Raw genomic sequence first — 72,089 nt, 5'->3', positions numbered from 1 at the left:
TCCTGTCACATTTTAAATCATCCACTCTCAACCTCTATCGCTACCAAATGTATTTCCAACAAAGCCGTCACTGTGAAGTGAGCTAAACCAAACTTAATGCCGTTTTACATTTCAGTTGGAGTGAAAGTCAATCCCAAAGGCAGAGGAGAATCAGATGTCCAGAAGAACAAGATACGTGGTATGCGGAATACATTCGTTCATATTCATTCAGTCACTGCTTCTCCCGGAGATGATTACTGACGAAGTGGTTAAAGTTGGTGTTGACGACAGAAGTCTTCTGTACAGACAGTCAACTATCCTGATAACACATTCAACTGCAGTACCATGTAGTACTGATATAATATGATATAATATGTAATGCTGATCATCAATATCTTTAGAGGCAGCCAGTAGTGAGGGAGAAAAAAACACCAAAGATCTTTTGCAAATATATTGAAGCTTCTCTGTTCTGAATAAGTCATAATTCTCTGCAGCAGTCAGTTTTAACGGTGGTAGAAATGAAATTTGCCTGTGTTTTTTTTTTGCTTCTCCAAATTAATCCTAACCCTAAAACTTTTTTTTATTGCTACCTCCCCTGTTAATGACATTTAATATGAAGCTGGGGAAAAATGTTATGTGAAAAACTGAATCCAGTGCTGTTGCAGCTGCTTATTCCCCCCCCCCCTCCTCCTCAATTACAGTTTCCATGGATGTCTTCTCTCCAAACTCTGAGTGGAGCGGTTTCTACGAGTATCTGGGAAAGAGACAGGCCACCACATTGACAGTTAGCGGGTTCAATGCCACCAGTGGCAGAGTTAACATCACATTACTGGAGACCAGCGGAGTGTCAATCAGACTGTCAGGTAAAAGAAAAAAAGTCTTATAGTATTATAGATTTATAATATATATATATATATATATATATATATATATATATACATATATATATATATATATACATATATACACATATATATATGTATAGAGAGAGAGAGAGATATGTATATATATTAGAATTGTCAATTGATTAAAAAATTATTAACTAATTAATTGCACAATTTTCTGTAATGAATCGTGATTAATTGCGAGAATAAACCTGAAGCTTATAACAGATATTTATTTATATAAAATCATGGAATGCATGTAGAATCAATACAAAAAGTATATTTAAATTGAAAGACTGTTTTAATGGCTTTCTTTAAACTTCAGTTTCTCTCCCGTGAAGTACAAATTTGGCACATTCTTATATTTCGTTTTTATATAGATAAAATAGAGCTAAATAAAAACCGAAGATGTTTTTGTAACACTGTCTTTGTTGTTGGTGAGGTAAAGGGGTTTAAGATTAGTAGAGGTTAAATGCAATGGTAATAAAAATAGAGAGAATGCACTGCGGCTTAATACACAGCAGGTTATTGGGTTCTGACAGTGAAAATGTCATTTACAATTTCTTTAGAGCATACAGAGAATAGGACTGGGGTCATTAATACCTTAAATAATAAAACACGCAGGTGCACTCGTGGGAATTATGAACAAGTTGTGTGCCTGGGCCTCTCATGCATCGACACAACTGTCATAACCTTCCGTCGCAGTGGCCCAGTATACATCACGGACTATTTATGTACTGCAAAATACACATAGTACGTTGTTCGGGAGTGACTGGAGGGTAAACAAAGAAGTTATGTACGTATCTAGAAAGATCCTGCAAGAAAGTAGCGCTAGAGTAACTGAGGAAAAAAGGCTATCTGACTCCAGCAATAACACTCAAACATGTTTTGACATTTCAAAATGACATTTCACAGTCATTCATTCAGCTTGACCCTGGACTTGTCATAAAGAAGAGCAGCAGTCCTGTGTTAGCACTGCAGCAAACCAAGTAGTGACTTGTCCATGTGTGTCTGATGATGTTCAGTTCTGCCTTGTTAACTCTTTTTTACTGTTTACTTTTTTTCTCTGTTTAGGTACCTATAAGTCAGAGGAAAATCAACTGCTGTTGAAAGTCTACCAGGTGAAGGGTCCAACAGAGCATTACTACAGCAAGTTTAAAAACGACAACTGGGCAATGGATGGATATGTAAGACAACCTTTCTCTTGTGTTTTCTGTTTCACATATTGAGCAACAAATCTCTTTAATAATATCTATCTATCTCCTCTAAATTGGTTAAATTGTTAAAATGTTCAACAAATAACAGCAATATATTATTTTTATATATTTTCTTCTCACTCTAAAAAGAAAAACAAATAAAAAAGACAGCACATATTTATATTTATTGTATATATCATTTCATGTGTTGCCCCATGTGACCTGTGGCCCAGCTAACAATGTTTGGTTCCTAGAACGTTCTGGGAACGTTACCTTTTGGTTGTGGGAATGTTCCCTGAATGTTTGTTAGTTTTGGATGCACATTTGGTACTTTGTTGGAACCTTCATACAACCATTAGAGAACATTCTCTAAAGGTTCCCAGAACGTTCCCCTAACGTTACTTTTCTACAACCTTCATACAACCTTAAGAGAACGTTCTCTGAAGGTTCCCAGAACGTTCATCTAACGTTACTTTACTACAACGTTCTCTAAAGGTTCCCAGAATGTTGCCAGAACCACTTTTCTACAACCTTCATACAACCTTTATAGAACATACTCGAAAGGTTAAGGTAAATGTGGTGTTTAAAGTTTGGAATTCTACGAATCATTTCTATGACTGAGGAATAGATTAAAAATCCAATCCTGTTTGACTTGTGAACCAGAGAAGGAGGCTTCAAGGAACCAACTAGGTGGATTGTAAATGAGAGTAGCTGGCAGTAATGCAGGAAAGATGGAACATAGGAAGCAGCGACAGACAATTTTTCATGTTGCCAAAGACAGAAAGAATGAAGGAGGAGAAGAGTCAGGCTGATAATGGCCTAGATGTGTGGTTCAATCTGTTCACAGTTAGATGGAATTTCAATTGTTGAGGTCTGTGTAAAACATTTGCTCTTTAATCATCAAAGAAAAAATGGTGGAAAGCAGAGAAGAAAATAGGTGGAGGAGGAGAGGAGCTGTCCAAAGAGCAGGAGGTGGGCAGGACAAGGTTAAACCGGGCACTCAAATGTATACAACATAGTATAAATATTCAGGGCTATGTTAAAGGTCGCACTCTTGGGGCAAAGTACAGGAGCAGAGTCAGTTTAAAGTGAAACGACCAAGAAATTCTGAATGTGGTGCTGGCGTGAAGGATCGCACAGTTGAGAGTCCAACAAGCACATGAGCAGTGGTACAGAGATCAGAGAGGTTGGGCCGAGACAAAGTCTGGCAGGAGTCCCATTCAGAAGAACAGTAATGAGGGGTGGCTGAGCATGGCAGGAACAGACGTCAGGTCAATGATCCTCGGCATGGATAAAAAAAAAAACACAGTGATTAATATTCTGGCTGACAGGCAGGTTACAGAACTTTTTAAAAAGCTTTCAGACGGACACAGGCAAAGGCTAACGTCTGCCACAACGGAGAACAACGATCTGGTCTTAAAGGAGCTAAATGAAACGCACGATGTTGCTAGCCACATGTGACCGAACTGCAGCCTCAATGTATTATTCTTGCACTCATGGGGGCTTGCAACAGCCACGAGTATCCTGGGCTCCAGCCACAACTGTGACAGAGTTGACTGCACTATTTTACTCACGGATAGGATGCACACTGATGAAGAACAATCTGTTCTTTGCTCTGCATTGGTCACTTTACTACGCTTGATAAAAGTTTTCTTTTGCAGTCTGTGCTGTGTTGGGAGCTGGTCATAAGCTGGTATTGGCAGACTACGCTGTAAAATGGCAACTCAGATTGTCTCTTCCTTACCACCGTCACCTAGCAACAGACACAGTATAAATCACTCCTGGCATAAAAAACAGGTATCACATAAATATTTTAAGTCAAGTTTTAAAGGCCTCTTGGGTTTAAGGTGTACCATTAGCGATTCAATTAAATTAAAGCTTTATTTAAGATTGTATTCCTCTGACATTTGGGTCCGGCCATTTGCTGCCACCTTTTTTTGAAAACCAATTCATCACCAGCTTGGGAGAGCAATAAATCCTGGGATAGGTAGGGGAACATTAAAAGATCCATCTGCAGTCCCATTTGAAAGAGCTCTTGAAATGGAACAGTGAATTGAATCATGGTGTGTGAAGTGTTTGGATAAAAGTTTGAAAATGAACATGTATACTTGCTGTGAAGTGAACTTACTTTGTACTAGGAAGTTTTACTGTTAATCTTAAAGGAATACTTGCATTTAGCTTTGTATTACTAGAATAGGGCTAATATTTTTTAAAAAATTGTGCTTCCCAACCTCAGTTTGCCCTGAGTTGAGAAATGACACTTGGTCCTAGCCTTGGTCCGAGGCTTGAAACTTCAACGCTAAATCTGCACTTTTTAGACCCACTCATTCCCAGAATGTAAACGGTGTCCGCCATCTTTGCTAACAGTTACGCTAACAGGACCAAGTGTCACTGGTGGGCACGTAACAAAGAAAAGAATGAAGATATTTCTCAAGTCAAGCAAAACTGAGGTTGGGAAGCACAATCTTTCAAAAATACTATTCCAGTAATACAAAGCTAAATGCAAATCAATGAAGTATTCCTGACTACTGACTACTGTTAGCTTGATGCTGTCATATTTTCACCCACATTTAACCACTCCTCTCGTCTTCTTTTTGATCCATAAGCCATTTTTTGATACTGTCATTAAAATTCTAAACTGTCATAAACTGTAAATAAGGACAACTTTCCTCAAAACTACAACGAAACATACACTGAGCGCTCATATTCAATGTGTCTTCCAGGTTACTGCAGAATCAGACCAGAAGACGTTTGTTTATCAGGGCCATATTCACAGTAAAGACTTTGGAAAGTTCCATCTAATGAGACAAGGTAGGTCTTTGCATAAATTACCTTTATTGTTTAAACATTTAATGAGCCAATTTAAAGGAATAGCAAAATGTTTTTGTCAGTGTTGTGTAAAAAAATCAATTCATTTTAAAACTAGGTAAACAACCGGAAGCTTAGCTTATGTATACAGAAGGAATGGATGCAAGAATCATTTATTTCATGTCAACAAAAGGGCCTTTTATATGTGCGCTCTCATGCATGTATTGGGATTCTTTTTTCCTACGTCTTTATCCCCAGGCCCCGTTACCATGGCAATGGATCCATCCAACCCCTACACAAACAGCAGCTCTGTGGCAGCAGCCATCTTAGTTCCCTTCTTTGCCCTCATCCTGTCTGGATTTGCCTTCTACCTCTACAAGCACAGGTGAGCTACTGTACAGTATGTCCTCAGTGTAAATCCATCACAGAGAAAACCACCAGAGCAGAATACAACAAAACAGCTTCTCCAGCTTCGTCTGCTGTTAAACACAAAACATGGCAGGTTTGATGCACTCTGTCAAAAGTTAAATATTGTATATCCTATAGTTAAGTAAAAAATGAATGATTTCTAGTAATAACACACAAGCAACATATTGATCAGATGAAAATACCCAACCAATAATGATAGAGATAATTCAGTGCAGATACAGTAATGCCGTACTTTTCCTGAAGTCATAAGACTTGTGTTTTGCTCTGTCTGTCTTTTGGAGATGGTGGAATCTTTTTGACACCACCAAAACATGAACTTTATTGTCAGTTACAATTTGCTAGCGATGTACACAGTGCATATACAGTACTGCGCAAACATCCATTAGATTTATTGTTTTAGAAATGCTATAATGGCCACACAGAATGATTATTTCTCCGTCTCTTTATTGGAACACATCCAGGAAATATGTATGCAGAAAAAAAATAAACTTCTGCTGGTTAAAGTTTGTCTAAAGTTAAAGCTTCTGCAGGTTAAGTATTTAGTGTGACCTACATTTAAAAAACTCATTGACAGCCTTGACAGCCACAGCATTCCAATCCAAATACCAACCATCCCATAATTTGACATACATATATACAACAGACTTTTGCACAGTACTATACTGTAGATATTGAAAAATACAGGATTGTTTTTATATACATATTCATTTACTGGTGACTAGACACGGCCTTGATACTTCTTTATAGCCTCAAAAGCAGTTTGTTTAAACCTTGCTTCACTGATCAGGTGCCTGTTCTAAAGCTAAAGTAAAACAAAACAGAATGTGTGATGTATTTATCTATTTCTCTAAAGATCAACCTTATTGACTGACCGATCTGACATTAATTGTATATGTGAGTATAGAAAGTTAGACAGTATGGATGAACATGTTTTTTCACATTCGTAAACCTAATTTTAACTCCAAAATTCCGAGCACACCTTCAGCGTTTAATCTGATTTACTTGAGAAATTCAAGTTATTTTATTCAGGTCTATGTTGAGGGTAAAATGTCATGTATAAGATTCCTTCCCCTTTCTATGGGGCGTTCTTAGTTCTGCACTTTATCACTTTTAAGTTTTACCTGCAGACGTTATAGAGAAAACACACTTGTTACACAGCGTTCTTGCCAGTTTGCCTCTATGTGATGCACGATGATGTATATTAAAAGCTGCTGGTTGTACACAGGACGTTGTCCGCTGACACAGATGACAATGAGAGACCAAAAGACACCTGGGGGCCCGGCGGCAGGTAAGACTTGTCATCCACCTGGTTTTCAAACAGCAACCAGACCTCTGCCCGCCACCACATCCTCTGTCAAACCTTTCATCTCTTCTTTTTTTGATTTATGGATTTTTTTTTCTCATGCTGTTTAGTAGGGCTGCATAATTCACCAAATTCTGAATGTCTGATTTCCTGATGTTAAACTGAAAGTAGTATAAAACTTTTATTAAACTAAAGTGAATATATGTATAACTTTATGGGAAATGACTTGAAAAGACACCTTTAAAAGTATCTGGGGTGGCATTTCTACTTAGGGAATAGTATAACAAAATAAAATATTGGTTTTGTGCAGCCCTGCTGTGTGAAAACAGCATTAAAAACATAGATGGAATACTTTTTTTTTTTAAATTTGTCTTTGATCTCATTGTCATCTCTCTGTCAGCATGACATCATCAAAAACTATTTGACTTCGCCCTAATCACAGAGACTGACATATATGATTTTGTTTTTGTTATTTTTTATTGTTTTCAAATGTTTGCTATAACCAGGGGACACCAGGTTCCATCTTTGTTTAACATTAGGTGTATGATGGCGGGCTAGTTTTGCTTTTATAGCGTGCTGTAGCTTAGAAAGAGGTGTAGACTAAAAAGTGAGGCGTGTGTGTGTGCTTTGTCTGTACAGTGTCTATAATAATGTCAAAGTAATTATGTGTGCTGTTTTTCATTCTGCCAATAAAGTTAAACTATTGCACCTACAGCCACAAAAAAAGTGCTGCAGTTTGAACTCGTGCCACGCAGCGAGGCCTGTGTGTTGCCGTGTGTGTGTGTGTGTGTGTGTGTGCAGTTTTGTAAGTTGATGGGTTGAGCGTAGGGTAGGCTTAGTGCCTCCCCAGGGTTGGATTTCCACTGTTGTGCATACACACACACACACACACACACACACACAGATAGACAGACACATACACATCCTCTTAATGAGGTCAGAGTCAAACAGTGTTTCAGCTACAGCACTCCTCCCTTCTAATAGTTCCACAGGGTTTGGGAGTAAGTGATTATATCTAACTGGATTATAAAGCCTGATTATCTCAAGGTGTAATCTGCAACATACAGACAAATTACGAGGGGGAGGGAGTGGGCGTCATTTTTTCCCACTACCTTTCCTCTTTTGTCGCTGTAGTGATTTTCGCCAGATTCAGGTTATATATTCCTTTGAACCAAAACGACTGAAAAGCATTTGCAGGATGATGGCAGGTTGCATGTGCGCGGACACACTCACAGAGCAGCAGATGGCAGCTGAACCCACTGGAGCAGACAGTAGTTAGACTCCATGTTCTCATCCCTGCCACGATTTTCATAGCATGCCTTCTTTTTTAACACCAGAAAGCAGCACTTGAGAAGTTTGCACCTTTGATCCCCAAGGGTAAAACTTTACATCACAGCATGTCTAACAAGACAGCTGACGGGACGTGCAGTGCATGGGTGTTTTAAAGGTCCAGTGTGTCACATTTGAAGCAGTCTATCAGCAGAGGGTGATTCAATATTTATAATTGTTTTTTTTCTGAATCAACTAAAAAGGACTGTTGTGTTCCTGTTACCTTAGACTGAACCTTTACTATCATGTTTGTACAGTAGCCTGAAATTCAACCCTGGATGACACTAAAACCTGCACACTGGCGCAACCTTTTCACTTCAGATCAGTTTTTGGACACTGGTAAAATGTAGCCAATATTCAGTTAACTGTTTTGCATTTTTTATCACATGCTATATTGTTTCACATTATTAAAATGCTTTTTTTAACACATATACATACAGCACATGGTGGAGTGGTGGCTAGCACTCTTGACTCGCAGCAAAAAAAAACCTCCTCATTCCAAATGAGAGCCATTTTGCATGGAATTTACACGTTCTCCCCGTGTGTGTGTGTGGGGGGGGTTCTGGGTAGTCCTGGGTTTCCTCCCACTGTGAAAACTGTGAGAAAAGTGGTTAATTTGACATTCTAAATGGCTTGTAGGTGTGAATGCGTGGGACTGGCGACCTGTGCAGGGTGTACTTCTCCTTTCACTCTGTGTCAGCTGGGATTTGCCCCAGCGACCCGCAACCCTCATGTGGAGGATAAAGCAGTAGACAATGAATGGATAGTCCTTCTCTCTTGGTGTCAACTGACATATTAGTCTTGTTGTCTGTGTAGATTCTTGTTTATCCCGGTCATGGGAAGTGAAAGTCTAGCCACCTAACAAATGTAATAGAATATTCACAGGCTGTTTGGCTGTGGGTTAAATCACCAACTCTTGGTAAAAGTGTCTGGATCTGTGGGGTTTGACTCTTTTTTTTCTCCATCAATTGTTGATTACTAGCAGCTCATTGCAGTCGCTCATTGCTATGCTTGGCAAGTGCTGCACACCCGGTGGGTTCAAACATGTTCCTCGGAAATGACTGTCTGTGATTTTATGTTTGAGAGTTTGTGAGAGAGATGCGACAGTCAAACATGTAATCAATGTAATGGAAGACCAAACCATTGATCTAAGAGCTGCACAGAGACGCACGCTACTGTGTTAATGCTCACTAAGCTCAGCAGCACGGGCAACAATTTTACTTGACAGACACAATTAAGAATATCACTCAATGCGGGGTTTAGATTAGAAAGTCAACGGAAGCAAGACGAAATACATGTCGCAGGGATGAGAGGCAGTGCTGTGGAATAGTGAGGACGTGAGACAAGGAGAAGGGAGGCAAAAGACGAGTCTCAATACTTGGGTGTTGAATTGAGTTTAAAAGTAAATGACTAACATCACTCACTTACTTCCTGAACACAATCTTTTTGGAAGAAAAAACAGGATCAGGAATGGATCTGTGAGAAAGAACTGGTTAGGTTGCACACAAAGAGGTGGTGGGATTGAGATGGATTTGGGTCCAGAATGATGCTAAAGATGGACATCTCCAGCAAATGGATGTATATGGATGTGGTGAGAGGAGACGTGCAGGTGGTTGGTGTGATAGAGGCATGAGTTTGCCTCCTCCCACAGTCCACAGACATGCAGATTGGGGATTAGGTTAATTAGACAGTCTAAATTGACTGTGAGAGTGAATGGTTGTTTGTCTGTGTATGCTGGCCCTACAGTGGACCAGCCACATGTCCAGGGCGCTCCCTGCCTTTCACTCTGTGTCAGATGAGATCGGCTCCAGCTCCCCCTGCAACCCTCATGTGGAGAATAAATTGGTTGAAGAAAAAACAAACTAAGGAAAGAAAATAAGCAGTTGCTTTAACGACTTGTTATTAAAGGTTATGGGGCATGGGGCATTGCGGCTCTCAGTTGGGATCGACTTGCAGGCGGTGGGCCTTACCACACTCAATGCCCTCTCGCCGCAGGTTTTCAGGTTGGTATGAGGGATGGTGAGCAGACCTGTGTCCGTGGAGTCCAAGTTCCCTGAATGGAAAATAAGGTTGGAGGAGGTCAAACATGTACTGACAGGCCGGGGGCATGGAGGGATTTTTAAGTGAGGAGTAGAAGGAGGATTTTGTATGTGATGCAGCACTTGACTGGAAGCCAATGGAGATGAATGAGTGTGGGTTTGAAGCGCTGCCAGGGCATTATGCTATACTTAGTATCACGGAAAGATAAGCATGACCTAACCTTGTCAATTTTTTTTTTAATGCGTCTCCCCGGTGACAGTTCATACATATTTTATAATGAAACATCAGCAAATCTTATCTTTGATTTCCTGTGTGATTCACTCGATTGTGTGATTGATTTGCGTTTGTGTTTCAGAGGCGTGATTGGGGTTTTTGAAGATGTTGTGTTTAAGTCAAGATTAAATCAGTAACACAGCGTTTTCTTCCTTCTCTTTCCAGGACACGTCCAAAGGTCCAGTTCAACGGCTATGTCGGCCATGAGAGCTCCAACGGTCAGGCATCGTTTGAAAACCCAATGTATGACACGAACATGAAACCTACTGAGGCTAAGGCAGTTCGCTTCGACACCACACTAAATACAGTCTGCACTGTGGTATAGTCCAGCAAACCTGCCACTTTACAGTGGTTTAGTCCAACCTCCATACTGCAGTGTGCAGTGTGGTTTAACCAAACAAACAAAAAAGACAGAACAAACTCGTGTTTTGGATGTGTCACAGTGAGCAGTCTGTGTTGTAGCATGCTGGTCCCTCGTAGGTCAGCGTAACCTGCACAGTCACGCAGCTCCGCTGTTGCTCTGCTCCTGAACAATGGTATCATACGCCACTCCCAATAGTCTGAAAGCGATAACTAAGTTGGAACCAACCGACGAGGGAGTGGACAGTGACGTCATCAAGTTAAATGAAGTCTGTTGTTCAGGAGGTCAATACTGGGACCAGAATTCTTCTTAAGCACCAAGCAGTGCTGATACAGTGTCACCTGACTGACTGCAAAAACAATGACCCAGCCTTCTTATGGAAAGGGCTTTTTATTGCCTCTCAAATTCCCTCCCTGCAACTTGAATCATGGTTTAGCCCAACCTCACCCCTTAACCCCCTCAATGCTAAATTTGCACAGTGGTATAGGCTTACTAACTCCTCCTGCTGTAGGCCAGACATGGGTTTGACCACTGCAAGGTTCTACCCTCAGGGGAAGCACATAGACTATTCCACCTCACTGCTCCCTCCAGATGTTGAATAGTAATTGGACGATGATTTCTATAATAGGTCAACAAAAGGAAAACATCACTGGTGCTGGACCAAAACCTCCCGCTGGACTTCCATCGAGCTGCACTTGACGGGACTGGACTCTGATTCAGTGACAACTGACAAGAGTCTGTTTTCGTGAAATTGGATATTAATTGTGAATGCTGACGACCAAACGCAGTCAATGCAGGCACAAGTTCATCCAGACCAATTCTTTTACAGAACGTGACCCTCATATAACTAAATTAATACCTGGGGTGGGAAACCAGTGGAATATGACAGATTGAGATAACTATAGCAGGTCAATTTGAAATGTTTTAGCCTACACTTGGAACAGAATGCGTGCGGTTTAATATAGCAGGACAATCACAGAGTATGGTAAGTTGTTTGTTGTTTGTTAAAAAAAAATGATTTTTTTATGGGATCCTGTGATTATCTTTACCCTCTGCCACTTGCTGTAATGCCTTTTTTGACAGTATCTACCTACAGTATTTGGCAACAGTTAGGCTAAAACATACCAAATCCAGCATTTGCTTATAGGTTTTTATGAAAGTTTTGGACTCTCTTATCTAATTATTCTTTAGAGATATTAGACACTTAAATTTAGTCAAGTGCTCGATACACACTATAGCAGCAGGCAGACACTGCTGAACCAGAAAACCAGACATTCGAGTTGCCAGGCTGGCGCACACAATGGACTGGTTTTCGAGTGGCCTGTCTAACACAATCAAAGAGTCCGACAGCTGATTCTTGGTCTTGGCCAGGATTCTGTGCGGAAGCTTGGAGGCAAAAGGCTGTCAAGATCTTCAACTGCTGCAAACAGCTGTGACCACATCCAGGAAATGATTTGTTTTCATGTAACTCTGGTCGGGATCATCAGTCAGTCAAATAATGACTGGCGTTCTTTTCTATCACACACTCTCCTGGCCACAAAATCAGACGCAGATGAGCGCATAGAATGGTTGATGGACAAACACAGACAAATGGACAGACACCTTTGTCAGTGTTGCTGAAAAAAAAAAAAAGAGACAAGGACAGGTTGCTATGGAAACAGAGGCAAGTAGTTGTCTCCAGTTGTCTCTTCTGGCATTTTTCTTCAGTGAAGATATTGATGAACAGACTCTATGTTCAAAAGCCCAGTGGCCCCATGGGACTTCCCAAACTATTGCTGCTGGGGACCCCAAAATATAAACTTTATATAAACTCTTAAACTGCACAAATTTTGCACTAGTGTGTTTTTCTGACTGGGTTATGGAAAAAAAAAGATAATAATTTTGGGGTTTGAAAAATGAGTCATTTAAAAAAAAAAAGTGAATTTTATTCAAAAGATTCTATCTTTAAAAAAAGAGTATAAAAATGTCTAAATACAGGGTTGCAGAGTGTTTGTATATACACATTTATATTTCAGACTCCCTGTTAGCAGAAGGCGTGACCACATGCTATATCACTGTTTAATTTTGTTGCCATGACAACATATTAGTCTACCAGAAAGCTGAGATCAGTTTACCTGTAGCCCTCTGAATTTATCACATTACAAAAGCTAATGGCAACACACTCCTGGCATTATTTGGAGCAGTGGCTGTTTCTGAAAGCTCATACTGAACACTGGTGGAAATGAGGAAATATTCAGAAAGATTCCCTCCCATAATAATATGCAGTATGATCCCACTGAAACACTCGTACCACACTGCTAGTTTTATTTACCGGGATTATACACCGTCGTGTTCTTAGATACTTGATTCCTCTATGGTGAAAATATTGAAAAATATCTTCTAATTCTCCTTGTGATGGCAGGCATTATGAGCTTTGTAGAAACCACATGCCACTGTTTCTCTCTTTTAAAGGGACGTGTTTGTTCTCAAATTGCCATTCCTCATCTTTCAACACATTTTTTCCATATCGATGCACACGATTGTATGTCAACAGGCCCTTTTTGAAGAGCACACGGCACATGTGTGATCTGTTTCATGTGATCTGTCATTTAAGACAACATGCACAATTAATGTTGACGACACTCATCGCCCCCCCCCCCACTAAAGCCTCTCTTTAGAAATACCTCCTGTGCAGAGAGTATGTTACATCGTGTTTATCAATGCTGAATATCACTCCAAAAAATACACAAGCTTAGCGAGCGTGACCTCTCTTTTCGCTCATTTCCTGGCGTTTGGATTCAAAACGCTGTGCTAGCGCACATGAATCTGCACAACGTGAAATAATTCACTGTAGTTTCAAAAATTGCTTGCCAAGCTTGTCATTTCTTGCAGTGTTTTTTCTTGCTCCTTTTTTTTTATAAATATGAAAGATGCTGCACTTGGTTTAGATCACAGATGTAACTGCTTTCAGTGTGTGTGTGTGTGTGTGTGTATGTGTGTGTGTGTATGTGTGTGTCTATGTCTTCAGGCCCATTTCCTGTTTGTTTCTGACTCCACGCATAGCATCACGGTGTTGACACTTCAGGCGTTGGCTGTCATCCTGCATGGTTTCTATTATCCTGCTGAATTTTCCTTTAATCTTTTTCAAATTCACTCATTCAACACGTCCGTCATACGTGTCTCACACAAATAATAAATCACACCATTATTTGTGTATTTACACATGGTGAGTAGAATGTACGATGTCAGACAATAAAAACATAAAACTGATATATTTTTGTCATCAAACACATCATATATTCCAGGTAAAGGCTCCTTTCAGACCAGAGAGTCCATTTCCTCAACAATTAATGTATTTGAAGTAAGCAAGACTAAAGTAACGAGTATATTGTTGCGTCTATTTAAATTTTAATTGAAAACAAATCCACCCCAGACCATGATCCTGCAAATGAGGTGCCCCGAAACAATGGCGATTATGTTTTAGAATGAGTCGAGGACGATGTTGTTGTTATTCTTAGACCGCATTGTCACTGTGTCATTCATCCTCTGCCTCAGGGTCGAGGACAGACAGACAGACAGACAGACACAAACACAAACAGAAGTGTGCGACACAGACCGTTAACACACCCAGATGTGCACTGGTGGCTAAAAGACTGGCGGTACTTAAAGAGAGTGACAAGACAGAAGAGCCGCATTCAAAATCTCTTCACAGGAATAAACAAGACATCTGTAAACAAGAGTCGAGCGTCGGCGCACAAAGTTTGTGCGCTTGCTCTCTCTTTATTGCCGGCGTGCACCCAGTGCCTCTATTTTAATTGATTTAATTATTTCAGTTGAGATTTCCTGGAGTTTAAAGTGCATAATGGAGCCTGAAAATTAGAGGCTGCAAGGTTCTCAGAAGCATAATAAAAGGTCTCATTTTTAACAATTAATGACACGGATCTGATCTCCGAGTGTGATCAAAGTGAGAACATTTAGACTTTTATGGCGTATAAAGATCAAAGTTTAGGTTTCGGATCATGTGTTTGGACAGAAACGCAGCCAGATGTGAGCAAATATTTGGGCAGATCCTTAAAAGTTATGGCATAGACACCATATATCTTAAGCTTTGAACAGAATACTAATACTATTCTGTTTTTATGGCTGCCAGCACATGTACAGTCACACACGGAGGATGTGGTTTCATTATCTCTGTTGTGTACATTTTAATTTAACTTATTTTTAATATTCTGTGTCTAGTCAGTACTTTGCCAGTTTACTTGTGCAAAGTGTCTCCATATCGGTGACAATATTATCTACAGTTTAATTCCCTTAACTCTGTTTTGACTCTTACAGAACCAACTCGGCATGCATAATGGATGCTGAGTCATGGTGAAGGGGCAAATGAATAAAGATAATTAGTAAGGATATGACCTTACAATGACAGTTCTTCTCATTTAATCCAACAGTGTGCCGCAGCTTACTTTATAAGTCATAAGTCTTTGTAGAAATTGTACGACATGAGACACTTCCCAGAGAGCCACACAGTGGTGCAGTGGTCAGCACTGTCACCACATGTCACCCCTTTCTTCTGTGTGTTTTCTCTGGGTTCTCAAGCTTCCTTCCACGCTCCAAAGACGAGTAGATAGGGCTTTAGTTGACTGTGGCCTTCAGATTAGGGTTGGGGTTAGATAATAAATGAAAACTCCCTTCTTATTGCAATGAAATAGATCTTTAACATAGCATTTCTGCACATTTCTGTTGGAAAATGTGTGGAACACATCTGTGTGACAACAGATTCAGTAAGAATAAGACTGCAGTCTGTGGCTACTGGAATTTAGAGCCGTTTTTTGAAGTTTCTACATTTGACCTCAGCATTTTTCAATTAAAAAACAACATCTGCCTGCAAATCTTAAAAAAACCTACCCACTAAATTTTTAAATGTCAAGGTTGTTTCTACTTCCATAGCGGAGTTTTTTTTCCACAGTTTGGGAAGAATACGTCACATTTCTCCTTCACTTAAAGTGATGTTTTCAGCAAAGTCCAAAATGAAACAAAGACTTTGTGAGTTTAAAAACAGAAAGGGTAGCCGAAACTGTAAATGTCAAATATTGCCTTTTTCACGCTGTCACGTGGCGGAAACACGTTTCAAGATTGCACGGATGACTGGAGTAGAAAAGTCCAGGTTCAGTCTTGTGTGGACAGGAACCAAATAACACAAATGTATATTATGAGATGGAAATCCCACATTTCTGTTTGTGTCTCTGAGTCTGGACTATAATTAGATGATCCTTGTCCTCCTTTCATATATCTGGTCTCAGTAGGTTTCACTACTTAGCCTAATGTAATAAAAAATATCCATTACTGCAGTTCAAGATTGTACCTTTTTCCTAATGGTTTGGAAAAGACAAACTTTTCATGCTGTAAGTTATTAGAATTAGTACTTTGAGGGAAAATCTACAACCTGGTGAGTTCTTCACTTATCGCCGCAAAATTTATAACGTCAGCACTTTTGCATTTGTAGATTTGGACACCGCACACATATAAATACTGCATAACTATTAGCTACAATAACAGGATGCATTCTCAGCAACATACTGTAATGATGTGCATTATTAAATGGTCTCTTGTTGCTCGTGAATGTGCAGTGGAAAAATATAGTTTCATTTTTTTGTTGTCTCCAGTGATACCGAGATACATTTGAAATGGCAGGACCCTAGCGGGAAGTTGTCATCATCATTCACGTTGTTGTTTTGACCATCACAACCCTCATCCTCATTATCATCATCACCCTCACCGTCATCATCATCATCATCATCATCATGTGCTGCTGAACTTGAAGTAGGTGCAAAAGAAAAACAATTTTGTACAGAAATCTATTTTTTATGGAGAATTTGTAAAAAAAAAAAGAAAGAAAGAAAACAAAAGAAAGAAATAATAAAGCATACTGTAATTTTTATCATTAATGATGTAGGTACAGCAAAATCTTGTTCAATGAAGTCAATGTTGTTACTGTTACACGACATGTTAACATCTATGGCTCGAGTATCAAAAGTGTCATATTGTCTCTACGGTCTGTTATGGCTGCTTTTACACAGGGACGGAAATGTTTGTGAGAGCTGAATTCAAGACTTTGCGCTCAAGAAACATCTGTGGGGTCACACTTCCAAAATGAAATATTTATTCACAGTTTTAACACTTCTCAGTTTCTATCATTTTTATTTTTCAATCAGCATCGACTTAAGAATTACACATCTGCAATCCCCATTGAAATTTTTTTGGAATTAATTTTCGATACAAAAACCGAACAGATGTTTAGCATCATAATATTATGAACACTGACGTTTTTGGGTGAAAAATGGCACCGCCTTTTTTTCACAGTCAGCATTCCTGTGTAACGGCAGCCCCCGCGAGACTGATCCCAACATCTGTATCTAGGAGAAAGATGATTTCCACAGGCCCAAAAGAATTTGGAAGACATGATCCCTTTAGTGACCTGGAAGTCCTTGCTAGGACATTGTGGGTTCCGATTGGAAAATAGAGTAAATTCGGTGGCAGCGTTGGCAAATTGGCGACCATTTCAGAGGTTTCTATGTTGATTGGTAAACCAGTACTGGTGAATTAAAGCATAGGAAATGTGGGAAAACTTTTTCTGGAGAGATAAACAACATGGGGTGTTATAAAAAAAAAGTTTTAACAACACACAGTGTATGTGAATGCAGCTTCACAGCCTGCAGTTAAAGAGACTCGGTTATCTATCAACTATTTTGAAGATATTTGAGAATAAAGTTTTTGATACAATAATTCCTCCTTGTACCAATGTTTTTGTTGACTGATGCACTATTTCTTAAACCCATCTTATTTAATCAGCCATTAACATAAAGTGATTATTCATGCTATTATTTACACTATTTGTATTTAATTTTTCCTTATGTAACGTGAGCAAACACAGACTATAAACAGATGCCCTATACTTATACTAACCAACACGCTATCAGCATTGCTGGATCATATACTTTTGTTGTTATTTACAAAAGGAGAGGCTAATGCTAGAGCTAACCAACAGTCAGGACCGGGACACAACTTCCTCCCACAGTTTCTGGCCCGCCCAATTTCTGGCACACATACACTGACGGTACGCCATTTTTAACACAACGTTGGGATGCTCAGTGCGTTCACATGCATGTTAAAAGTCGTTGGACTAAGACAATAATTCGGCTTTCTTAATGTCACGTTAGTCTGACTAAAATCAAGCTAATCTTCGTCGGACTACCATGATGGATAGTGCAATTCATAGTCTGATTACTCCTGCATGTATACGCTTAGTCAGACTGGAGTCGGACTCCTAATATTTGTGTCGACTTGCATGTTTGCACTGATTTTGTATGTGATTTGCATCATGTTCAGTGTGAATGCACCGCACCATATGACGATCCTGAGTTTCCAGCCGAAGCCTCTGGGTGGAGTTTGCGTCTTTTCCTCAAAACGTTCCGGCTTCTCTGAACGGTGCAGATGAATTCAGGTGAGTTTGTTACTGTTCACATTCATCGTCCCTCATGGAAAACAGTCTGCTGACAGGACACCAGCATCTCATGTTGATAGGGGTAGTTTTTATTTACACGGGATGAAAAGTTGTTTACATTCCTCCATCGGGAAATGAGAAGCTGACCACAGAGACAATATTAAGAGTCTCATGCGATTTTTTTGATATCTTTTACATCCATATATTCTCCCATGGTTCCAAAACAGCTGATTACGACTAAAGCTGGTTGTAATTTTAATGATGGTGATGACGTAAGGCCCTTTAGTTACACACACAGTGTAATCCCCATTTTTTGGGAGTTTAACAATGTTGAGCTATACAGTCTGAACGAGTTTGTATGTTGATGTAGTTCCTAATTTTTACCAGCAGGGTACGTATTAGTCACACACAAGCGCTACTCACGGTCATAGTTCCTTTGTTTTTTTCCCGGCTTGGCAGTTTTTATCCGGCACCGACACCGATGAGAATGAACGCGCTACGGCAAGAGAGAGAGAGAGAGAGCAAGTTAATGTTAATTAGATGAAGAGTGGATACAACTGTATTTTCTTTGGAGTTATTGATTCTGAAAGGTATCCGCATGTGTAAGGGACTTCGCCGTGTTATCCTGTTTTTGTCGAGAGAAAACTCCGGTGAGTAGTAACCATTAGTGCATAGCATAGCATGCTAGCGGCTGCCGACCACGGCTAATTACTCACTCATTTTATGGATATATCATTATTGTGTGCCGTTATGCTTCTGAGAAAATGTTTAAAACCAACCGGAGGTATACAAGTGTTGAATTTAATGTGTTTAATGTTGTATTTCTGTGGGGACAATTGTCTGTGCTAAACGAACTAGTGCTATGTGTTAGCAATTGGGATATTGCTATACAAAGTGTTACTAATACAGTATATGACCTGTGCTATTGTTATATGCTAGCTAATGCTACAACGCTAAACGAGTTAGTTTTGTTAGCCAAAACACATTCAGTTGTGTGCATTTGGGTTATAGAGACAGTAATTCAATTAATCATTCTCAAACATGATTGATATGTGATTTAATTCATAATTTGGGTGCACTATACGCTGATAAAAGTTAAGAACATTTACAAATATTTCATATACATACCATTTGTTTATTTATTATTTATTTATAGCGGTATATGATACATTGTTAAGGTGAATAGTTAATTGGTTTAAGATTAAGAAAAGGCAGGATAAATGCTGTATAGATTCTGATCGTGAGCCCAGACCCGAGGAACATGAAGCGGAACACCTGCTTACATGCGTGGAGTGTGTGACATCTGAAACAGCTTCATTGAGCATCTGGAGAAAGCACATCTATCACATCATACAGATAAGAAACAAAATCACACTACCGGGGTAGATGAACAATTATACAACCATACATTTAAGGACTAGTATACACACACACACACTGATTTAGGATGAACTGTGGACACTGACTTATCTTACCTGTCGTTTTTTCTATTTTATTTGCACTTTGAACAGTGTTACTTCTTTATTCATATTGTAAATTTGTTTATTTTTTGTTGTCTACAACTGAGGTGGTTTATTGGTAAATTCTAGATTGATAACTGGTTTTTGATATAGAGAAATATAAATTCAGTCATAGCTGTAGCAATTTCATTTGTTGCAATCGAAGAGTGGCTTCCTGCCAATAAAGAATCTTTCTGGTACTCTTTTTTTCTGTTGTCCATGTCATATACATCCTCCATGAGCAAAACTATATCTTCTGATTTCGCCTAAATTGAAAGTACATGACATTCACCACAGCACATGTACAATAGATGGTGTTACATATGATATGTACATCATTTTGAAAAACTCACTTGTTGCATTAATCCCTGTGTTGAGTCAGTATTTCTCTGCAAACCCCAATCATAAAACCTGGGTGACGGAGGAGGTTAAAGTAGCTATTAATAAGATAAAAGCCGATTCTTCAGTAGGGACAAAGACGGCTTGAACAAAGCTGAAATCATCAAAAACAGAGTACATGAAGATGTAAGGAGAGAGTCGAAGGACAGATGTCCTGTAGGAACACTAAAGGTCTTTAGAAAGGTTTGAAAGTAATTACTGCCTAAGGGACCAATAACAGTCTCCCTGTTCAGCAATAAATGTACATGAGCTAGTTATTTGCCAGGTTTGATGAATTGGATTATTCCGCTTATGAGCGTATTCTCTCATCTCTTTAAACAGAACAGTCCTGAGGACTGTAGTCCAGTTTTTAACGTGGATGAGGTCAAGAGGTGTTCAGTTGGTGTTCATCCACACACTCTGAAAATCTGTGCGAACCAGTTTTCCTCAGTCTTGTATTCAGTTTTTTCAATATCTATTTGTCAAAAATCCCAAGAATGTGGACATTTTGTTCCTATACCTAAAAAAAAATAAGAACATAAATGTGAGCTACTCCATACTAATCTTAGACCTGAGGGTGAGGGATTGACATGCTGCATAACATCTACAACCACCAGATTTGATCAGATTATGCTTGTTTTTATTTGTCTCGTGCTTTGAATACTATCCATTCATTAGTTTTACATTGCAAGACACAACTTTGATTTGTTTGAGATCTTTTCTGTCATCATCACTTTGTCAGACTTGACAGCAAACAGTCGGACTCCGTTTTAACCACAGGAGCTTTTTTATCTCATTTGTTATTCACACTTTATACAGCTGATTGTAGTCACAGTGAGACATCCAGTCTGCTTCAAATGTTTCCAGACAACACCACTCTGGAGTCTCTGCTTACTTGAGGTAACCTCAACTTCAGATGAGAGGTTGAAGCTGGTTTAACAAAGACGTTTTAAAAAAAGGATCAAATTATTCATCATTGATTTCAGAAGGAAGAAGAAGAAGGATCTCCCCCCTGTTATTATTAAGTATCACATATTAAGGGTCAATGGGTGGAGGTTGTTGAAACCTTCAAATATCTCAGTGTCTGTCTGGACAGTAAATTAAACTGAAATCAAAGTCAGGTAAAGTCAAGACTTTTCGCCTTGAGAAAATTGAGATCTTTTGACATTAGCCAGAGCAACAAAACTGAAACAACAAGCCGATGAAAAGTAGAGAAGTTACTCCAGATTAAACACAAAACTAAAAACATTGCTCCTTCTTGTAGGCCATACCATACATAATGTATTTCTCAGCCTTAAATGTGAGTTAAACTGTTATTTTAGAATTTATTTTGCATCAGTTGTGATTTATTTGTTTATTTATTGATTTATTGTATTTTTAGTGCAATATTTTGGACATATCACATGAATTTCAATAATTAATAATAATAATTATATGGAGGATAAAGTGGTTGATAATTGATGATATTGTATCTGATAGTGATATTTAGTTTTTTCTAACCTTTTTTTAATTGTTTTTTCTTTATTTAATAATGTTCTCTTTCCTGTCTTTGACTACATCTATCATCAGTAATATCAGTACCAATCGGTAATGTGTAAGTCACCAAAAAGGGACAGGCAGAGTAAGATTCACATATGGAGCTGAAATAATTAATCAATTAATCGATTACTAAATGAATCGACAACTATTTTGATAATCAATAATCGGTTTGAAGATTTTTTCATGATTAAAACAAGATTTCCCATTGTTTAAGCTTCTTAAATGTGAATATTTTCTTAATTTCTTTGCTCTGGATAACAAAGAAATCATTAAAAGTGAATCATTTTGGTTTGTGGACAAAACAAGACATTTGAGAACATCATCATTTCCAGGTTTGACGAACACCGATCAACATTTGTTAAGGTTTTCTGGACCAAACGATTATTCAATTAATCGAGAAAATAATGAATAATAAAGATTAATCAGTTATGAAAATAATCGTTAGTTGCAGCTCTAGTCAAACGTACTTAGTCAAAGTACAAACGATTGTCTCACTGTCTCACTACACTCGGATTCGGTTGCTCGTTTCCTGTGTGCTTCATTTGTTAAGTGATCTCTGGATGAATAAATATCCGGACCTTAGTGCAGGTCTTAAAGCAGCTTATGACGTATCAGTACCTCTGTGCTTCAATATGTAAGTAGAACACTGTACTTAATTGAACCTCAGCTAAGAAGAACTTTAAAAAAACAGAGAGTCTGTGTATTTAAATATGTATAAACAGGAATTCATGTGGCTGAAAGTCTTAATCTCCCATCAGTGTTGGGTACAGATGGCTTAATTTAGTCTTATCTGGTTTATTTCCAGTACCAGTTCAGGATAGTTGGCTTTTTTTCCCCATCATGGTACCCAACTCACTCCTGAATAAAACAAACTGATATCAGGAAAACTTAATCTGGAGTCAGCAAGGACTAACCTCAGATGGCCATATGCTGATTTTCTTCTCCTCTATTGTGTTATACATCATGGAACATTTTCCATGACATTCATATTCCTTTATGTCTTTCCTGATGATGAGGCTGATAAACATGTTGTCTGAGGTAGATTTAAGTCGAGAAAACCAGTAAACAAGAGTGAATTCATTATCAGTGAATAAGCACCTGCTTTACGGTATGCCCCTGATTAGGGGTGTCACTGCTCTGGGTTAATCTTTGGGAGACAGATGCTGATTTAACAGCACAACTTTATCACTACGTGGTTTTGCTGTCACAGAATTTCATTATTATTGGTTTCAGTGGAGAGTTTTAGTATTACATCTAAATACTCTTTCTGGGGCCTTTTCAAGCTGCCAAAAAACATATCTTGGGGAAACACTGAAATGCCATTATGTGCTTATTGTGTTGGCCAGTCGCCTAAAGTGGGAAATGGCACTGGATTTTGGCATCATTGCAAGGATTCAGGCATTATCATCATTTTGGCATAGTCCTCAGTTGGCAGCACGGGTGACTCATTTTCCATCATTCGCATTCTCTCCATTTATCTTTCTGTAGATGTTGGTCGCCTTCTGTGACGAGAAATGGGAAAAATCAGGATTCCTGCTGTGCAAGTTCTTCCGGAGTCTTGTCTCATTGTCCACTGTCCTTGTCTGCTCCGTCTACTAGTCTTTTCCTACCCATGACTGTTTCTCTGTGCTCACTTTCTTTTCTTGGTGGTTGTCTGAACAAGGAGCGGTAGAGAAACCACACACAGTGTGGGTGTGTGGGTATCATAGGCTACATTTGGGGACAAATTTCATATTTCAGACTAAAGAACCACTCCACCACTAACACACCTCAGCCAGGTGGTGTGAGAGGGAATAAGTGGTTGCCAGATCTAATAAGTAACAGTGGATTGGAGTTGTGTGTGTGTGTGTGTGTGTGTGTGTGTGTGTGTGTGTGTGTGTGTGTGTGTGTGTGTGTGTGTGTAAGAATGCACCATGTGAGCATCAGGTGTTATATTCTGGAATCTGTAGAGGTTATCATGACCCCCCTACACACACACATAGTAAGAGCAGGTGTTTTTTGTGATTGTCTGGCTGTAATAGAATCTGAAGAGACTGAGACATACAGAGATTTATAAGTGTATGTCCTCTCCCCATTCCTCCCAGCAGCGTCATTCTCTGGTGCTTTATCAAACACCTCTGTCCCAGGAATTACACCACAGACCATCCTTTAAAAAAATCTCCCCCTATATTCTGTTCCCTTTTTCCCCTATTCTATGCTTTTAGCCCCTCTTATTGAATGACAGTGTGCAGTCCTGCATCTAACACCCATTAGTACAATGCTAGCAGCAGTAGCCCGAGCATCCAGTCTGGCGTCACTTGCATGCCTTTCTTGTTATTTTTTAAAAAAAACAAAACAACTTTTTCATCAAACTTTTTTTCAGTTCTAAATTATTTGGATGCAGTGGTTGATTGGACGAACTGTGACTGGGTCTGTTCCAGTCTGGCTCAGACCATGTTTGCAGTTGGAAGAGAAATCATACATTGTGTTGTGTTGTGTTGCATGAGTCAGATATTTTTGCCTTTTGATGGGGTTGAAATTTAAATGACAAAACTGTATGAAAACGGCGACCAACTGGCAGACTGGTGTTTTGTCGCAGCTATTTCTCTTAATTTGCAAATTTTTCTTGGACTATTGTGTCACCTGACATTTTAGGAGTATGAGATGCCAAAACAACAGTCCCTTTATTTCCAGTCAATCCTTAAAGCTAAGCCAACTGAATTCCCCTTATCGGGGTCCACACCACTTTTAATAGGTTGTTCATTGGGCCATACTCCATCCTTCCACACAGTCCAGTAAAAATCTGTTGAGTATATACTTTTTTTCATGATTCTGTTAACAAAAACAGATGGACATGAATAAAAATATAATTTCTTTGGCGGAGATAATCATTATTTGCAAGTATTGACAACCAAGCAAGGTTTACGAAATCTAATGTTTTCAGTATTTTAAATGCAAATAATGCACTCATGCTCACTTTCTCTGTTTCGAGGAATGGAGTAAGCACTTTTTCAGGGAAGAAGAGCTATAATGAGGACTGTGGTGTCAGGTGGGACCGTGTTACATTGGCAAATGGTTTACACGAGTCGGGGTCAGCCAGTATAGTGACCGCTTAGCAGTCTTTTATTGGGGGCCATAGGATTGGCTCTGCATGAGGAAGTGCAAAATCAATGGAAAACTGGCTATTGAACAGCGATTTCACAGAATGGCTGAAACTGGCACCAGGTCACATGGCTTCTGTGCAGCAAGTGTTTCAAACTCAGCACAATGGAAATCAAGGCAATGGAATATCACTATGTGACTGCACATGTTTGTAACACATTGAAAATGGCTGTAGTGAAGCCAATGCAAAAGTGTCATAAACCTGTATTTTCTTTAATCACCTCTAGGGTTGGACCAGTTGGACACTGGTTGCAAAAATATTTGTGTTTGTATTTTTTGAATTGTAACAACACTTTTTTATTTTCCTGGGGATTTTATGGTCTCAATAGTTTTAGGTGTCTTTCAATGCAGCGTGATGTAAATCTTTTTGTTAAAAGTGTAACTAACCTGTGTATCTCAGTCATGGTATTTGTTGATCCAGGTGCAAATCCTCACAGTTTAGTGTAAAGTATTGAAGTTATACATATTGCGATAAACAATCATTGTATCTACTGCCTCTCTGTTCAAACACTAGCTACTGTACTATTGTCATTGGATATAGGGCTAGGATTCACTCTTACATCACTCTCTTGTCCAATCAGTGCGAGGCTCATTGTCCCAAACTCATCACCCTTTTTTTCATGCAGGGAGGCATTGGGTGTAGTTGGCTGCAGATGAGGGGGTTTAGTACCACTTTATGGTCCTAATTAGAGTGAAGTAGATGATACTGCAGGGTATGCAATTGGGGTGTGATTGACACAGGATGTTATGCATGCTTTCAGTAAGACCCGCCCCTTGCCTCTTAATCAGCACCACCTCCATGGTCTCTTGGCTCACTACCGTAACCCGAACCCAGTGAGTGTCAAAAATCAAATTTGAAACAGGGTAACCGGTCTTGATGTCGCCCCTTATGCCTGTTCACGCTGTACATATTTGAAGTGGTCGTGGTTAATGTGGAAATGTTGTCATTCCCTATGGGGACTTCCTGGGAGTTCTGCATTTGAGTTGCTCGTGAAGTATGAAATGTCCTGAACAAATTTCTCTGCACTTGCAGAGTATGTACAGTCCTTAAGAGAATCTAAATTTCCATTTTGAAGCCTCCAGAATTGCAATTTGGCCGTTGCCATGTACTGTAGATGTCTTTCAGTGGCCTCACCTCCAACAAGGCTCGTAGTGGACGATACCAGCTGTTATCTGCTAACTCCTCAGGGAAATGTTTACTAACATTGTATATAATGTGAGAAATCTTCTCATTTTCCCATATAACCACCATCTTCTGGTGGTTATTCAGTATATTTTTAATTCCTGATTGATTTCCTGAGGAAACCTGAACCCTTTGTTTCATTTTTATATGTGGTATAAGGTACTATGCATAACATAGGACCCAAGACATTATTTTCTGTAATTTCAAATACTTTGTTTAAAAAAAAAGAAAAAAAAAAAAAGAAGAACTTTTAGCTTGGTTGTAGCAACCATGACCTCCCTTTTTTAATAGCTGCTCAGTGAAGAATGCAGTGTAGCAGAGGTGAAACTGAGACTGTTGCATGAGCAGCTACTGCAATCCACCCTAAGCTCGACAAATATTTTCAATTCAACTCGCCAATGCAGCAGGGAACTGACAGACAGTAGGAGGAAGAGGGAGAGAGAGATTAGAGGGGTGAGAGAAGAATGGAACTAGGGTGCATGAACGGACAAAAGATGGAGATGAAGCATGTTTAGCTCTTGGTGCTCTGGTAAATAAAGGCAGCTTTCATGGCCTTGTATTCCCCACACACACACACACATTTCTGACTGTATCTACCTCCACAGTGTTACATAAGTGTTCCACATACAGACTCAGGCCTTTGATTGAGAATTAGGATGTACGAAACAGACTGAAATTTATTTTTCCCATGCACACAAATTCATGCAGTACAACCCACTGTTTTTAAATCTCTATATGTTATTGTTGGTGTATGTGTGTAAAAATGATCCCAGTATGTATAAGTTTTACTTTACTTTATTCACTATGATTGTGTGTCTTTGTGATGAGCCAGAAATTAGAATTGTTCATTTATGTAGAAATGGAGCACTTGGTATTTTCCTCAAAAGTCTGTATACAAAATAACCAGACTTGTATAAAGTAACTAAAAGTGATACTTAAGTAAAAGTACAAGTATCTTGATGTAAATTGCTTGAAGAAATCACCAATAGTTGATATTTAGTTATTATATATCAACCTTTGAAAAATGAGCTCATCTGAACTGCATTCTCACATGGGTTTTTTTAAGGAATTAATTTTCTGATTCTGACTAAATACTAATTTATTCATAAAGCACAGGTTTGACCAAAGTGCTTTACAGTAACATTTAAAGACATTAAACTGCATTTAAGGTGCATGTCTGGTTGTGAATGTGGTTTGGTTTGGTTTTGGCAGAAAACCAAACTTGTTATTTTCTCTTGCTCTGATGTCCACCTTCCAGAGATCATTTTCCAGTTTCCTTATGAAAATTGCGATGGCAATTTAGCCGTGTAGGAACTTTGTTTTGAGAGACTGATTGTACGATAAGATTTTGATGAAAAGCCGCGACAGATAACTGAATATGTGTCCATACCGTGTCCATCTACTCTATATTGCCTCCGCTGCCAAATTGCAACCACTGCTCTCTTTTTAAATTATTATTCATGGATTTGCATTTAAATCTGGAAGCTGTCCCTTTTGCAAGTATCTCTACTGTTGCAAATCTGCAGTTTGTGTGTGTGCACACTTGTATTTGTCTTTTCTGGCATAAACACTGACCTTCTCAGGACCTGTAGTCCTCATGGAGGCCAAAATGTGGTCCCGAATAAGGCAGCAGAACCTGGTTAAGTTTAAGATTTGAATTATTATTCAGTTAAGGCCAAATTTAGGCATTACACTTTGGATAATGCTTTGTTTGGGCAGTCTGAATGAATTGTTGAATATCAAACCTGTATGTGTGTGAGAGAGCGAGATCTTGGTTAATAATGCGAGACTCCCCTCACTCCAGCTTTAACACACCAGTGCTGATCTTTTAGCGCACACAAAGCAGATGCACATTCACTCACTGCATGCTCACAAAACTGTTTTAATTATGTCGAGGATGAGAGAGGACGCACTTGTGTGTGTGTGTGTGTGTGTGTGTGTGTGTGTGTGTGTGTGTGTGTGTGTGTGTGTGTGTGTGTGTGTGTGTGTGTGTGTGTGTGTGTGTGTGTGTGTGTGTGTGTGTGTAAAAAGGAATGGACTGTGCATATGTGTATGTGAGTGTGTGAGTGATAAGATTGGCCATGACCATGGAAGTTTATAGGTTTGCTATCAGGAGCAACTGCTTCCTGCTAACTCATACAAATGGAAATCTGTGCCTCTGCTTTGAAGAAATATGGAATATATAATTATGTTGATTTGGATAAATAAAACTAATTAAAGCCACATTGAAATGATCACTTACTTTGGCAACAGTGAAACGGAGACCAATAACACACATTTATCACATATTCAGCAAATGTGAAGTTGTCACATCCCTTTTGTGTTGTACCTGACTTGGCTGTATGTGCTTTCTTGGTGAGGCGATGTTCGTAACTGAGCAATTATTTATAGGATTTTTTTTTCCCAGCTGATGTGGGAATTTGACTCCATGCTTGATTGAAGCTGATGAAGACGCAGGAAGGCAGATGTTGGAAGCCATCACAGCTGTAACCAGCTTCATGGTCCTGATAAGCAAACATAGACGTTTGGTAAATCATAGAAAAAATGAAGCCAAAACCGAGGTTCAAACAGCAGTTCACAAACGAATGAGTGACATCACAGACTTAACCATGTGGAAATTTTGTCCATAAACGTCTCTGTATTGATTTGTCAAGAATAATGACCGGGCTACTGCCCATTCCTATTCAGAAAAAAAGATAAGTTATAGAGTTACGATCAATTTCAAAATGTGTCAAAGAGATCAAGGAGAAACCGTACAGATCAGACCTGGAGATATGATATTTCCTTGAAAATATTAACTAGCATCTCTTAAAAAAAGTTTAAGAAATACAAACTATGTATATCTATGCTGCAACAATTGTAAAAATCTAAATAATTAGATATTGTGATAAAAAAAGTTGGATTAAAGAGTCTGGAGACAACTGAATGGTTTCTATTTCAAATGCCTTACATTCTATTTAAGTCATTTGTATTTATTGGATGGATTCAGATATGCTTAAGATTAAAGAGACAAAATAAGAGGGAAGAAGAGAAAAAACTCACTCAACTTAACTATGAATGACAACACACACACGTGTAGCAGAAATGATATGTACACTTAAGTCAACATGAACGTAATGTATGCAGTGACAGCAGGTGTGTCATAGCGTTGATTCTTTCTTATTAGGCTGTCTGTGGGGGTTTAATCCTCACCAGCTCTCATGGGCAAATCTTCTCTCTTTTAATTTTAAGGTCACAACCACAACTGCAACCTCTACTTTCTGCTTTTCTTCCATGTCCATGCGTGCGTATTAAAAGAGCGCACTAAGAATAATAGCTCTCTGCAGGAGTTCCACAGCTGACTTCACTTAAACAAAGACTACATTTGACCCGAGGGACTTGTGACCTCACAAACTGTCCTTACTTAATGAGAAGATCACTCTGCTGTTTATTCAGATTACTGTACATGTCAGTACTCTGCAGCCTCATGCTCCCTTTTATTGTCCTCTGTCTGTTTTCCCAGTGGTCTCTCCCCACCTCTCCACGCCTCCTGATCATCACACCTGTATGAAATCATCTCATTACCTTCACATGGTCTCCAGAGTAAATATACCCTGGCTCTTCACACCATCTTCATCAGATTGTCCGTGTATCCTTCATGGTAATTAAGCGCATGAATCCTCTACAAAAGTGAGTGTAGCGCAGGAATTTTCTAGGATTACATAAAACTTGGTGTTCAATTAAACTAACTGGGCTGTGGGTGGGGTTAACATGTGGGGAGAGTTGTTTCATTGTTACTTAAATAATACTATATCACCTCATTACCTTTCATTATGTTACTCTGCCTGTCAGCTATAACATTACAGATTAAGATGATCTAAGTCATTAAACGATACAATATTTATACAAATGTAGACCATAAATAAAATAATTAAAATGTTCTCAGTAAATTAGAGAAATACATCTACAAAATAAATCCTTCTAAAGTAAATCTCACGTTACATACTGTATTATGGTGCAAAGATTTTAAACTGTTTTCACATTGGACAAAAACAGGACCATATGGATTTTGTCTTCCTTGTGTAAAGGGTGCAATCAGGAATAATTTTCCAACAACTCTCTTGTAGTTAAAAGTATTTATCAGTTCCACACCTTCCACACCTTTGCTGGTAAGGTCAAAGACACATGATGTAAGACCTAAAGTGTGATTTCTTCTGCACTACCTTTATTCTCTTTGCGCTTGCCTTCAGTGTCTGTGTGCATTTCAAATAAATGATGATCTCAATATGCTTCATGGCACTGGCAAGTTCTGTTTAACTAAAAATCTACACCGTGTCTTACACCATGACACGTGTATGGGCTCTGACTTTAATGCCCAGAAACATTGCTTCATTAATTGCAAAAGTGTCTCACAACAACAATGTTCTCAGTTCAAATCCTCATTATTTGGGTTCATTCCTGTGGTACAAGACCTCTGACACTGATAAAACAAAGGGAAAACATGTTTGCGGTATTGTCAGTGATCCCAAAAAGTCTTTAAAGGAAGTCATCGTGGGTAGTATGATTGATAAACAGATAATTACAGCTAAATTACATGTACGTTTTGAGGTACGAACGGAAACACAGCAGCATAAAGTGTGGGCAAATTGTGCGTTTGTTGCTTTGCTTGGATTGTGTGCAGGGAAATATGTGACAGTTTAACTTTCACCGACATTGACACAAGCCATGCAAATCACGTCTATGCATCTAAACTGATATGACATCGGCATCAATTTAGCAACATTAGCAACTCTTGCTAAAAATCTGAAACTAAATGTGTGTACGTGCTCTGCATTCACTGTATACAGTACAGCGCCATGGTGACTCACTCAATACTCACTCACATAATTATTCAGCACATCTACATTCAGCACAGCATATCATGAGGATCTTAGTCAGGCCTGCCCATAATTTAATTTGAAAAGATGACAGTAGCTCTAAAAGTAACCTAAAGAAAGAATAACCATGAGAGAATGCAACAGCATGTGGAAATGTTATTTGTCTGAGTATGTACTAAAACCAAGAAGTGACTCAATTTGTTTTTTCTCCAGGTGTTAGCTGCTGCAGGTGAAGGCTCAAGGATTCCTGAACCAGTGTAAAACGTCAGGTTTGAAGGTGTCGTCTGCAGCAGAGCTTCTTCCCTCTAAGCCTGAGAAGTTGTTAGACACCTGTTCACTGTGCCTCGGCAGTTCAGCACAGAGAGGAGTGAAGAAGAGCAGCTGATGTTTGGAGCAGACAGGTGAGGAAGAGTCTGTGTGCTGGCTGCCGTCTTATAATAATCTCAGAGCGAGGCAGCTGGCCTCCATGCATCAAGAAGAAAAAAAAAAATGAAACGTGCCGTCAGAGTTACAGCTTTCTTTGTCTGTGTGACTGCGACATGTTGACATGCATCAGGGATTGTTCTTGTTGCCAAGGAGCTCAGAATCCATCTGTGTGCGTTTTGAGGGGAAATACGGCTGTGCAAAAAATAATCCACTGTGCAACACAGATATCAAGGGTAAACATGGTGTTTATTTTTTAATGATGAATTGCTGAGCTGTCCTGTCCATCTCTCTTCTCTCTATCTGTTCCTCCATCCAGCTGCAGACTCTCTCCTTTTGTCTCTCCACTGTTCTCTAAGTGTCACTGAAGACTCTGATGCAACTGCATCTTCTTTTTGTTGGTACTTTACCAGTGAGAGACACCACTTGAATAGTGTTTTGTAATTGTACGTTTCTGAGAGAGTGAGTATGTGCAAAAGACAAAGAGAGGGCGGGGGGACTTGCAAATTGTGACTGTGAGTATGTCTGGCTGTCTGGGTGGGTGGTTGGGTGGGTGTGCCTGTGAAGCTACAAAATCATTTAAATTGGGAAAGGAATGCGGGAATACTCAGTAGCGATTCTGATCGGAGCCAAATTTCTCTGTCAGAAAAGTCCCCAAACAGCCGCCTTGCAATTTCACAGTGATTGGAGAGGGAGTGGGGGAAAGAGTGACAGAAGAGAAACTGAAAGAGAGAAGAAATAGAGGAGGAGAGAAGTGGAAGACATGAATAGAGTATAAGGAGGGGAGATAGTGGAAGATAGAGAAAGGGAGAAGAAAAGTATGGTAATGCCAAGTTCATTTTTGTTAGCAATTCGGCTGTGGGGTGAGAAGAACGGTGCTGTCAGATGAGAGTCTTCCTTCTTTTAGAAAGAAAGTCGGCTTTCCAGGAATAAGCAAGTGGAGTTAAAATCACTTGTCATTCCCAGTGTCTCCCATTGTGGCAGACTCCATTTAGCGTACCCTGAAAACATAAGTATCACAAATGATTCATTTTCACTGCCCACTCTCCTGCGAGAGCAGGGCGACATATGATCAGACAGATGGTGGGTCAAACGTGGACGTGTGAGCCATTTAGAAGCTTTGGACAATCTAACTTTAATGTCCAGGATGTGAGAGAAAAGTGAAAGGACCAGAGCCACATGAGTATGGAGACAACATTCACCAACAGAATAAGTTTAATAGACGTTTTGTTATGGTACATGCATAGACTCTATGTAAAAAATTAACAGAGTCTTCTGGTTTCTCGGGGAAGTCGATCAGGAAACATGAGTCTTCTTCTCACTTGATTTATAACAATAAACATCTTCCTGGGTCAAAAATCATATTCCCATGTAGACTAATATAGATGATAAAGTAGCACATTTATGAGTGCATGGACAGCTGGTATCGTCCAAAAGGTGGCGCGTTGCAGGTGACGCCTCCACCAATCCCTGATTTCTACATTGACAGTAATATTCTGGTTATAATGTATGAATATAACAGTACTCATGCTTTGCAGAAAAGCATAAGAGCTAACTTTTTCTACTGGGAGCAAAGCATGTGATCGTCATGGTTCCTTCACACCAGGAGATGATTTATTACACGGTGTTGACACAAACAACATCTCTGGATTTAATGTGTGCAAGGGCTCACTGTATCTCAGCAGTGAGTCCAGAGTGGCATTAGGGCTACAGGGTGGAATGGCAAGTAGGCATGCTGTCCTTGGAACACAGATCTAGAGTATAAGTCCCTCTGTGTTGTCACACATCCGCCCTGGTGAATCCTCCCGCAGCCGGATACTGAGTCCCTACGCACCAGCTCCAGGGAAGCTGCTGTGGAGTTGAGCTACCTGACTTCCCTACAGAGAGAGAGAGAGAGGGAGAGGGAGAGGGAGAAGTATATTTTCCTGTAAAGCACTGCATAGCATCAGTGACAAATATGAATATTAAGCCTCCTAAAGATGAATCACTTTTTAGTTTGATGTAAAGGTTGTGTGCTTGAACATGATGTGAAAAGAGTAAAGTCAATTCATGTCAAATTATGTGCCTGGGGAAAAAAAGAAAAAAAAAACATCCAAAGACTCTGAACAGCACAAATTAATCTAATAACATCTTTGACACCACACGATCGGCTCACCTTCTCCATCATGGTCTGATGCTAGGCACACAATCTGCTCTGGTGTTTAATCAACCCTTAGTATTCTGTCTTCCATCATCCCTTCTTCCTTTTGTCTCCCACACCTCTTCACCTCCTCGCTGCTCCGTTCCAGGTCTCTCTCTCTCTCTTAGCTCTCTTTCCCTCCCACTCTGATTTAATCTCAGCCCTCCTCGTCTGCCTCCTACAGCTGTTCTTCACCTCACAGCAAAAATAAAGAAGTGATCATCTTTGCCAAAGCAGTGCGACGGCGAGATTGCAAAATAAGATGCTTCTTGTTCCTCCTTTCCTCGTGCCTCCTGTTGTTTCCCTGTGCACCTCTCAACTCCTCTGTCTTTTAGGCACACATCGGCAGTAACCTAGATCATCATAAACATCATTTACACTCATATGACCCATGCATAAAGCTGTTGGGGAGGGGGCTGTATACAAGCTTATATGTGCACATACAGTATACTGTATAGTATTTTAGAATGTGGCCGTGTGTCAGAACACACCCACAAAATTAGGACAGGCCTGTCTATCTCTGTGTGTGTATGTGTGTGTTCGCTCGTGCACACACACACACACGTTACCATAGTGCCCCCAAGTGGAGAACCGTAAAAGAGCATATATTCTTAAGTCTTGTTTCCCAGCACACGCACGCACACACACAGTCACACACTCCAATGACACGGTGTTATATTTAGAAACACAATTTCATGCTATCACCACTGGCTAGCTATTCCATTTAGATAGCAGCAGTCTATATGTGTGTGTGTGTCTGTGAGTGTACACGCACTCACAGTCCGTGTGTGTGTGTGTGTCACCGAGAGGAGTCCGTTCATTGAAATTTAAAGTTTGTTGTCATGGCAACATTGGAGTTGTCGGTAATTATGTTGATTAAAAATGTGAAAATTAATTAAAAAGTCGGGGGGAAATGATCTCACAGCAGATGATCAGCGAATCATCAAAATGATTCAGATCTCTGTCTCTCCTTCTCTCCCTCCCACTCTCTCAAACACACACACACACACACACACACACACCAGTGTCACCCACTTAAGAAGTCCTTTATCGCCACGCAACGCTGAATTATCTGCATTTATTTCTCGCAGTCTTCCTTTCTCGCACTTGCAAGTTGAAAGTTTGTTGCTTTGTGACCGAGACACATAACAGCAGCATCTATGGGAAAGAAAGAGAACAAAAAAAAGAAGACTTCAATCACAAACTGCTCCCCTCATCCTCACTCAAACTCAGCTCGCCCTCAACTTGTTAACAAGCATGACAAGAATCGTCTGGAGCCGCCGGAGCGCACACATCAGCAACAGAAGTAACACGAAAACAATAGCAACCTCACAGTTTCTCGCTATCGCTCTCACTCTCTCTCTACTCCGTGCAGCCTCCACCTCCCTCACAATCCCCCTGTTGTTCTCGGCCTCTTTCCCTCTACACAAAACAGGCTCAGCAAATTATAATCTTTTTCTTTTATTAGCAGTGGCAAACACAAGAAGTGATGAATTTAGCCTCCTGTACCCTCCCCTCTCCGTCAGCTCCTCCACTCTCATCAGCTTTAATGAACCACAGATCTCATCAGGCATCTTTTCATCATCTTCTCCCTGCACTAGTCTCTAAACCTGACTACATAAGTCTGTTTTTAACATATTGGCCAAAACAGTTGAAGAACTGTACATTATTATATTTTCGTCCACATCATTGTCTGTCGATGTTAAGAGGAGTTAGGTTATGGCAGTTTTCACTTGCAGCAGTTAAGCGTGACAGCTCTGGTTTACTAAATGGTGATTCACCCGCAGCTGATCTCCAGCATGTTCAATATCTCACCATGGTGCAGTTAAAGAGGCCAGACATATATATATGTTTGTAATCATTGGTTTGTTTCTCTGCGTGTGCTTTAACATGTTCTTTGTGAAAACCCGCCGTTATTTCCAGGAGGAAGGTAAAACCTATTTAGTTTGAGCATTCATCTTGTACTGCGTTGTTTGTGTGTGTGTGTCTGTGTGTGTGTGTGAATCATCGTCATCCTAAAAGGAGATTTTTAAAACATTTAAACGGGAAGGAATCCTTTATGTATAATGAAACACATCTCGACTGATACCCAGCCAAACCAGTGATCAAATGCAGGAGCACGCCACCTCTCTCCACAGGGTTTTCTGCACGCTGTGTGTGTGTACTTGTATTTTTATTTTTGTGAGATCCAGCAAACGTCCAATTCTGGGTTAGAATTGGGTTTAGGTTACTGTTACGTAGTTTAGTTTAGATGGTCAAGGTTGGGGTAAGGGGCAAGGAAATGCATCGGGTCTATGAGGTGATCTCACTAAGACATAAAAACGTGTGCTTCTTTCTACCATTTAAGACTCTCAAATGAAGACTAAAATAAAAATCCAGGAATCAGTGAAAAATAAAATCAGCAGGACACTGATGAGAGCGTGTCATAGCCACTGTTCCAAACATACACAGCTCTATAATTAGATGATGAGTGTCCTGTAAAGGCCACACGGTTGGTTTTTGCATGTTCTCCCGTTGCATATGTGGGTTTTCTCCGGGTTTTCCGGTTTCTTCCCACAGTCCAAAAACATGCAGATTTGGTGATTAGTAGGCAAATTGGACAGGTGTGAGAATGGATGATTGTTTGTCTCTATATGTGGCCCTCGGATGGATTGGCAACCTGTCAGCTGAGATTGGCAGCAGCGACCCTCATGTGGAGGATAAAGCAGTAGATGACGATGAGTGAGTGAGTGAGTGTCCTGTAACTGCGAGGTAGTGTTTTAGTCCAGTCACTAAACCACATGTCTGTGACGAGTCTTATGCCCTCAGTGTTTTAGTGTTTAGTCGAGAGTCCAAGTCAAGTATCTCCATGATCTGAATCAGAGTCATCTCCAAGATGGCCGCCAGTGCTTCGCTTTTGAAGTTGATTTACTGTAAAATCTAAAAGGGGAAGAATTTATTGTGTCTCTGTGATCATTAACACAATAAGCTGTGGAATACATACAGTATATAGTGCTGTATGTCTAATTATTATGGTGTACTACCAAGAATTGCTTAAAGGTTCTTCTCGCCACGACTTGAGTCGGCATCTAAGTCCAAGTCAAGTCCTGAAAATAAAGAAATCGTGTTTGAATCAGACTTGAGTCCAAGTATGACACTTAGCATGATACGCAAAGCCGTGTGTGGAAATTTTGCTTTATTCAAGTTTCTTTTCACTTCATTTCAATTAAAATAAACTCTCTTCTCATTTGCACAGTGATGCAGTTTTACCTTTTTCCTCATTCGTTCCACAGTGGGCTAGCTCAATTTAACTTAATTCTTTTTAACAATTATCCAAATGGATAAGCACCAGTAAAAGCCTCAAAACTCCGTGTGGTCTGCATGTGCTCCGGGTGTGAAATATGTTTCTTCTTCTTTCACGTATCACTGTCATGGTTTCTACTTCCTCCTCGTGGGAGTGGGGCTCTTCATCCCCCTTCCTGGTGCAACCTTGGGAGGGGCAGGGCTAGGAGCGGCGGGGGCGGGGCTAGCAGCAGCAGGCTGAGACTTCGTCTGAGGGATTTCAATGGGAAGCTTGGGAGGGATGATCGTCTTCGGAGTCAGAGTTGGTTTTGCCTCAGGGATTTTCTCTCCATGGCGGTATGTGGTCACCTGTAGAAAGTCAAAGAGAAAAAATGAGACTTGCCGTACAGTCGCATTTTCAGGTGACAGTGAAATAAAATTGAAAAACACTGTTGTTTAAAAGTGATGGTTTGGGATTTTTGAAGTGGGGTTGATGAGGCAACAGCTCTTTGTCAGCACTTTCATCTCAGAATTCTGAGATGAAAGTGAGAATTCTGATATAATCAGGCTGTTTTTCAAAAACATTTGACCCTAATCCTCTTCTGTAGCATTGCTTTAACTTGTTGGACAGTTTTTTCTTACAGGAAACTGGAGATTGTGTTGCAAGAGTTGTTTCACAGGAAGTTTGCAATACTAAAGGAAATCCGAACACAGGCTTTCATACACAGACGTCACAAATGACCACAATTGAACTTATTAATGAATTCACATGTGGAGTAGACCAATAACTCTTCTTTTCTCTTGAGCTAAATTCACTGGGCTTTTTGTTTCAGTCGGGAGTAAGTAGTTTACAAAGTCGTATAATGGCTCTAAGGTTAAGTGCTGGACAGAATTATTAAGATAACAAACACTTAAAGATTATAATATGTAACATTTTTGCATTAAATATCTTAAAACACCCAAACTAATATAGACTAAAACTGTTTAAATCCACAAAGATCTTTATTTCTATTCAAGGCTTGATATTGGATGCCTTTTTAGGATTTACCCGTCTCTGCCAAACCCCGTATGAAACATCATATGAAATACTCGTTACAACTAACTGGTGTGTTTTTTTCTCCAGTTTTTTTCCCCTTCTTTTCATTGTGTGTATTTGTCACGAGTGGATCGTGACTTTGCCATGAGCTACGTGTTCTGCTGCCAAAGCTCTCCCTTTTAAAGAGCAAATAAGATAACAAGATAAAAAAATAACATTTCCCATGACCCCGCACTGCTTGCCAACATCATCAAACCAGGTCTTTTATGTTATTGTTTTGATTGAGAGACACATAGCAGCAGAAATAACAAACTGTACATTTAAGCTGAGGCAGATTTTATGACGTATTATGTAAAGTGGCTGAATTATTTTTTCCTTTTTTTTCCAGTTGGGACTGTGGATTGCTGAGCTCAGTACACAGAACACAGGTGCATGCAACTGACGTCAACCAACCCCACTTTTCCAAACTATTCTTGTAGAGGTAAGGTCAAAGAAAAGTCATAAGGTGACTGAATTAAACATAAGTGTGGTCACACAGATATATATATATCCTCCGTTTGGCCCAGTTAAGACAAGTTTTAGTGCCACAGATGGTCTAAAAAAAATAAAAATAAAATGTCATGGCTCTGAGTAAATCCAGTCATTTGCAGTACACAGGAATGACACTCACCACTATATCCACAGACTCTCCACCAAATTTATTCTGGACACTCATGGTATATCTGCCAGAATCCTCCATAGATACGCCTTTGATCGTCAGACTGGCAAACCTGCCCTGGTCCAGGGAGACCGTGTACTGAAATAGGAAATCAAAGGTTACACAAAAGTGAAAAGGCATCATGGGGACTGTGTGGGATACATAAAACATTTTAAATGCCTGCCACTTAAAATTGTATTTCATAATGGATTTTTTTCTTTTTACTCAGTTTGGGGGGTTTGATTGACAACTCCCCTCAGCAAACACTGAGCACTGCTCACACTGGACACAGAGAATATTGATTTATTTCAGTCTGTTCTGTTCGGCTGAGCCCTTGTAGCTCAATCTATACATTAAAGGAAATTAATGACTATTTAAACAAAACTATCCAGAGTTGTGACTTTATCTTTAAGAGGACTCGTAGTCTGACTTCACTGACTTCACTGGTGTGAAGTGAGTGGCGTTTGTAGTGAGCTAATTACATCCCTGTTAAGAGAAAAAGTCATCTAATGCTGGGAAACTAAAAACCAAATAAATTCAAGCAAAAAATGAAATCTGTGTTTCTTTCTCAAACGGTCTTGTTCGACCAGTTAAAGGTTACTAACACAATAGGTGAGTACATCATTTATTAGAGTTTTTATAGGACAATTTACTTTTGTATTATTTTGGGTTTTGGTTTGCAGACTGCTGTTTTGAACCCTCTGATCTTTTTTCCTTTCTTTTTAAATAAGATTTTTTCAGAGTTTAGGGCTGTGCATGAGAGCTTGTGCACAGCAAATTCAACTACACCTGCACCTACAGAGAAGTACTACTTGACAATCACGGCACAGCCTGCCCTGCTTTATCAGTTATCAGTACAGGTTACAGACATTGGCTTCAGTTTCTGTACCTGTATTCTGTCCAATTTTACAGTCTATGCTTTGATTGGTTTGAATTTTGCCTTTTTGACTTGGAGAGTATTTCCTTTATGTTTGTCTCTGTGTTATCAGTGTAAAATATGATTATTGTTTATCTAACAACAATGATAGTCATAACACAACAAATCCAAGAATGACCAAATATGAAAAGGGTATTAACTTGCTATAAGTCACTTGCATTTGAACCTGATTTGTAGTCATTTCTGTTCTGAGTTTCAGTGCCGGATCTGATTCTTTTATTCTCCTGTTAATATGTTCACTAGTCTCTGTGGTGGTGCAAGCATTAGGGAGAGGTTTGGGAAACACATCACCGAGGATGTCAGCTCTTGTTGTAGACAGATTAGTGTCAGGTGAGGGAATGAATAAAGACGAGGGCAAACTTGAGCATAAATTCCTCCTGGACGGACGTTTCTCAAACTTAAATCTTCAAAGCCGATAGGAGCCTTAGGATGCCGATGCTGTTTGAAAGAGTTTCCACTGACTGGGGACTAACTGTAGACTTATACAGTTTGGCAAGTAGGTCAATGAGGTAGATGTGTTGCGTTTCAGGGCCAGGAGTGTGCTGCTGATAACACTGTTCTCACCTAAGTTACTAAGTAGATCCCCTTCAGGAAGGGATTCTAATGGGTGATGAAGTTAAAAGCAGGTGTTATCACAGCAGCAGTATATACACTGTATGTGAGGCACTGGACTGTGGCTCTATCAGGAATTTGCAGCAGTTCAATCATAGACAGATAAAAGATTTTGTGTATATCATCAAACTAATTGTATTTGCATTTAACACATTTAATGAGAATACACACTAATTGGAAAATGTAGTGCTGCAATATGTCTTAAAGCAACACTGTGTAATCCTCAGTGTAGTGTTACTCTTCTAGAGCTCTGCTGGATGTTGATGTCACACAACCAAGGTAACGCCTTCGACACGCCCCCCTGACAGGAAACAGTGTGGTTCATCCCTTATACAGTAGACGGCACATAAATCAGACAACATGTCAGAAAACTCGTCTCTTCGCTGGCTGTTTTCATCATAAAAGTGAAGATGGTTGATGGATGTTGTGCCCCAGGATGTCCAAACAGTCATCGACAGACCCACAGAGACGGTGGAGGTGAATCACTGCTGTGGAACGTGCTCGGACAGTGTAATATTAATGTTGCTGTGCAAACTTGTATGTCAGTTACACTACAAGTCGTTGTCTACGACTTGTAAGTTACAAGTCATAACTCACTGTGAGCGCATTTCATTGCAGTGATTCACCGCCACTGTCTCTCTGACCCCGATCTGTGCAGATCTGGTAAAATACTTTCCCGTTACCCCCGTCTACGAAAGAGCAAGTTGTCTGACAAATGGCCTGATTTATGTGCCATCTACTGTATATAATTATGAGATGAACCACGTTGTTTCCTGCCTGGGGGCGTGTCAGTCACGTGACGTCTGGAGCTCTCATGCTGCTCTTATGACTAGCATGATATTCAGGCCCGGATTTATTTAGATTTTATGGCTGTAGAATTGTCAAAAAATGTTCAGTGAGTGAGTGAGTGAGTGTTTCTGCACCTTTTTCCAAGACAACTTCCAACTTTTGATATCTGCCAGTTATTCAACCGCTTAGGAATTACGGTACTAAGAAGCTGACATCACAAACGTGTGATGCACTGGTGAATCTTGTCTACGATTGGACGGTCCTTCCACGGAAAAGTATATGTGCCATCTACTGTATATATGGGCACAAAGCTCTATTTCTGTATATTTTTCTAGATGTCACAAACGTTCTAGGAGTTACGGTAATGAGACGTTTGCAATGCCAAATCCTGTCCGTGATGACAGGATGGTAACAGAAAGGTTAAAGCCGCACACTGTTCTAACCCACTCATTAAACATACATAGTGAAAGGAGAGCGGATCAGGGACAAAGTCGAAATGCTCTAGTCTCCCCGTGAGTTAGTGACTCATTAAAAATTATTTTGAAGCTTACAGTACCGGTTTTAAACTCGAGTTGCGTATCTTACATATAGCCCCTTTAAATTAAATTCCGTAATTTCTTTAGTTCCTTAATGTCACCCCTACATTAAAGCCATCATTGTAGTAATGTGTTTAACTGCACAGGTATAAATATGAATCTTCAAATAAAAATGACAGTGGAAAAACCTGATGTAGTCTACTGCATCAGGTTTTTCCACAGGGATTCCACAGTATCTCTGGACAAGCTGATGGTAACATTCTATTGTAAGCCTCCCCCCCATGATTAATTACCTAATTAATCGTGAGGGAAGAAGGATGAACCGGCTTTCTGAAGAGGTTAAACTGCTCAGAGTCAGCAGTAGCGTTTGACAGGTAAAAACCAGTGAGAGGAACGAGGCTTCGGTGAAAAAAATAAAAATAACATGCTGCAGTGTGGCGCAAGAGTCGTGCGTACAATTTAATTATGTGCCTGCTTTGGTAAAACAAAACATGATTAAAAGCAGATTAGTGAGAGTGTGATCCCTGTCACGCCCACTGTGACAGCCGCGTTCACCTTATCATCAGGTTCAACCTCTGCTCCGCCCTTCAGCCATGACACCTGCGGCTTGGGGTCCCCACACACGGTGCAAGTTAAACTCAGGGTCTGTGGCAAGCAAAAAATAAGACTTATTAGGCAAACGTGTACATATTTACACAGACAGACAGAAAACACAGAGAGAGTGAAAACATTACCTTCTTTTCCATAATGGTGACAACATCAGGCAATCCTCCAATAACCTTACCGCGATCTGAAACGATTTTTACGATTAATGATTATTATTATTATTGCTTGTTAATGTATGTTGGTCGCCTGCTGTGCTATTGCGTAAGTTTGACAGACCTGTCACTGATTAAAATAATTCAGTATTATAATCAGTCTTCTATTGTAACAAATGTACAAATGCTTTGTTAGAACACTTAAGTACAAAATTGACGTATCTGTAGTTTATTTGTTTTTCTAGCAAATTTTACTCCACCACATTTGCTCTAAGTTAAGTATCTTGCTCAAGGACACATAGAACCCACAACCTTCCACCATGGCTCAATCTTTACTCATCACCTTTTTAATACGTGTACTTCTGAAATTCAAGTATCAGTAGGAATTTTCTGATGTAAAATGTAGAGTAAGTAAAAAAAGTAGAGTAAATGTCTCATACTTTAAGCCTTCTAAAAAGTGACTTCAACTTCTACCAAAGTCATTTTCGATACTTTTAATCAAGTATCACTTTTAGGTACTTCATACAAGACTGATTATAATGCAATTATACTAATTTTACTAATACATTTATTTTCAATAAGAAACATGTTTTTGTGTATTAATTATGGGGTGGAGTGGCTCAGTGGTTTAGACCCGTACCCCCTGACATGTAATGTAATGTAATGTAATCTAAAACAAACTAACTGTTCTTTACAGTCCTATGATTACACTGATGATGATGCACTTACTCTTCTCAGCGTAAGCTTCAGCCCTGAAACGCAAAGACAAGAAAGGTTTAAAAGTTCGTTTTTTTCTATGTATTTTTTCTTAACAAACTGTACGTCTCACTTTAAAAAAGAAATATCCTGAATGAATGTGAATGTATGCATCAAATCTATAAAGTTAACCTCTGATCCTGAGTTGAACTGTAGGGTTGATAGTTGTGATAATGTGTTGTTTTTTTTCCTCACTGCCTGACAACAAACATAATATCTTTTCCATTGCTGGGTCAATAACTGTGGTCAGATGGTTTGCCACAAGCTATCTATTCTGGGTTTGGAGCCAAACCACATTATACAACAGTTTTCCGAGGGACATTGCAAATCTTTTCATGGGAAAAAATTGATATTGCTTTGTAATAACTGGACGGGAACCGTCGGAGCAGCATGGGAGGAGCAGAGGTCAGACACGCGAGCAGATGGCTGGGAGGACTCTGCTCTCCTCCTGGCATGTTGATCCTCATTCAAAAGTGTGTTGGAGAATGTTTCCTGCTTTAAAGTCTTTCTTTGAATGTTAATTAGAGAAGGGATTTGTTGCAAATCTCTCTCCACGTGTAGGGTTTAATGTTTGGCGTTTCAATTGATTTTAAACATATTTGCAAAATTAGGTTGGTGGGGGTTTCCCTTTGGTCTGCACATGTTTTAAGCATCAATTTGTTTATTGATAAGTAAATTGTAGTTGAAGGTGTTTGCAGTACCAACATGTAGGCTATTTTATACAGGAAAGTGCATAAAAACCTCATGCACTGGCTGAGTGACAGCGTTTCAGCAGCACATGAGAGAAGACAGACGCAGATCGCTGTGCAAACAAGTGAGTAATTTTCATCTGCTAAAGGTTCTGACCTTGTCACTCCCGTTAGACACTCGGTAAACTAAACGCGGCGCACTTTTATGAAGTGCTTAAGCAGACGGGAGGCAGAGGCAATGCTGCCGCACAGAAGCAGAAGCATCAGATTGTTTTTCAGACCATACAGTAAAACAGTAAAATCCAATAGATCATTTAAACTCATCAGTTTATTTTAAAGGTGTTCTTATTTTATTGTCTCAGTGAAACAAAAAAAAAAAGCTCTGGAAGTCGTTGTGACTTCAAATGCCCAACTTTCATTTGAACTATTCAGTGAAAATGTCACATGACTTTATGTTAAACATGGTGCGAGTGATGTGATTTTCAGTGCGTGGACAGAAAGTGTCTCAGCAGTCGTCCAGTACACAAGATACTGAGTGTCACACTTTCAGCATTGAAATAGAAAAAGTAAATATGTGATATGTAGACATGAAATAAGTATAGACAATGTAAAGTAACAAGCTCAGGATTGTGCACTTACTTGAGTCTCTGGAACTCAGCAAAGGCCTTGTCATATACTGTAAAAGATAAAAACAGAATTTCACTGCTACTGTTCACAATATGAATTGTCTTTTTAGAGTAAGAATAGTAAAAATGCACCTATAGTAAAACTGTACTGTGCCCTACAGTATATACAGGTACTGTATTTGTATAAAAACACTATATCTTGGTTTTGCTTGAGAATGAGGACAGAAATGCAACTGGAAATGCAGTGATGCTGATTATGACTTATTTTGTCACTATTGAGAACATGCTCAGTGTTATAAAATAGTGGCCTTTCTTTGGAAATGTTAAATGCTCAAAGTTTTATGTTTGATATACATTTTGATATTTTAATCGATGAATATCCAGGATTAAACCAGTCATTAATTCCATTAGTTCTCACCAGAACATGAACATATAGTGAATACTTAAAACATGTGGAAAAAGTGAGTCATAGAGAAGATTATTTTCTTCAAATGTAATAGCATTTCATTTCAATTTTTCTCAGATTTCAGATACTATTCCCTCTCTGTGTTTTGCTGCCATTTGGATTACCTGCTCCTCTACAGTTAGTTTCAGCTGTGTCCAGTTAACTCACTTCAGTATTAATTACTGTAGTTTGGTATTTAGTCAGTTCATCTGACGTGAACCCAGTAAGCATTCCAACATTTAGTCTGTGTTTTCCTCATGTAAGACGTCTCTAGTCTTTGCCATTTTGATAATGTTGCCACTTTTGTGTATGTGTGGTACCTGCTCTCTTTTTTTATAAATTACTAAACATTATTCATACCATACATCAAAAATATTGATGTGGAGTTATAACTGTACCACTATAGATTGAATACTCTTAAGAGCTCCATAAAAACAAGTGTCTGTGTTGTTTTAACCCCATTTTCTCTCCAGTATTACCATAAAGTGGTGCCACACACACACACATGCAACTAGAACAAATGAGGAGAAACTGGAGCCATAAAAGCTACTGACCATCACCACTGAGGTCCAGGGTGCGTTTATGTGAGTTTTCAGGGTCAGTGATCACGATGGAGTACATCCCTTTGTCCTTGTCCTCTGGCTCGATCACCTGTGAAGTGACAATTAGCTATTCAGTCATGTGACCAGTGTTCAGCTCCTGTTTTACTTTTTTGTTTTGTTTTAAAGACATGAAATAATTCATTTATAAAGCTTCCTTTGATACAAACAGTGGGGGAAATGTACAAGTTTAAAGACTTAGAAACGTATTGTTTTTTATTCCATAATTCCTTGCGCAGCTGCCCCTGGTGCCATGTTCTTCAAAGGCTCTCTGAGGTCTTTTTAAGCAACACTGATTGGCAACAGTGCCACCACCTGAGGTGCTTCTCTGTCATAAAAATCACCCATGTATGAATCATGGAGAATACGTAGAGTGTGCAGCACTGCATAGAAGATAATACCTCCATCGTTGCCATAGCAGGGTTTCCTCCAATCACATGCTTGTCACTGTGGGAGAGTTTAGTCTCACTGAGGAGGAGAGAGGAGAGGAGAGCAGAAGTTAGTCTATTTAAAGATTTACATGTTTGCCTAATGTTACGTCAGGGGAAATCAATGTTTCTCTCTTCATGTACACATGAATATACCAGTTAGAGGTTAAACATCTGTTCACCCTATATATGTTTTTTTTGTTCTTTTAATATTGGAATAACAGAAAGGCCGCAGTGGCCTCCAACGTCACTTTTCACTTTCATTTCTCTTAATCCTTTTTTCACTGTTTCTTTCCGTCCACCCGCTCCCATTTGGTTGCATTTTAATCTTCCTGGGTGTGACAAAGTGCCTGTAAGTGCAGAAGGACCTTGCTTCTTTATAGAGCGTGTTAAGGGTGTGAGTCTTGTCACAAAACAGAGGAATTTTATTGAAATAACCAGGATAATTAAACACTCGCCCAGAGAAGCCATCACAAGTTTTGTTTTGTGTGGTTTATTGTTAATGCCGCTCCCCGACAGTTTTAACTTGCGAGAAAGGCAAAATGATAGTTTGTGGTCAGTATGTTTAAGACTTAGAGGAACATTCTTATTCCTCCTAAGGCGACAGCTATGACTACTAATACAGGGGTTATTGTTTTCGTCTTTTTTTTTGTTGTAGTAGAGGAAATAATCATCTTGGAACACACCAGTTAGGGGGTAGTGAATTAGTATTCTGAGAAAAAGTCATTTTGCAAAGGTCCGAAGCTTCAAAGCTTCTGTTGAGTTTTATAATTACTGACTTTCATATTAAAGAAAATATAGTAACAAGATTGTTTTACACAATATGTTTTGCCAATTTATCCATTGAATTTCTCTTCTGATGTCAGGTAAAGATAAAAAAGGTGTATAAAATCAAATAAAGCACTTAAGTTGCACATGAGTTGAATCTTAAATTAAAGTGCTTAACTTTAGGGAATAAAAATAAAAGTAGGAGCAATTTTAGTAAATGAAATGAATTCAATCAAGTTAAATCTCTGTGGTGTCTGTTTTCAGATCATGCCAAGAGAAGTTAATTTTCTTACTTTCATCTGATAATCAGTTTGTTCTTCCTGCGCTCATCTTTCCCTGGAGCGTACTGTATTTCTCACTCCGTGACATGATTGGCTGAATGCTGTCACGTGATGATTTACAGTGTATGCACTTGTGATGCTGTAAAGTCTGTATAATCAGTGCCAGTTAAAAATGTTAAAATGTGGCATTTATACACAATTTATGGAAATGTGTCCAGATCTGGACCGTGGACTGTCCATGAGTGACCTCTGGGCTGTAGCTCATGACAATGAATTACTCTTGACGTGGCAATGGTCAATAATTTGCAGCTTCCTCGATATCCATGATTTAGAGTTGAAAGTTATCTTGAATAGACATTGAGTTTTTGTCTCATTAATAACTATCTTCATGTGAATTCAAAATATGATAGTGGTGCATTTTGGTCACTAAAAAAAACAAAAACAAAGCCTGCTTAAATGTGATTGATGAAACTAGAAATGGACAATCAAAAGTTTGATTTCCAAACAAGGTTATTATCGTTAATGAAAACAGAAATTGAAAAAACATTTTTTCAAAACCAAAACGATAACTAACTGAAACTGAATTGTGTGTTTCATATTACTAAAACTGTAATGAAAGTGTGCTTAGTTTTTGTCTTTGTAAATTAATTTCATACATAATCTTTTTGTGTTATAATCACCTTTTTGAATCTTGCACCTGGAAAATACTCCATATTACATAAAACTAAGCTTTTACAAAAAATAAAACAAAATACTAGCAAACCCACTCTAAAAACGACCTTGATACCAACAACATGCTAACAGTAAGATAATTCCCTGATGCAATGCTTGCACTTGCATGTTGCATGTTGCATGTTTTCTCTTGAGATAGTAAAGACCCTACTGTATGTAACCAAAATAACATCCTGCTATGATTCTATACTTGAAGCTGCAGGGTGTAACCTTTGGGGATTTTATTTTCTTGTTGTGGCTGACATTACTATTCTTTGTGAATGGAAAAGATATAACTTTATTTGTGTGATGTGTCCTTCATCTGAAAACAGCTTCTGTGAAGCAAAACTATCAGACCTGACTGAGGGAGCGTTTGTGTGTAGCACCGGTGTGGACAGAATCAAGAAGGGTTTATCTCATCATCATCAAACGGCTGAATGACCATTTTTTAGCAACAGAATTCACTGAATTCTGAAACTTCTCATGGGCCCTTTTTCTTTTCAGTCATAGTCCAACTCGTCTGCAGTCGTCTCCCTTTACTAGCACAATGTTGCTGTTGCCTCCATCTGTCTTGACATAAAATAAAATCACTTCCTGTGTGCAGCACGGGAGCTGCAATATTAAACATGAGAGTCATGATGAGGCCAGGTGAATTGGTGCTAATTAAGGTCCCTGAGTGGGTGACATTTGTGACCTTTGACCCACTTTGACCAATACATTATGTGTTTAAATATTTTATTTTGTAAAATCAATTCATGTGAGATTTGTGTCCCCTCGTCCTTTTTGCACGACACAAGTAAGAACCCCAACTTTGTTAAAAAAAAGTAACTAAGTCATTTCTAAACAAGCTACTTTTTTACTTTAACTTGAGTACATTTTTAGACCAGTACTAAATTGAGTATAATATTTCAGTACCCTTTCCACCTCTGTATAGACTCTGTATGTTCACATACAGAATCTAGACTGGCAACACTATTAATAATTAATAGCTGTTGTTTTTATTAGTAATGTAAGATTGGTGTCTTACCCTTTAAGCCAAGTGACGTTCATCTCTGAGGTGTAATACTTCATGTGACACTGTAGCTGAATGCCCGTTGCTGTGCAGCTAATCACCAGCTCTGCTGCACTGGCTCCTGCAGGAGGGGAAGAAGGAGGTGAGAGAAGTTGGTGCAAATCAAAGAAGCAGGCACATGCAGCTACGGAGTAAGTCGCTCTGTGTAGTGAGAGGGGCTACAGGTGACACTTACCCTGGAATGAGATGAATAAAAACAAACATCCAACTGCAGCAACCGTTATGCCCGCTTTACAGTACACTTCCCTTTTTTGTGTCACCATTATCCAGCTTGGAGAGTGTTTGTACTAATGAAGCGTAGTGCAGAGTGTAGAGTGCAGACTTTTTTTTGCTATGCTGTGTTAAGTACAGCACTTCAACCGTCACAGTTTTTATTAACTGATTTTTGGGGGGTAAGCCTTTATACCTAAAAGGGAGTTTTATAGTACTATGTTTAAGTGGAACTTTTGCTCACTGCACAGTACAAATGCACAAGTGTGTCATCCACCTGGTCGCATCACCATGGTTTCCCATTATCACAGTAATGAACCCTCTTCTCCTCTGTAGCAGTGGCTGCAGAGCTGTCAAGTGACTGTCTCTTAAAATAGGAGTAAGATGCTCCTCCACACTGTCACTGTGACAGTGCGGTGGAATTTTAAAGTGATTTCACCACATGATGGCATGATGGCCAAATGCTTCCAGCGTGACATCTTCTCTGTGTGTGTGTGTGTGTGATCTGTTTAGTCTCTGTAGGTGGAGGATGAACATGATGATGCCCAGTACAGTTTTAATATTTATGTATTGTGTGTGTGTCTGTGTGTGTCTGTGTGTTTAAGACAAATACCTACCGGCAAGTTTGGTGATCTTATTTATGGCATTTTCAAAAACTAGGAGAGAGAGGAAGAACATGGGGTCAAGATGAGAGCCAAGAGAATGGAAGTCAATGCTGCCCTCTGGTGGCAGCATGTAAGGACCAGTCGGGTCACGCCTGTGTGCTGCATGCAGTACTGGCTCCGAAATGGGGGTGAAAGAACTGAAACAGTGTCGTTTGACGAGGAAAGGTTAAAGGTTACTGGATCCAGAACAAACAGCCATTTTAACCATTAACTGAGCAGGTAGTCAATGGATAAATGGATGAATAAGTGATTTTTATACCTCTTACATTCATGAAAACAACAAAGATCAATCTGTGGTCATTAAAAGGTTTAAAAAGGTTTAAATGCAGCCAGCAGGTTCGCAAACTGCCACATACCAACTATGTTTATGCAGTTGTTGGTAAAAAACAACATTTGACTTACAGGGTTTGTTAAAAACCCATTAATTTGCCAAGTAAAGATACAGTGCTTACATTTAAATCCAATTTTATCCGGTCTATCACTTTTTAATGAGTGTTAAACTCTTCCTTAGTTGTTTACTTTTTTTTACAAGCCATTATGTTGTTATTTATTCCTGCTCAATTACTGGCCACTCTGTGAATTATTCCCCTAATTAATCAGGAAATCAGCCCCATGTTTACCTTTTCCGGAGATGTCAATTTGACTCATGTCTTTTCCTCTGTCGTCACTGATGGTGGCCTTATAAACTCCAGCCGTCTTCCGTGAAAACTGAAGAAGCATGCAAGCGGCAGAAATACACAAAATTGTCTAAGTAACGTGGGAGCACACGGATATATTTTATGTCCTGCTTCTTGCTGCTATGTATAAATAGTAACATTGTGCTGGCTTATTGCATTCAAATGAACAGCAGCTCCAAAGTGCAATTACCAGTTTAATTGGCAGTTTACAGACTCCTGATCCAAGGTCAGGCTTCACATCAGGGATGATCTCTGTGTCTTCTCTGTACCAGTGGAACTCTGACTCCTTCTTCAAATTAGCAACCTGCAAATGGAAAAACATTCACCGTAATTATCGTTAACAAGGTTTTAGCTTCTTTTATAGCCTATATATAAAGCAGATAATAAAATCCCAAACAACACCTAGTCAGTATCAGGCGCATCCAACCCCAAAACTGCTTCGGCTTCACTTTTCATTAAACTGCTTTTCAAATGCACTTGCCCTCTGACAGCTGTCTGCCTCATATCTCCGCCATCTCTGCTCCTATCATGCTTTTCTCAAAAAATACAGACAATAAACAAATAAAGGTCCCCTATGAGTATTTAAAATTGCCGATGTTGGTTGTACGTCACATCAAAATGCACTTATTTGGGCTAAAATAACAAAGAGTTTGCTCGGAGTGCTATAAACATTACTTCAATCTTAATTATATTTTGTCCCCCACACCAAACCCAGAAGAAAAACTGACAATATAATGATGGTTCTTTTTGATCTGGACCTTATCATTACACAGCATTCTGGAATCTTGCACTCCATAGAGCAGCTAATTGTCTATCCGCGAGTCAGCCTCGCCCTTTTGTTCAGAGTGTAAATATGAAATAATTATTGAGCACGGCTGTGTTTACCTTGCAGACCAAAGTGACAGAGCAGTCGTCTCCAATCTGAAGTGACAGGAACTCGCTGAAGTGGGGACCTGCGGTGGATAAAGGCAGGAGAGAAAGGCCCAGGGAGGTGAAATAATTTAAAATAAATTACTGTGGGAGCCAGGATTGTTTGCGCTGTATCCACTGCCTCATATCTAAGTACACCTCAGAAATTCTTAATATGAAATATGTGCTTCACATGCAACTACCACGCAATTTAAAGAGGCAACTGACAACTTTTGTGTTAATAGTGGATGCAAGAGGTATTATTGTTTGTTCACCAAGTACCAAGAAGTCTAGTATTCTCTCATTTTACTTAATGTACATTACGCTTGGTGGTTATAATTGAATTAATTCTTGCCTCCTCCAGCTTTAATGTGTAGGCTGTAGTGTTACTTAACCGATTCAGAGGAAACAAAGCAAATTGCACGTCATTTTTCAAGCCTCTAAAATCCTGGAGCCCTTTTCCACATCGTGAATTCCCGTCCAAGATTCACTCGTGTTTTATCTCTTTTTCTATAACTCTCACACTTTTTTTAATTGCTTTTGGCTGTTCACAGCAATAGATGTTGAAGAATGCTATTCCTTTTGGTTTGGTAACAGAATGAGTAATGCAGCTTCTTTGTGCTGTAAACCGAGTCATCAATTTGCTAAGATAATAGCAGTAAATGTAAGGCTTATGGGGACATTTCCACTATTTCCACTTGAAGTAATGTTGATCCAATTGTGTGCTTGCTAAATGATTTGATTAGTAACTTCCTGACAATAATGGTAGTGTGCCGTTCTCACAGTAAGTAAGTGGAATAAAACAATATTGAGTTATTTTTCCACTTCTTACCCTCTTTGACACGGATGTACTCCCTCCTCTGGTAATCAGCCTCGGCCAGTGCTGCCTTGAATCCTGCATGCATGTGAGAAAAAAGGGGAATAATTAAAAGCAAGAAAGATAAATGAGAGCTGTTGGTAGTAGATGTGGAGGATTACCTGACTAATGGTCCCCTCTATGGTGGGGGGAAATATAATTTATGGAGTAAATAATTCAAATCAGGGATAGTGTATTTCATTTACAACATGCTATAAACCCCAAATGAGGTGAATATGTTGCTATAAAATGACTTTCTTTTATCATGAGCAGTAGTGGACAGGCTGTTTTTTTGTTGTTTTGTTTTTGTTTGTTTTTACATATTGTTTCAGATAGATTCAGAAAGTCATAGCCCCTCTCACCATCTCCAATCAGAACCAGGGTGCTCTGTGCTTTGCCTCCTCCATCTGTGATCTGGCAGGTGTATGTGCCTTCACTCTCCTCAGTGACACGGTCCAGGATGAACTCGATAATACCTGTGGAGACGTCATGGCCCATCTTGTTTGGCTGTAAAACATGAGAGAGCAGGTTTGTTTTCTGAACAAAAAGACTTTAACGCGCTTCAATGTTACGGGCACTGTGTTCAACCCGAACCCAGAGAAAATACTTGTGCAATGTTTCTTACATCAGCTCCACACATCTCCTTGTCATTTGCAAAGAATTTGTATGTGACATTGGAAGAAATCTCCTCCGCTTGCAGCCAGAATCTCATTCTGCCTCTTTCCAAGATCTTGTAGGCCAGCTCTGACTTCAGTGGGATAACTAGAGGAGGGATAAGAAGGGAGGAAAAGAGGAGAGGATGAGGCAGTTGGGGAGCCAAAAGAAAGGAGAGGTGAATAGCAGTTAGGCAGGTGATGCAAAAGCTGGTAAGACTTTTCTTTTTTTGATCAAGTTAAAAGAAAAAAATATTCTTCTTAAAGAATAAAGAAATCTGACATGTTCAAAGTAAGACGGAACAAAGCAAAATGGCCCCCGTGAATGGCAGAAACGAAGAAGGAGAGGTAGGAGAGTGGGTGAGACAGATTAAAGAGGAAAAAAAAAGTGTAAGAGAAGAGAAATGAAAATGGACATAGCGAGAGAGAGAGATTATTGGGGAATAACGGGTTAGTTAAAGGTACTTACTCGGGTGTCTGATTTCATAGCTGAGGGCCAGCATCTTTGCCAACTCTGAAATGGCAAGAAAACAACTTTGTCATGTCAGTCACCTATAGACGCAGATGACACCTCAGTGTGCATCAGTGTCATTTAAGTGCCACATATAAAGTTGGAGAGGTAATTTCTGTGAATGTGTTAATGAGGCAAAGGCAAACAAATTCACATCCTTCAAGACTTAAATTTAAAATAATAGCTTATAATAAGACACTGCCATGAGTGTCATGTTGTGGACATGTAAATGTTATCAAATTGAAATGTCCTACAGTAACAGGAACATTAATGGAATCATGTATTATAAATTCATGTGAGCATAATCTGAATAATGTGTTTTTCAAATTAAGGTCAATAATCAGAGTAGGAGTGTCCACACAAACACAGATGGTGTTTATTTAAATCACAGATAGAGATCAAATTTAAAACTCACCACTGAAAATCAGTGTTTGTTTATACAGTATAATAATAAATTATAACACTCTTCCCTTTTCCTCATGATAATTGAAATGCATAATACATATCGTACGCGTCGCGAGCATGGGCTGAAAGAAAAAACGGCCAAACTGGAAGTAATCAGTGCACAGTGGCATACTGAATAACAAATGACACCTTGTGACAGGAAGATGTGTTTTGTTTTTTTGTTGTTTTTTTTTAAATGCACACACTGTCCCAAGTGTGGATACTTAATGTGAGCAATGTGATCTACAAGTTTTCATCAGCTGTGGAACAAAACTGTGTGTTGCCTATTGCCAGCTGTGCCTCAGTTCTTCAATATACTGTGTTCCACTGGATTTTGCCAAGTCTCTTTCTTCTATGCTGCATAGTCAAATCTGATGCTATTGCACAAAACTGTCCAAAATTGTATTTTCAAAACATGTAACACTTTTTTTTGTGGACAAAATGGGGACATCGATGGCAACAATTCAACAATTCTGTCCGAAAGAACTGCAGCTGAACAGATTCCAACAGCTCAGCTTGCACATAATGTAGTTGTTTATCATGTTGTGTTTTGAGAGCAGAGCCAGACTTACAGCAGTGATATTGACTTATATCCTACCTTCAGTAGTGATTGTGTAGCTGGATGAAACTCCCTCCGTGTTAGTGACAGAAACAGAGTAAGTACCAAAGTCGTCTTTGTCTGCGTGCTTAAAGATCAGCTTAGAACTGCAGTGTTGAACACAAGAGAGACACAGACAAAGACGGATGGAGATGTGAAATTGGGCTAAACTACACATTTTATCTCACTGTTTGCAGCCTTACTTACAAGCTGCCTTCAGTCTTAATCTCCACTCCTTTGGAGAAGTCTGTTATTTCTTTATAGTCTTTTTTCCAGATGAACTTGGAGCCCTCGTTCAGTTGGCATGATGCAAAGGACAGGACAATGTCACCTGACTTCTCGTCCACCATACAGGACACATCCTGTGAGCCTTTAACACGTACACAAAGTTATCATTTTAAAACAGAACAGAAGTGACTTTTCAAAATGGTACACATTCCAAATAAGCATGGCCGACAAAGCTGTCGTTCTTAAAGGGGAAAAGAAAATAATTAGATTAGCTATTTAATTGTTACCTTTCACAGCCTTGGCAGTCACGAGGTCAGAGGCCATTGAAGCCATACCCACGCCGGCATCATTGACTGCACGAACCCTCATCACATAGCTGCTGCCCACCTCCAGGCCTTTCACCTATGAAACAAGCGAAGTTGAAGCACTAAGTATGTGTTTATCATAGATATTTATTTATTTGATTCATTAATCTGAACTGATTTGCAAAGCACATTTCATCAGACCATTAAAAACAGTAATAAACCAGACATACTACCAGTGTCACGTCACAAGTTATGTTGTCTATTTGCTCCAAATGTCCCTTCTTTTTAATATTTTTTTTGGATCAGTATTTATCCAAGTGTCAGATTTAACCACTAGGTGTCAGTGCCACACAGTTTAATGTAAGTGTTTCGCTGCACTATCTTCTATCTGTAACAGCCTTACAGGAGGATCGTTAGGGTTGAAATTTAACGTAAGATGGTCAACAACTGTGTAGATATCCAGAGACAATAGATGGTTTTACAGAAATTAACAAATTACATTACATTACATTACATGTCATTTAGCAGACGCTTTTATCCAAAGAGACTTACAATGGAATCAAGTACAATTAGCCAGGGGTGGAATCGAACTTGCGACCACGATGTCTTTGGTACACAAGGTAGGGTCTTAACCACTGAGCCACTCCACCCCCACAAATAAAGAGGAACACCGTGTTAAAGAAGATGTTTTATTATAGTGTAAAATGTCACATGATGTATGTACACGCCAGTATCTAATTCCCCCTAAAATAATATTTTAATATAATATCTGAGAAAGTCCAAATGCTCTTTGTTGATCAAGACTCCACAGGGAGTCTTTTAGAGGCTTTACTGTCAAAAATACTCTCACCTTGAGGAAGCGGTGACTGACAGCTGACTCGTTGGCCGTGATCCACTCAGACGTGCCCGTCTTAAGGTACTCGACGCGATAGCCCGTGATTGGTCCAGAGCCAGTGTAGATCGGCTTTTCCCATTGAACCACCATAGAATCATCTCTCACTTCACAGACAGACAGGTCATAGGCTGGACCTAAGGAAGAATAAGAGAAGAATCATCCATCCATCTACCCATTTTGCCAAATCCTTGGAGGGTTTTTCCAGGACCTGGAGGACAACGTTCACTCACCGGGCTCAGGCATAGTCCAGGCCTCACAGGAGAAGTCAGCTGAAGGTTTGGACGCTGGTCCGAGGCCAACCAGGTTGGCGCCACTCACCTGGAACTGATAGACTGCTCCTGCTGTCAGGTGCGCTGCCTGTCAAAAAGACATCACCATGGATACTAGAATGCATGGATAAATGGATAGTCGGTGGTAGGTGAATATCTTACATCTAGTTTTGCTTTAGTACCAGAGAACAACCGGCTTAAGAATGTGTATCCACTTTATTAATGTTTTAGGATAATTAGAGAGATTATTGTACCTTATAAAGTCTTTCTGAGATTGGCGGGATGTTGATCTCCCTCCACTCGTGTGTGCCACTGCGTCTCTTGTCCACGTAATACTCTTTGACGTTCGATCCTCCAGAGTGAAGTGGCTTCCTCCAGGTCAGAATCATTGAATTGCCATCGCAGTTCAGCAAAGCAATGTTGTAAGGAGCAGAGGGGGTGGCTGGAAAGTGAGTACTGAGTTGTAATATTTATTATTACACTTGCACTTGCATCAAAATATTGAAGCAGATAATTATTTAATTGAATTTAAGTACTGACTGAGGGCAGCCTTGACAGTCAGAGGAGCAGATTCCTGGGATTCATCACTGAGACCAAGCTCGTTGATTGCCTGGACACGGAACATATACGTTTCTCCTGTAGTCAGACCACTAACAACAAACCTGAAAAAAAATAAAAACAAAATTACACTTTCATAGCCAACGACCAAAAACCAAAGAAAGACACGTTTCCTCTGAACACAGTGTGTTTCTCTGTGGTTGAAAACACATACTTGGTGTTCTTGTGAGGTTTGTGATTGGCTGAGACCCAGTCTTTGGACCCCATGACACACTGATCAATGTAGTAACCGATCAGATTGTTGGGTTCCTTTGGAGCAGCCCACTGGATGAGAACAGAGGTGTCTGTTTCCCTTGTAGCAATCACCTGCCCAGGAGCTGATGGCACACCTGGAGACAAGAAAGTGTCAAAATGATTATTTTAAATAAGCAAAATTAAAAAGAAGAAGAGGAAATACATGTTTCTGTTAATAGCAAAATTAAAATAACAAATTGTAAACCAAATATTAATAAGTAGAGTCACCTTATCTCTCACTCCTTCTTAATCTATTTTCACTATACCAGTAGATGAAGTATGTGTGAGGGAGAGGAGGATGATAAGAGAGCAAATTATCTTATTGGGAATAAATCTGTCTCCTAGGAAAAACCACTGTATTTTAACGTTAAAGATAATGGTGTTATTTCGAGAGCTCAATATTATCTCAGGTGCTACTTGGTATGAAAAGTTTGAGAACCACTGATCTACAGTGTGTCACCCTAAGACAAAAAGGGTCAGACCTTTGATTTGCAGAGTCTCGATAGGTCGTGTTGGTTCTGATGGCTCGCTGAGTCCATTGATGTTGGCCGACAAAATTCTGAACTTGTACTGTGATCCCTCTGCCAGGTCAAAGACGGCGTAGCGTGGGGAACGAATTGGGACCTGAGTGTTAACGCGCTGCCAGGCATCGCTGTTGGCCATACACTGTGGATACACACGCACACAGAGAAAGCGACACAGAAAGCATGAAAGCAGACATTAGTATGATCTTAGGTGCAAAACTCAGATTTTAGAACCCCACTAATGTGCATTGATAACGCTTTCTTTGGATCTTATTCAGGGTGGGAGCCTCCAGAATTCCACAGAGGACAATCATGTACTCTACTTGAACTAGAACTCAAACTGAATAAGAGGCATTGTATAAAAATGACAATGGTTGTGGTGATGAAACAATGATTTTTACCTTTTCTATGTAATACCACATGGGAGCCTTGCTGGAATATGCGGGAGCTTTCCAGCTGAGAACAACATATGTCCTGTCTACTTCTGAGGCACGGACTCCTGATGGGGCACCTGGAGGCTTTCCATCATCTGGAAAGAGTCGCATACATGTTATTAAATGAACAAATATGGATTGATTAGTATGTTTAGATGTATTGGTGTTAACTTTTAATTGAAAACCTACCTTCAACTTCAGTTTGGTAAGACACAAAATCCAGTTTTCCTCCATGCTTTTTGGCTACAGGAAAATAAAATTACATGTTGATTTAAAATAGAAATTTGGATTAATAGGGTTTTGGGATTATTCATCTGTGGTTCAGATAGACATGCCAAGTAATTAGTTGTTGGTGGCAAATTAAAACTATGTATGTTCAGTAGAATTTGTGGGAGGATCGTGGAAATGCTGGTTTTAAGTCAATGAAATAAGGTCATAAAGGAAACATATTTAACTTTACATCCATCCAAACATCCCTAAACAACACTGACATTGGACATGTCACTCACCACAGACTTTTTCAACTATTCAATGACTTAATAACATTTCTCGTTCATCAAACCCACCGTGGAGCCGTTCAAACTCAGTGGGATCCACTGCAGCAACCGGGTCGGACATGCGGGATGGTTTACTAATTCCTTGCGAGTTGACAGCTCTGACTCTCAAGTGGTACGAGTGTCCTTCAAAGAGCCCAGACACTGGGTATTTACAAATCTTAATGGGGTGATCATTGCACTGAGTCCAGTCATTAGTACCAACCTCACACCTAGAGAATTAAGATGAAAGAAGAAAAGACGACACGGGTTCAGGAGATATTTTGACAATTATTTAGCCATTGTGTCATATCAGGTAGTTATTTACTGAAAAGTATCATTAAAATGTTCAGTTTTGCAGGTTGAACTTGCAAAGGGGACTTGGCTCCACAAAAGCTCAGGCAACTCTAAAGATGAATATAGCAATTAATGTGACAGGTATAATTAGTAAAGTAGGAAATTAAGTGAGCTGTTATGTGAAATATGGCTCTTTTAGGCTTTAATGTTCTTGATGCAAGTAGGATACAATGTAAGGTGCAAAATAACTCAAAATTTAGCTTAGCTGCCAAGTAAAGTAGCTGTAAAAAGAGCAGTAAAGAAAAAAATGGAAGGATTGCCTGTCCTTAAATATTGACTTACAGTAATCGGTTTGTCTTTATGTTGGTCAGTTATTTTTTAATGGTGTTTTAAATCAGTAACTCTTACCTGTCCACAAAGAATCCGAGGATTGGACCCTCTGTGGTGGTATTGGGTGGCTTCCATGACACAATGACATAGTCTCTATTGGCATCGTGGATGGTGATATCCATAGGAGCACCAGGTGCACGAGGGACTGGGGGAGGACCATCTGCACAGGAAGTGACAGGGGGACTTAACTTTTATCACCATCGTACAAGTTCGTGCAAAAAAAGAAACAAAATTGTGCAAAGATGCAAGCCACACAAGAAATACACTGACGACAAATCCACTTAATCAATTAAAGCGAGAAGTTGATGCATCCAAGCATTTAGCATCGCTCACCTGCAACAGAGACAAAAGCGCTGTGTTGTGCGGTGCCTCCTTTAGTCACCATGCGTAGTGTGTAGACTCCTTCGTCATCTTTGTACAGGTCGGGGAGAGTCAAGGTGGTGAATCCTCTGCCACTTTCAATCTTCACCCACTTAGAGTCAAACAGACGAACGTCTGCAAATGAGACACGAGTCACATTAAGTCTTTTTTTTTTCTTTACAAGCCTGAAACCTCTACAGTAAATTAAACATGAGGTTTAACTGCAAATAGTCATTATCAATTATGAAGATTAACCAATAACATTTGACTTATATACCACATGGCACCTTTAATTAAGGTCCATAGACACACATCATAAATTAAACTACTCGTGAACTGGGGATATATTACTAAAATGTATTAGTGCTTTCAGTATAATTAATTTGCAGTTAAAACATAGCTGTAAAATCTTCTTTGTCCACAGCTGTGCCCGTGGCTGCATTTCAACGAGATTGTGTGGGGTATTCGCCGTGTTTTGCCGTTATATATTAGTAGCAATTACAGTGCAATTTCTTTGGAGTAATATTTTATTTTAATGCAATTACCATCTCGATACCACTGGGCCTCGGGCTGCAGGTTGGCCAGGTTGGGCTCCACGTTCATGATGGCGGAGAGAGTGGCAGATTCGCCCTCAGACGCAAACACTGGCCCAAACTTCTCCAGAAAAGTGATGTGGATTTTAGTGTAGTAGACCTCGGGAAGCAGGGAAGCTGCGAGACAGGGGGAACGGAAGAAACTTCATTTCATCTCCCAATAAGTGGTGTTAATCTTGATATTTATGGATTTCATGCAAGATGTTTACCTGTGAAAGGCAGCCATGCATAAAGGCAGCTCTCTTCTTCCTCCCTGAACCCTACATTGTTAAAAAACAAATGCAAAAGTTCAATGTTAGGTTTAGAAGTATTTTGTCTCGATGATTAAATGCAAAAACAAACTACAGCAGATGGACTTACTCTTGACGATGACGGAGGCTTGAGTGGAGGCCTGCCCATGGAGATTACCAGCAACTGCGGTGTACATGGCTGTATCATCAGTTGAGCATCTGTAAAAACCCAAGGAAGCATGATTTAGGCATTTGACGTCATTGTTTTACAAAGTATGAAACTAATGCAGTAGAGCAGTAATTTGCCATATGAATGCATCATTGTGTTGCGAATGAGTTGTTGATCGGAGGAAGATGTATATTTTACCTGGCATTTTCCACATGTTTAAGCTAAAGTTTGTATGATACCTAGCATTAGACTTACCATATATCCTGGAGACAAGATATTGGTCAGTAAATTTCCTTTGGCAGGCAGTTTCTCTCTGTTTGTTTGTTAGCTAGCAACAAAAACAAACTAGCTAGATTATGGCAAAACTACCTAATAGATTTCCAAGAAACTTTCTAAAGGGTATGGGCCTATCAGAAGAATCCATTAAATGTTAGAGGATTTGAATGAGAGGATGGATCTAGGCTTTTGATGGAAGCATAGATGTTTGGCAGATGTATGGTCTCCATTCAAAGTATCAGTGAACGGTCTCTTCAGCAACAGTCAAGCTTCATATTAAAGTCAACTCCACCCATTTAGGTTGTACTGCACCTGTATCATGCTTTACACACAGAATATTGATTTTCTACACAGAGAAAGAAACGTTTTCTTGTCACGACTCTGCATCGGCTCATGTCTGGAACACAAAACAACAGTACCTTACAAGTAAAAAAAATGTATTCATGTCATGTCATTTGAGTGTTTTTCATCTTTCTTTCCCCTCCCCAGGTTTCTCTTTCAACCAACTTCTCCTTTCACCAAATCTGCCAAAAGCTTGTTTAATAACAGTATTATCTTCTTACTGCATAGGCTGCTGGAGTCAGAGGTAGATGATTTTGACTTTTAAGAGCAATTGTTACAGCGAGTTGCATCAGACAGCTTTGAGAGGGAGAGAGAGGGAGTAGCAAGTGTATTCTTATTTTGAATCATAATAGCATTCACCATGTATTTCTACACAGAAATGGTTATAAGGCATGTGTGTGTGTGCATGGTATAATTATCCAAGGATTCTGCAGTTACTCTCTGTGGACAGTGTCTTCAAGCCCATTTTAAAAAGAGCCTTTAGTATTATCCATCTTTTTAAGGTGATGACATATTTTATACTTTACAACATATATCTAACTTATTGCCACAGTCTCCAAAAGTTTTGGCTAAAAGATTAATCTGCAGATAAGGAGAATGAATCTACAGCATTTCAGAGGTAATACAGTGAGTTCCATGGTGGGTTGGACTGTAGCAGGGAGAGGGAACTAGAGTTGACTGGATCCGAGGAAGGAGTGATGACTGAAAGAATCCTGGAGTATCATGTGGCACTGAGGTCAGCACATGAACAGCTGAGCTTCCTAAGACTGGAGCGAGAGCGTGGTGTGCACTTATATACAGCATGTAGTTGCACAGTCTACCCACACAGGCAGATCTTCTCATGGTTCATGCACATACAGTAATAGTCTTAGTCTGATGAATGACGAGTCTGTGGTGAGTCAAGTGGGAAAGATTCCTGAATAAGCTACTGTAGATTAGGCAAATTGAGTGAATTGAAAATATTAGTTACATTAGAAACATACATTTTTACAGTCGCTAGGCGAGATAAATACATCTGTGTTTAAGCCTTGCTTTCACTATGTTATGAAAGAGCAATGATGCAATTTTGGGCATAAAGGTGTTCTTTGGCATCTCCAATTCTGTAACCAAACAAAAAACCTCTTCAATAGAAAGACTCAACAATACACTTGATAAATCATTGTACCTGGGGATCTCCAGAGTATGGGTTCCACCTTTAGATTGAACCAGGTAATTTCCAGAGGACATGTTCAGGATCACACCATCTTTGTACCTAAAACAGAGGAAAAATCCATCTTCAAGACACAATAATTGCTAAATAATTAATTAGATACAGTCGATAAAACAAAATGCTGAAATACCAGAGTTGTCCAAATTCCAATTTTGATTTAACTTGGTATCTTTTTTGTTAAAAAGTAATATTTTACTATTTTACCATTTTACACAAGGCAGGGGGAAACCCTCCACGGTGCAGAATAGTGTGATTGGAGTGTTTTCAAACACGGTGTGGGATCTGAGTCTGGCCAGGAAGCTTGGTCCTCTGATCATGGGCTCCTCACGCACATATTTATCCGACATCTTTTTGGTTACCTGGAATGGTAAACAAGAATATCAAATGATTTTACACACAGTGCAGTATAGTACACATTACTCACACATGTTTTCTAGCTAAGAGAGTCATAATATCTTACCACAAAACACTAAACCTATGATTGTGTTAACAGAAGCTCATGGACGTGAATTTGTTAATGTGACATCCAAAATGTAGATAAGTGAGATTTCCTTACCACTTCCTGGATGCGAGCTTGTTTTTTATGCTCATATCTTTCCTCCATCTGTGAGCTAAAGACAAATTGTAAGTCATTTTAAACAAACTTGTACATCAGCAAAAAAAATGTGACTGAAATTTACATGATGGCACAAAATGTCTATCAGTATGTAGACTGATATCTACTTCCAATATGTATGTATGATATGTAAAGTGCTATTAGCCTTGTAGAAACACATTTATTCTAAGTAGTTCTGCATAGTTCTGCATACTACTTACTACGGGTTCAAATCCCTACCCGGCCAAAAAGGGCTGGGGTACCCCTGAGCAAGGTACCCAACCCCCAATGCTCCCCAGGCGCTACTCAGTGTGGCAGTGTGGCACCACTGCTCCTAATTCTAGGATGGGTCAAATACTTTCCCCAAGGGGATTAATAAAATTAAATTCTAATTCATACGACAGAAAATCATGGCTCTATGATCTTGACGATGTTCAGTGTTGCAGATATCCTCCAGTTCAAGTTATAACTAGGTTTATGCTGCAGAGTCTAATATCAGACACGATGCAAGATCTTCTCGCTTGCATACTGTTCTCTGCTGATCAATGCACTGAAAGTTCATTCAGTACCAAGTTATAAATTCCAGTATTACTTGACAGACTTAACAAGTCATAAGCTACTCATACTTAAGGGTCCCACTCGTAGGATAGAGTTGAGATTGGGCATCCTCACAGTTCACAAACAGCTTGTAGATAAACAATAGAGATCATTTATGCTCACATTAACACCACATAAAACCTTCATCCATGTCTTTGGACTGGAGGAGGAGACCAAAGTATGCAGAAAAAACATTTAAACTTTGCCCAGCAGGTTCACATCCAGCACCATCTTGCAGTGAGGCCACATTACAAACCACCAACGTGCTGCACTACTCATTGACTTAATATTACAAGGGTAATTTTCAACCATCAACATAGGATTTTAAAAGGAATGTGAACCTCACCTCACACAGAGGCTATAAACACATCATCTATGACCCATATGTGATGAGAAAAGAGTTCAACTTTCATCATGGGCTTGAGTGGTTAACATCAGAAATCCTCGAGGAGCACAAATGGAAGCTATTTCACGTGCCTATACTCACTGTAGACCCCGGTCGTAAAAAGATGGTCTCAGAGCAGACATATGACCTGCTGGCTGAGGAGTAGGGATTGTCAACAGAACAGTTACAGCGGATGGGAGGCTCTGACTCTGGGTCAGTCATCATCGTTGTCCATAAAGGATTCACAATAGTCCCCATGCAGTCCATAAAGTTGGCAGAGACACACAGAGCAGCTTCTGTGATTATCTGACGCTGAAAAGTTTTTGTTTGACAAGTCATTTGGCAGGTTGGGATGTGACAGCCATCTGTGGGATTTTAGGAGTGTTTTCTCTGACCGGATAGGGGAGCAGAATACAAATTTCAGCATGCTGGTACATCTGGTACACTGGCTAAACCAACGTGATTACTAGACAGCTTACATCACATGTATTCTAACCACAATTTTAGAAAATACAAGAATAAACAACATAAAGCGCAGCAACAATTCACAAACATACTTCATACTTACTTGAGATTGACGGACAAGAAAAGAGACTGTTAGGAGATTTGCTCAATATGAGCAGAACCGCATAAGAAAAAAAAGAATCCAACGCAAAGTCTTTGTTAAGTAAAGACTTTTGTGTTGTGTTACGGTTAGATGAGTATTAGCAACAAAAAAATAATTAGAAAAGAGGTAAGAAAAAAGCAAGAATAAGATGTTTAAAGTATTAAACATGAAACTCAGCAGTCAGTTGGTAGTTCTCATAAATCACACACACACACAAAAACAAACACATAAACACAACTCCATGGGACTAAACATAGGTTTAGTCCCATGGAGTTGACTGTCAGAGCTAATATCAGCAGTTTCTAATCATTCCCTAAAACTTGTTTTTTTAATGCCTGTGCTAAAATTAGTGATACTAATCCAATTTACAGAAGGTAAAGTACACTTTAATCTAATCTAATCTATCTTTTTTTTACATCCGTGAAGTCAGTGTTGTCATCCACCCATGTTTGTGATGCTATACACAGACCCTTTGCCAGTGTCTGCCAGTGTGCAGCCCAGAAATGAGTGCTCATATCCATCATGTGCTTCACGTAGGACAGTGTATTTTAATTGAATGTGGTATATATCAGGTATACAATGCTAGACTGACACAAATTCCACTATTATGATTGAAATGTCAGGTATATGAATGAGTAGATACACAACTCAAAAAATCCCACTGCTCGCATCGAAAATACTGACTTTCTTTGCCATTCACAAGTGCATACACTGACTAATAATTTCACGTGATGCCACTAAAATACTCCATTCAAAGTCTTTCAGAAACAGAATATAAGAAATAAATTGTCTGTAAAATATGTGAATGAGTTGAACTATTATACAGACTTGAAAAAGAACATATATCTTTTCAAGTTAAATCTGCTTAACTATAGCTTAGATTAGTTTAGGGTTAGTTTTACCTACAGGCTGGGTTTCTTTTTTGGATTTGCAGGTTTTCCAGTGACAAACATTACTACTGCTACAATACTACCATTAGTAATAATATTAGGACTAGTGCAGTGATGCGTTAGCTTTTCAGTTTTAGCTGCTATAGCATTCGATTCTATAGCTGTACCTGCTGTATTCTTTAACCACATATTTGCTCTGTTTGTGGTGGTACTCATGGTTGTAACTCCCACGTTGGATCCACAATGACATGATGACACTGTCCTCACTGACCTGTAGGACCAGCAACACACAATCACACACAAACACTGAAATGGCACAGAGCAGTTTTGTATCTTCGACCTTCAACAACAATGATGCTAAATGCAGTGTTTTTCTTCCGAGTTGTTCCGTGTTGATGGCGTTTACTTCCTTGTCCGTTGTAAAAAGGAAAATCCCCTTGGAATTCTTGAACAAGAAATGTCGCAACACAAACAGATAAACACTGGCTCAGCAAGACAAGGTGACACTATCTAAGACACCACTAGCACGGACACGTGATCATACACAAAAACAAAAGGCATGAATGAAGAGGAGCCTATTTTTGGACCAGTAATGTCTATTTACATGAGAAGTCTGTCCAACCGATGCAAACATTGTCCTTCACTTTGACAGCTCATATTTAACAATCACATACTGTAAATTATTTTCTCATATAAAGACATGTACAGTACAAAAAACATTAATAATTAGAGCTATTTGTTTGCAAATTCAACCTTAAACCTGAACAACTTTGTATGAAAAATCCAACAAAAGAAAGAAAGGGGCGAGACTGCACCACTGCAAACACGTGTGAGGACATTCAAAGGCATAATGCATTCTCTAGCAACTTACTAGGGCCTTCCTTTAATTGTTATAGCACTGAAACAAATACTTAACCCACAGAAGAACCTCTGAAGCTGTGGGTTCCAGTCAAAATGTACTGACAACATCAAGAGAAAGATATGCATCAATATATTATCTGATATGATCAATTAGATAATTTGATACATACACAGTAAAGGTTGACACCAAAGACACAGAGGCTATCCTATTGCATTGTTAGATAAATTACTAAACAAGTAAAAAGGCTGCCTTTCTTCCAGCTTGCAGCAGTTTCTTTGTTCTCTGCTTGTAAGTTAAGCGGCATTGTTTTTAATACATTTCTCTTGAGGTTTCACATACATAGAGACATGCCTTACGTCATGCACACATCATAAAGAACTCAAGTCTTCAGAGACTAGAAGTAAGGTCACATGAAACACGAAGCGGTTTTCCCCTGCCCATCGCTGATATGCTCACCCCAGCTTCAGGGTCACCATCATCAAAACCACGTCCAATCCCCCAAAACAGTCAATCAAGCAGATAGATAACACTGCAATGTCCTAATCCCTGACCCTGACCTTTAACCTCTGACCGGTCAACATCTGATAAATGCCTGGCTGAATCATGTGACTTTGCAGTGGATGAATTTAGGGCAATCGTTTTAGACAAACAAACAAGAGGTCAAACCACAACACGAAGAAAGAAACAGTGCTTCCAAAGATATTAAGCTGTACAGTCATCGACTCCCAGGCACGACAGACAGGTCATGTTCTCGTCCCAAATCTTACTCCTACATTCCTGCCACAGTCCTCGGCCTCCGTCAGTCCAACCAGGACCGTAACACCATAAACGTCTGCTAAATGACACCTGAGCTTCTCTCTGTGTAACAGTGAAACTGTATAATTTCAACTATAAATGTGCAGAAGACTCATTACCGTCGCCAACTAGGGACGATATGGTGCAATAACCATGTTCATTTTCAAGTTCACGGACGTTAAATCGTCTCCGAGTGAAGATTAAATGAAGTCAGTGCAATAAAGGGTCTCAGAGCCAAACACCAGCAATTTGTCTAATTAAGCAGCGAGGCCTGAGCGCCCTTACCAAATGTGACTCTACATTCTAGAGTGCTATGATAAACACACATAACTGTAGAGCTGCTGTCGAAAGGATTTGTCCAAGAAATGACAAATACATCTACACATTGTAACCAACAGCTCATTTATTCCAACTGATTTGCTGCACATCCCTTATCCATAAATCATATCTTTCATTATCTTTTATCAGCTCTGCTTAGAAGCCATTCAACATCCGTAACTGTCTCTCATTACTTCCATCCCACTGATTCCACCTGTTACACACGGCAGTGCAACAGAAATTGATTTTTTTTTTAAGGGGAGAATGCAGAATTAATAGTAACGGAACAGAAAAAAAAAACAATTTTCTTACCCCTTGAGATTTCCTTCGCTGTGACTCCGGTTGACAGCCTGAATCCACAGGGAGTCAGCCTAAACCAAGCACCAGGCCAGCAAAACCACCAGCCGTCTCCAGCCGACCCCCACCTGCCTTTCCCTGAGGCCTTATAAGGAGAAGGAGCTGCCTATATATAACCAGTATCCCTCAAGACTCTACTTATGAACTGTGTGATTAACAGACCCATTACACCTTTGATTGGGAAAATGTGCTCGTGCGACTCGTGTTTGTTGTCTTCGCGTGTTGTCTGACGCTGAACATCTCAGTATTTAAAATGTAATCGCTGATCTAAACAATACAACATGTCTGACCCTGGTGACGTCATCTCCTCCAGACCAAAGGGAGTTCACATTTAACTGCATGGTTTAGGTGGATGTCATTTGCATTACTGTATGCAGAGCGGTGTGCCTGCTATTCAAAGTGCCACCGTTGTTGTTTTAACTGTGGCGTAATTCATCTGCACCAAATTTCTGCAGTATACAGCAGTCTGGCTTATTCATTTAAATCTAGCTGCACTTTATACTGAGGTCCTCCGTCAAGATCCTTCTCATCTGCTCCCAGGAACGTCTTGAGACACTGTGTCGCATGCTGAACTTTGGCCAGAGCCTATTTATAACACTAGCTACGGTTACAGCGGGACTATTTCTGATGCAGTGGAGGAGCTGCAAAAAGCGTTTCACATCTGAGATAAAAAAACTATATGATGGGGGAAGATAAGGAGTTATACTGTATGTGACGAGTAAGTGACTGAGAGAGAAAGTTTGAAACAGAAGTACCAAGATAGCGGCAAATAAAAAAAAGGATGGGTGGCGAAAACATCATACACAAAATCTGTAATTCATGGGTGGAATATATACATTTATATACGAGTCTCAGGTTACTCTGGCAACAATGAGGGAGTCTGTTTTGTAAAGTATTGACCTAATATAGGAACTGGCCTGTTTCTGTCATGTTCAAGATCAGCAGCACCTTTTGCCGGATGGAAACAGTTGTACAGTGACATCTGACATCTTCTAATATTACAATTTAAAAAGCCCAGTCTCATACAAGTTCCCATCACTTACCATTATAATTATATAGAGATTATTATCATTCTAGAGAATAAACTGTTGAAGGGACAACTCATAAGGAGTCAAATAGGACCTGAATGTGTTACTGTAGACAGAGAGTGTTTTATTATGTCTCACAAAGTTCTTTAAATATATGTAAACAAGACTCTTTGCATGCCTGTGCAGTAATCTTTGCTTTCTTTGTTTTCTCCTTTAGTCCATGGAAAGACTGATGTCTGTCTGTGGTTGAAAAGAGCCCTCTGTTGGTCATGCACATGTCAGTACACTGTAACAAAATGCCTGTGATAATTTTAGTATATTATGTAGCTGACAGATGGTGAGAGGCTGGTGAGCTTAAACTAATTCTTTTCACACATCAGTCAATAAACAGCACTTAGGGAAATATCCAGTCGTTTTGTTAGATGAGTAAAGATCAAAGCCATTACGGTTCCAAATTTGGAAAAATAATAAGAGGAGAAATGTGCAAAAGAATATAATAAAAAAATATGCAACCACGTTATCTCTTTATGAAGTGGTGCCTGAACCAGGGGTGTCAAACATATGGCCCCGTAGACCAGAACCGATCCAACAGAGGATCCAATATTTCACATTACCTCACACAATCTAATCATTATGTGAAATCAGTGTTGTAATGTAACAACGTATAAATACTTTGTTACTGTACTTAAGTACAAAATTCATCTGTGCTTTACTCTGTTATTTATAATTCTAGCAACTTTTAGAAGTTGAAGTAAAGTTGGTTATGGTCTGTATTTATAGAGCGCTTTTCTAGACTTGATGAGCTGCTTTACACTATAGTTTTCCCATTAACTGTGGAGTCACTGTTGTTTATACATTATTGTGCTATTATTTAACTGGTCTTGCACATCAAATTGCGCTGTATTTGGCCCCTGAATCATAACAATATTAAATTTTTGTGTTCAATTCAATAAAGTAGAATTGTTAAAAAAAAGAGGGATTTTGCCTAGGGCACCTTACAGGTTTACAACCGCCCCTGTACCTATTTCTACCACGTGACACCGAATGACGTCTGTTGTTGCTCGTGATTGGCTGAGCTGAGTTGAAGCAGTGTAAAGGTTGCGAGTGGGACGTAAACAAGCCAAGTATTTTCCCTGAGAGACTGCACCACGGCGGGATAAGCACTCCTCAACGTTACTACGACATAAACGACATAAAGGTGAGGTCAATGTAAATAATACTTATGATAAAATAAAACTGAAATGGATCTTTACGAACAGGACGCTGCGGTGAAGTCACCTTTGTGTTGTATAGTCGACAGCGATTTGTCCCGACCACAGGACCTAACTCATTTGATGACTTCTTAAGTTGAAGCTCTCTGAATTTGGAGAACGCTAGACTAGGAAAATCACGCTTATTCAAACTTGGGGTTTTATTGACGGTACTTAAATACAAGCCCCGTGCTCCGGATTGAGTGTTGAACATCCAACGTAAAGCTAACTTCACCTCGGTTAACGCTGTTCGATGTTCTTGCTAATGGGTAACGTTTAGCCGACATCAGGTACGTATTTCAGCTTTACATTAAAAGAGTGTTAACTAAAAGTGTTAACTACTTGTGGCTGTCCAGTGACTTCAAAGTTGCCCATTGTTTTCTCCACTTGTTCACAGAAACTGAAGTTACAGTCCAGTCTTGAACAATCAGGACGGATGAGACATTTTTAAAACTTCACACTTGAGTGTGTTTTTGTCTTGTGTTTTGGGCATTGCCAGCTGAACTGCAGTAGTTAAAGAGCTGCTATAATAAATACATACATACACTTATCTTTATATACATTTTATATAATTTATATTTATATAATTGCCAAGGTAACGTACTTTTGCAATCACGATGTTTCAAATACAGTTTATATTACTGTGTGTGTGCGCGCATGTATGAGTGAGAAACATTTGCTGAATTGCCCAATTAAGTGGTCACATGAAATCATATCTGCCTCTCACTTCCTTCAGTAAAAGCCACTTCCTGTTTTTTTTCTCTACCCTTTGACTTTGACTGACAGTCACCAGATCGCTTCTGTCTGTAAATTCTGTCAACAGAAGCTGAAATACATACAGTCTTGTTTGCTTTGATGTTGGTATATATGATGTACATGTACAGAAAATTAATTCCTTGCGATTCATCTATGTTCTAAGGACGCAAATGTACAGGTATCTTAAGTGAGAATTATATTCATTGTATGCAACATATATAAAGAAGAAAGTGAAAATTATAAACATCTATAATATGACATGATACTTTTTGCACTTGTGGAAGGAGAAAAGCCTTTTTGCATGGAGTTTGCATGTTTTCCACGTGTGTGCGTGGGTTTTCTCCCACTGTTCAAAAACATGCGATATGGGGATTAGGTAAATTGGACACTCCAGAGGACTGGGGAACTGTCCAGGGTGTACCCTGCCTATCACCCTATGTCAGCTGAGATTGGCACAGCACACATTAAAATACACATTCATCACATTTTCTTTCACCACATTTTTGATAATTTGTTTAAACTTTTTAGTGGAAACAAGGTTATTTTTCCCTTGTGTGTTGTCTCCTTATGTGGAGCAGTCAAACTACTATGTGTTTTAATCTATGTATTTTATTATAAAAATTATACACTTAATATACTTGATATGATACTAAAAGAATACAAATTAAAAAATTGGTTTCACGGTTTGCAGAAGTTAATAATACATTAATCTCATGTTGACCACTGAGTTATGATTGAAAGCAGCTGACTTATATTATCCGTTTTATCTTTCAGGTCAGACATGAGGCTGTGCTCACCTTTAATATTCTGCCTGATGGCAGGTGTGGCCTCTGCCTTTGTGATCTCGCCCAAGTATGTATAGCAAAATTGGCAGTTTGATGCACATTTTTGTCTTAGTCATGCTAATAACGGGACTAAGAAATGAATGGACATATACATTTCAGTCACATGTGGACCAAACTGATCCTGACCCACCACTGGCCCAGCACTTTCTGTTCTGTGAGTAAAAAAAGTTCCTATTATTTATTTATTTATTTATTTATTTATTTATTCATATTCATGTGTGTATATATATGCCTATCTATACATACATACATGTACTCTGCAACTTAAATATCACGTGAGGTTCAAGTCATGTGACTGCTGTGTCAGCAAAATAATTAGGGATTAGGGAACATCATGGTCAGACAAGTCTGCAGTTTACTGGCATGAGAGGAAATACCCACCCGTCAACACACAGCAGCAGCAGTTCCTCTCTCGTGCCATGCATTGATGGGAATATTTTTATTCACTTTAACACTATTATTAGTTTGAACAAAATGCAGAAGAATATATTGTACTTTCTATTCCATAGTGACAGCTTCAAAGTAATAGGAAAACCTTGCTTCCCTTTTTGCATTTCTCTATATTCTTTTATACTTTATATGCAAAAAAATAAACTGGTTCATCAAAAATATTCAGTGTGAATCGATATTAGAAATAATAATAGCCACCTTGCTATTAGTGAAAACATATTTAGTTGTTTTTAGGGTTTATTTGTTCAGATGAAATGAAAACACAAATTTTGTCAATTTCAGATGGAACCCTGTCACCCCACCATCAGCTACTGGACACTACACGGACTCTGGTGTGTGTGTGTGCCTGTTACTCTGTCATAACCTAACTTTGGAGATAGATTTTAAATTTAAGATCACTTAATTGGAAGACAAGCTTGTCCATTGGTAACAAAAGACATCTCCCTATTTTGGTAATAAACTGATTTTTGGGTCAGTGGCTTACACTACGTCAAATTAAGTCACATGTATTTATATGGAATACGTAGCTTTTTGATTCAGTCAATGTTACTTTATGTTTGTTGCAACGGAGGTTTCTAACACTGTGAATCTGTTTTACAGGCCAGATAAAGGGATTGAATGCAACTCGACATGGCATTTCAAC

General features: G+C 39.3%; 3 protein-coding genes across 3 annotated transcripts in view; 2 read left to right on the top strand and 1 right to left on the bottom strand.

Moving 5' to 3' along the window:
* The window catches only part of LOC122772647 (CUB and sushi domain-containing protein 1-like), a 292,253-nt gene extending 280,019 nt beyond the window's left edge, over positions 1 to 12,234 (top strand). Inside the window, exons 69-75 of the mRNA XM_044030836.1 lie at positions 116 to 178; positions 681 to 842; positions 1,938 to 2,050; positions 4,783 to 4,870; positions 5,126 to 5,252; positions 6,522 to 6,584; positions 10,407 to 12,234. Of these exons, the coding sequence (XP_043886771.1) occupies positions 116 to 178; positions 681 to 842; positions 1,938 to 2,050; positions 4,783 to 4,870; positions 5,126 to 5,252; positions 6,522 to 6,584; positions 10,407 to 10,566 (776 nt within the window). The 3' untranslated portion in view covers positions 10,567 to 12,234. The remainder of the gene's footprint in view (positions 1 to 115; positions 179 to 680; positions 843 to 1,937; positions 2,051 to 4,782; positions 4,871 to 5,125; positions 5,253 to 6,521; positions 6,585 to 10,406) is intronic.
* A 24,201-nt stretch (positions 12,235 to 36,435) lies between these two features.
* Positions 36,436 to 67,160, bottom strand: myom2b (myomesin 2b). Its single transcript, XM_044030513.1, has 39 exons — positions 67,073 to 67,160; positions 64,953 to 65,056; positions 62,268 to 62,322; positions 61,916 to 62,070; positions 61,667 to 61,753; positions 59,845 to 59,933; positions 59,694 to 59,744; positions 59,437 to 59,601; positions 58,865 to 59,026; positions 58,550 to 58,691; positions 57,878 to 58,077; positions 57,501 to 57,554; positions 57,279 to 57,406; positions 56,836 to 57,019; positions 56,274 to 56,448; positions 56,042 to 56,163; positions 55,756 to 55,943; positions 55,463 to 55,589; positions 55,188 to 55,366; positions 54,320 to 54,434; positions 54,012 to 54,174; positions 53,805 to 53,911; positions 52,721 to 52,765; positions 52,224 to 52,360; positions 51,961 to 52,105; positions 51,575 to 51,637; positions 50,719 to 50,786; positions 50,024 to 50,137; positions 49,777 to 49,864; positions 49,109 to 49,147; positions 48,237 to 48,342; positions 45,423 to 45,489; positions 44,977 to 45,073; positions 43,991 to 44,027; positions 42,636 to 42,658; positions 41,883 to 41,938; positions 41,704 to 41,793; positions 38,248 to 38,373; positions 36,436 to 36,910 (listed from the first exon to the last, which is right to left on the bottom strand). Exons 2-39 carry the CDS (start codon positions 65,033 to 65,035, stop codon positions 36,698 to 36,700), a joined length of 4,245 nt encoding a protein of 1,414 aa, XP_043886448.1. The 5' UTR covers positions 65,036 to 65,056; positions 67,073 to 67,160; the 3' UTR covers positions 36,436 to 36,697.
* A 2,046-nt stretch (positions 67,161 to 69,206) lies between these two features.
* Positions 69,207 to 72,089, top strand: part of rnaset2 (ribonuclease T2) — a 6,738-nt gene continuing 3,855 nt past the window's right edge. Inside the window, exons 1-5 of the mRNA XM_044031223.1 lie at positions 69,207 to 69,343; positions 70,926 to 71,003; positions 71,096 to 71,150; positions 71,729 to 71,778; positions 72,047 to 72,089. The exon at positions 72,047 to 72,089 is cut by the window's right edge and continues 15 nt beyond it. Coding sequence (XP_043887158.1) covers positions 70,933 to 71,003; positions 71,096 to 71,150; positions 71,729 to 71,778; positions 72,047 to 72,089 — 219 coding nt within the window. The 5' untranslated portion in view covers positions 69,207 to 69,343; positions 70,926 to 70,932. The remainder of the gene's footprint in view (positions 69,344 to 70,925; positions 71,004 to 71,095; positions 71,151 to 71,728; positions 71,779 to 72,046) is intronic.

This window comes from Solea senegalensis, linkage group LG7, assembly GCF_019176455.1.
Source record: "Solea senegalensis isolate Sse05_10M linkage group LG7, IFAPA_SoseM_1, whole genome shotgun sequence".
In the NCBI taxonomy this organism is placed as follows: domain Eukaryota; kingdom Metazoa; phylum Chordata; class Actinopteri; order Pleuronectiformes; family Soleidae; genus Solea; species Solea senegalensis.
The sequence above is the reverse complement of the archived record's forward strand: the minus strand, read 5'-3'. Positions and strand labels throughout refer to the sequence as shown.

Excerpts from the sequence above, each read along its gene's own strand:
- myom2b (XM_044030513.1), bottom strand. The coding sequence starts at position 65,035 with ATGTCATTGTGGATCCAACGTGGGAGTTACAACCATGAGTACCACCAC. Across the intron at positions 56,164-56,273 it reads AAACCTCACAAGAACACCAA|GTTTGTTGTTAGTGGTCTGA; the intron begins GTATGTGTTTTC and ends ATTTTTTTTCAG. Across the intron at positions 54,435-55,187 it reads TCAGTCACCGCTTCCTCAAG|GTGAAAGGCCTGGAGGTGGG; the intron begins GTGAGAGTATTT and ends CTTGTTTCATAG.